The following is a 72089-nucleotide window of genomic DNA, read 5'->3' as shown; positions in this document are numbered from 1 at the left end:
ATGGAAGTCCACTTTGCCAACCAGGAGCACATTGGAGTTGATAATGCTGTTATCTATCTGCTGAACAGAGCCTACACCCACTTGCATAAGAAGGGCAGCACCGTGAGGATCATGTTCTTTAATTTCTCGATTGCCTTTAACCATACATCACTCATTGCTGGGGGAAAAGCTCTTTTCAATGCAGATTGGCACTTCCATTGTATCCCGGTTAATGGACTATCTGACTGGCAGACTATTGTTCATGTGGCTTCAGATCTGCGTGTCAGACATGGCTATAAGCAGCTCTGGGGCCCCACAGGGGACTGTACTGGTTCCTTTCTTGTTTATCCTGTGAACTTTGGACTTCAGATAAAACACTGTCATGTCACCTGCGGGAATTCTCTGATGACTCATCAATAGTTGGGTGTATAAAGGGAGGATGGGAGGATAAATACAGGGCCCTAATGGAGGACTTTGTCAAATAGTTGGCCCTCCTGCAACCAAGTCTCATTAATGGTTGCAATGCCATAATTACACATGCTGTTCCATGACCTAATGGTCATCCAGCGTTCCTACAGTACTTGCACTGAAATATACACAGCTCATAACATACATAACCTTTTTATTCCTGACTTTGTGTGTCAGCTTACCAACATTTTTCTCCACATCCACTCAACTACCTGTTCTGGCACTCTGCTACATCCCCCTATAACTCTAGTTTAAACCCCCACCTCAACGTGCAGCACTAGCAAATCTTCCCACTAGGATATTAGACTCCTTCCAGTTTAGGTGCAAACCATCCTTTCTTTACAGGTTCCAACTTCCCTGGTAGAAAGCCCAGTGATCCAGAAATTTGAAGCCCTCCCTCCTGTGTCATCTCCCTAGCCACGTGTTAAACTATATGATCTTCCTATTTCTGGCCTCACTAACACATTGCAGGAGCAACAATCATGAGATCACGACCATGAATGTCCTGTCCCTTAATTTAGCACCTAACTCTCTGAACTCACTTTGCAAGACCTCGTCACCCCTCCTATCCAAGTCTTGGTACCACTGTGGATCACAGCCTCTGGCTGTTCACTTAAGAGTGCAATGGACTTGATCTGAGATATTCTTGATCCTGGCAGCATAGAGGCAACATATCATCTGGGAATCTCGTTCTCGTCCATAGAACTTCCTTTCCGTTCCCCTAACCAATGAATCCCCTATCACTACAACTCACAGCTTCTCCCCTCGTTCTCTTCTGAGCCACAGAGTCAGACTCTGTGCTGTGGCTTTCCTCTGCAGTATATCTGTCGTTGAGAGGAACAAACGCAGGGGTACTCTGGACTAGATGCCTGTTTCCTTTCTCCTTCCTGACCTGCGTCCATCTATGGAAGCTTATCAAATTCTTCTATGACATGCTGAATTTTTGCAATCTTTTAAGAAAATGGAAGTGCTGCCATGATTTCTTTGTAATGGGTTTTTGTAATGGCACTAGACCCAGAACAGATCTTCAGAACAGACAATGCCATGGAGTTTAGAGTTGCTGATCCACTCCACCTCTAATCGCCCAGTGAGGACCGGCTCAAGGACTTCTGATCTCCTCCTGTAGTCTAATAATCAGTGAGGTGCTGCACTTTGGAAGATCAAATGGAAGGTTAATGGCAGGACCTTTAGCAGCTTTGGTGTATGGAGAGATCTTGGGACCCAAGTCTATACCTCCCTGAATGTGGCAATTCAAGTAGGTAAGAGTATTAAAGGAGGCATACAGTAGGCTTGCTAATTGCTGGAGGCTGTGAATGTAGTATTTGTAAGCATCAGAAAGTTATGCTGCAGTTGGAGAGAGATGGATTATTTACAGACAGGAGGGATTAGTTTACTTTTGCATCACTGATTTTGTGGGCCAAAGGGCCTGTGTTTGTGCCGGTGCTCTTCCATGTTCTACATGTCAGCAGCCTGGCTGTAACATCAGTCATGTTACAGCCTATGAAGTTGAAGGCCACAGATGAATCAATGGCCAGTAGTACATGGAATACAGATACTAGGAGTGATTTGTTGAAGTGTTTTATTTAAGTTGATTAATATTAATTATTATACATTTGGAGAGAGATGTTTATTTTGAATAGGTCTTTATTTTGATAATGATGATTAATTGATTGCTTCCTTGTCTGTTTTATCAGACAACGACAGTTTTAGAACCTGTGCAGGAGAGTTTATAAAGTGGAAAAGCTGTTGCACAGGGGAAGTTCCATTCCCTCAACCTCAGGAGTCCGAGCCCAGGGGAACAGATAGTCATCAAAGTTGGGGTTTTCTTTGATTGCAGTGGATGAACATGATTTCTTCTGTGCCTTGCCATGTGCCCTTGTTCCCCATGAAGCATTGCAGAACTGCCTATTAATCTTGTGCACCCAATCCACCGGAACTAGCTTTGTATGCTACATCAGGCATCTCTCTATTTCACCCACTGGCTACCCTCACCTAGTTCAGGCCCACCCCCCCACCCCGTCAAGGCAATGTACTGGGGAGTGGCCACTGTCACATGCTAACAGCTACTTGGAGTCACAGGTGAAAGATGAGAGTCTGGTTGGGATCAAAGTTGAGTAAACTGCCCCAGAATGGACACAATAAACAGGCCCCTTCAAAAGTGATGCTACCCTTCCCTGGACACCCTATGTTTGATAACGTAGCTAAGCAAAAGTTGTGACATCAGCAATTTCACTATCTCCATATTCATTTCCTTTTTTCCTGCTTATTGTTCTCTTGTCCCTCCTCTTTCTGTGCCATAGCTTTTATTTATATAGCTGGACAAAGGATTGTGGTTAGACTTTTGCAAAATTATGCAGAGGCAAAAACACACCACAAATTTTGAGGCCCTTCCCTCTTTTGCCATGTGTTCAGTACCGTCTCCAGAGCTTCCCATGCTGCAGGGTCATGGGATTTGACAATCCTCTCTCTACACTTCAAAATTTGCACAAAGGCTTGTCTTTTCATTCACACCCATGCATTCATAGTCAAGAGACCAGTCATCATGAAAATGTCCTTACCAGCTAGTATCCAGTAACTTCTCCAATCTATCCATGTAATTTCACTCCCTCATGCCTAGAATCCTTTTAGTAAATCACTATTTTAGCTCTCTTTTTAAGTCTTTATGTCATTGCTGGTGACTGAAAAAATAATAGAGCTGCGGCTGAACAAGAGCTATATTTAAGTTCAATGTAACTTCATGGTTTTTCTTCTCTGTGCTTCTATATATGACAGTGAGGATCACAAATGTTTTACTGATCCGTATACGTATTTTCAAATATTTGATCACTACCCTCATGTTCCATTATTCTTGTTTTCTCTGTAAAATTGTGGCATTCTACAACTGTTACTTGGATTTTTTTTCTTCAGACTGAATTATATTATTTGCAACATTTTTTGTATTGAGATTGATCTGCATATTGACACTTACCCACCAACCACTGAACACTAAATACAGCAATTAGGCAGTACTGTACTGTAAACCCAGAACCCAGGCAGCTGTTATTTAACTGGACTTTATTACTGTTGGTAAAAAAAATCAAATTTACAGTGACCCTCAAGATGAGTTTCTGTGGAGACTTTGTGTCAGGTATATATGACAGTGCGGTTTATTAGCAAAGAACAAGACATAGGACTGGGTTAATAGCCCAGAGAAGAGTGATCGCTGCAGGAAGTTATTAATCTGGAATATAACTTTTATAAAGATGGTTGTTAATAATGTTGACAGAAAACTAAAACACATCTGCTTCACTAATGTCCTTTAAGGAACCAAAGCTGCAGGTGTGTCCACCCTTAACTGATTCTGGTCTCTTGATCCAAGATAGCTCAGCAAGGAAATTATAATTGGACTATAAGTAGATAGCAATCACTTTTGCTTTACACCTTTACCAGGAATAGCCTTATTCCAATGAATAAATTCAAGTAGCAATAGTGGAAAATTCTGATCACTCTGGCCACTAGCAGAGGCCATCAAGGTCTGTGATATCGGTAGTTTATTATGAACGGAAGGCAACAATCTCAAGGCAGATCTTATAGTAAGGAGCAAAGTTAATAATTCGTGAACTAATCACAATCTATTTTCAAAATATTCCTACTGTGGAGTGTAATTTCTCTGTCAAAATACCTTTTTGTCAGAAAACCAGACTTAAATTTTAAGAGTTTATTGTGTTACCTTCCACAAAGGATGTGGGGAGATGGTAGGAGATTGGGGCTGAAAGGAAAATGGATCAGCAATGATGAAATAGTAGAAAGACTTGATGGGCCAAGTGGCCTAATTCTGCTCCTATATCTTATGGTCTTACGGTCTAAAATTACAGAGCATGATGCTAAATTAGTGTTCCACTGAGAGTGCACTGCAGGAATATATATTCGGTTGCTAGTACGAGTTTAATTCACAAATAGACATGTCAGCACTGCTCTGAAAGGTGGTGGAAGAAGCTTCAGGTATTACTCACAATAGGAAACTCCAGTAATTGTGTAGCTGGTTGGGTAGAGTTGGTCATCAATGGATATTACATGCTTAATGAGAACATTGCTGCTTTGAACTTAAAGATGGTAATTAAATATTAAGAGAATAATTAGATTCTCTCTTGGTTGCATTTATCATTATCCACCACTTGAGTGATATACATGGTGTTTTCCACATATCAACCCATAACAGTATGCCAGTAAGATCTTGCTGTATGCTGAGGTGGAATGAATAATTTTCCAAGGAGTTGCAAGTAGAAACCAACATTGTGTAATCATGTAAATACTATCGCAAACATTCGCTGCTCCTTCAGTATGATGGAAGGAATGTTGCTGATGGAGCCATTGAAGTCAGTTACGCCAAGGAGAATACCCTAAGAATTTCTACAGTGATGTGTTTGCATTGTCAGTCATTGTCACTCTCAGTCTTTCATGCTATATACAATTCCAACTACTGATTTTTTTTCCCCTTGATGTCCATTGACATTAGTTTTACCAGGGCTCTGTGATACCACTCTTGGTCAAAAGCTACCTTTACAGTATGTCAAGAGCAGATTGTGTCATGTCATCACTAGAAAGCAAATTCTGGGACCACATTTGAATTTTGTAATATGGTTGGAAGCTATATTTTCTTGATGTCTGAGTCTTATGGTGTAGCTGGCTAGAAAATGGCGTTTAATGATCCACTCACTGACCTTGACCACATTCGTGAGGCCATCAATCTTCTAATGCCAATGCATCAAGTTTCTCAGTGCTTAACAATTGTATCTCTTTATGGTAATTTTATATTGTATTGTGCATGTTTGAGGATGTTTTGTCTTATCCAGGATGAAGATTTTGACTAGCAGCATTAGGATGCACAGAAGTCGGGAGATCCAGACAGGTGAGAAAGTTGTAGAGATGAGTACTGCTGTACTATGTGTAGAATCTTTTGCTAAGCCTTCGGATAATATTACTCAGATGACAAAACTGATAGCTCCAAGGATAATTCTTAGCAAACTCCAGAGCCAAAAATATGGGATGACAAATGATGTAGACGCCCCTGGACTAATTGAATAGGTAAGTGTGGAAGCAAATGTGACAGTGAAGCAGAGGCATTTGGGATACGATGGCATGGTTGATCATGTCCGATGGACTAATGATCATGACAATAGCAATTCTGAAAGGGCAGTTACATCAGAAAACAGGAGAAAATGCCATCAGAAGCCTAAAGGCAATGTTTTTAAAATTTTAAGTATCTGAAACACTTCAATGAAGATAGTGGGTGAGTGCATCCGTGTTGAATTAGTACTACCTACACCTTGTGAGGAGTACACCATTGTTCTGATACAAGCTTCATGAGTCAAATTCAACCTGAATTTGACTCATCATCAAACAAAAACCTTCAGCCATATTTGTCCAATATTGTCACATCATTTTCTAGACCAACCTGATGTCACTCATTTTTTAAAACTTCCTCAAAATTCCAAATGTTTTGCAAATATTGTAATTTCCCGTTTCCTAATGTTTTCCTCCTTATAAAAGGGACCATATATACATCAGATCTGGCTTTATTATAATACTACTGAATTGTAATTTTAAAAGGAACAATGCTGGCACTCACTATTCCAACATTTAACCTGTTTTTTACCCCGTCAGATACATTTCAGGCAGTGCCTTGGGCCTCTGCCTCAGGGAATCGGAGACCTCAATGGAATTCAAAGGTCAAGGTCTGGTGATTTAACATAGATCCCAAGATGACTTTAAAACCATGTTTTCTGTCTGCCACCTGGTGATAGCTCTGCAGGGAATACTGAGTGTTAGAGAAGTGTGAAGTCCAAAAACAATTGAGAAACTAGATTTCCTGGCAGTAGCAGGAACAAGTAATAAGCAGTTGTCTTGACTAGAATTTCCCTCCATCATGATCACATGTGGCATACCATCACTAACCCACTCATAGGGACCAATTCTGCGTGCACTTGGCTATAGACCACTGCATGACCAGTAGCCTTTCCACATTTCCTTTGATCTTGAAGCCTATGAGGTAAAATTACATGCCGATCAGCTTCAGGCTCATTTTTCAATAGTTTGTTCTATATATTTGTAATTTTTATTGCAATTCTGAAGCAATTGCTACCTCAGAGTTTTTACCAGATGTGAGAATATTCCTGCGCTGCACAAATTTTTTACTTCTATCCCTCTTTGTGATCCCTCTCCCTTAGTTCAGTTATATTCAGCATTTAAAACTGTTTAATCAATATACAATAATACTAACTTTGAGAATCAGTTTTTTTTAATATTGCAATTGCACATATTATATAAATTAAATACTAAAACATTAATACTCACTTTTATCTCTTGGTAACATAAAGTAGTTTTTGTTCACTGCTCGTAATTGACAACTGGCAGCCATGCAGAGCACATAATTTATTAACATCTTAGAATATTAATCATATTAATTCATTAACCTGAGAGATAAGGATAATAGCAGTTTCGATATAAAATGTTTGCAATTATTTCAGAAGAGTATCAATTCAAACCTTGCTGTAAATCTATACTTAGTATTATGACTTTTTAAAATTAATACTAATTACACCAAATAATTAATTGTGAATTATGCACACATATTCCATGTTCAGTTACCTCATACTTTAGACACTTGAGCTTAAAATTATATTTATAGTAGCTTTTGGCATAAACTCAAATTTACCTCACACCCTATAGTTTCTTAACTAAATACAGACCTAGCTTTACTATACATTTTCTGTAATACAAGGCAGAGTTTGGAACATATGTAATCTCTATAACTTCACAAACGTTAAATTACATGTATCTTGGTTTTAACTGAAATTAATATAAACATTCTTTTTCCACATCTGTCCTCACTTCCTATGCAAGTTAGTTTGACCTTTTGATTGCACATTTGAAAAATAGAACAAAGATAAAAGCACAATAATTATAATAACATTATTTATAGAGCACTTTTCATACTGATGATGTCGTTCAAAGTGTTTTACGCTGGGGTGAAGTGCAAACTTGAAAATGAAATTAAAAATAAAAATAAAAATAAATGAGAAAATAAAAGACAAAAGGATGTTAGTTAAAGATAAGATTAAATAAATATGTTTTGAACTGGCATTTAAAAGTTTCACTGATTCTGCATTCCTTTGGTTTTAGGTATTGAGTTCCATAGTTTAGGGACAATAGTTCATAAAAGTTGACTTGCCAATTATTTTTTGAAGGAGATTTTTGAAATTTAAGAGACTAGCGGAAGAAGAACTGAGAGCTCGAGTAATATAAAACAAAAACAATTCTGTGATTTACTCTGGTCCCAGACAATAAAAAGCTTTAAAAACAAGTAAGAGAACTTTAAAATAAATTCTATAAGTTACAGTAAGCCAATGCAGAACAGCTTGTATGGGAGCGATATGTTAGTTCATTCTTTTTTAGTCAAAAGTCTAGCAGCAGCTTTTTTATAGAGTTGAAGTTTGTCTTTAGATTGCTTTGGAAGGCCAGTAAAATTGCACTGAAGTAATCTAGTCTGTTCGATATAAAGGCGTGAATTAGTTTTTCAGCATCATTATGTGACAGAAAAGGATGTACCTTTGCAATATTTCTGAAGAGCAGAAATGCTACTCTGGTTGCTTTCTTTATGTGGGATATAAGATTCAAATCTGAATCAAGGATAACACCAAGGCTAGTTATTCCAAAGGTCGAAGAAGATAGTGTTATCATTATCATGCTCAAATGAGATATGCAATTGAGTGTTATCTGCATGACCCTGGAATTCAAGTTGATGCTTTCAAATGATGTTTCCTAACGAGAGCATGTATAAGGAGAAGAGATTGGGACCAAGATAGCTTCCCTGAGCATCACCAAAATGTAAATTGTGCCTCCTCGAAAACTTGTCTCCAATACATCAAAAACATTTCTTTCTAAGATATATAATCAAAACCAATCAAGGACACTACCAGGGAGGCCAACCCAGTTCTCAAGAAAAGCTAAGAGAATGTTGTGGTCAAATTGTGTCAAAGACAACACTTAGATCTAGAAAAATTTGAACTGAGACTCTGTTGACATTAGTACAGAGCCTAAGCTTACTGGTGATTTTGGTAATGATCACCTCTGTGCTGTGGTTTGCTCTAAAACCTAACTGAATCTCTTTTAGAATATGGTTCTCATTCAGAAAGTTGTTGAGTTGATTGAAAATTACTTTCTCAAGAATCTTGCCTTGTAGTCAGCTAGTACCTCACTATCAGGGTTTGGCTTTTTAAGTAGGGGTTTATCAGCTGCAGTTCTGAAGGCATCTGGAGAAACTCCACTTTCAAGGAATGTGTTAATCATTTTCCTAACAGAATTGAAAACACTATCAAAAACCCTTAAAAAGTGTGGTAGGGACAGGGTCAAGGCAGCAAGTAAATGGTAGATTCTCTGTTACAATCTTATAGAATTCTAAATCAGAAATACTTGCGATTTTGACATGAAGAGGTTGGCTGTAGAGTATCTGCAGCTATATCTTCCCTAATGGAAATCATTTTATTGATAAAAAATTATTGCAAATTCCTCACATTTTGTGCCACATGCTTGACTGAGGACACGACAGGTTGTGGCAGGGTTCAACAATCAGTTTATATTGAGAACAATATTCTGGAATAGCCGATATTCTCTGTAATAATCTTAAAAAATGGGCTCATCTTGCAGCGTATTGCATTTTATTCATTTTGAAATAAAGAAAGCACTGGCATGCTCAGAGATTGTACAACTTTGTTAAAAACTGACCATTATTTTTTTTGCTGAAAATATTTATAAAATCCCATTCTTAATGAAAGGTGTATCCCAGAATATTTTGTCAGAATTTTCTGGGATTCTGCTGAACTGCTACCACGGGAGGAAAAATGTATATGATAAATTGTGGAATGTCAAAAATCCCAGTCATAGTTCCCTATTTCCTAACGTATGCTGGCCTTTATAGCGAGACCAAAGAATAAAGTGGAGAGCTAGAACTATCATTGCTGTGACAGTTCTTCGCTTTAGGAAGTGCATGGAAGGAATATAATACAGATTTACTGGAATGGTACCTACTTTCCAGGAGTTACATAAGTTAACCACTACAAGAAATTGATACAGATTTGAAAGGCTGAAAGGACTCCTGAATGACAATAATTCTGTAATTCAATGGTTTTACACATTGTGTCTGGGTTTGTTTTGTAACGATTCATTTATGAGATACGGACATCACTAGCCGAGCTAACATTTATTTGTTCATGCTTATTTTGTAATTTTATCTGTATATTTTGTGGAATCTGGTGGCTTGAAAGAGATTTGATCAATGTTTTCATGATATTAAGTGGAATTAAAAGCATTAAGTGTTAATTATTTTCAATCACAGGGGTTTATTTATCTACAGGCATTTATTAAAATTAAGAATCATGCATGCCAATGTACAATTTACATTTTTCTGGCACTCATGAACATGAGCTCATTACCATCTTTTGCATTATATTTTTATGGTATTAAATTCTATGTCATGCACTGTACTGCTGCCATAAAATAGCAATTTCCACATCATAATAAACCTGATTCTGATTCTCATTTTATACTGCAAACAGTGTCAGAATTTACTTGAAAATGGTTTTTCCTTGCAATGCAAGTGAGGTAGACAGAATGACACTTAAGAGATAGCATAGAATAGAGCTGAGTGTTATCAGAAATACATGTTACTATTGCTGAGGGGAAATATGGAGGGCAAGAAGTATATGGTGGAGGGTCAAAAATGGATTCTTAGAAGGCCAGAGTTAATGGCCTGGACTGCAGCAAAGCAAGCCCCACTGATTTACTAGTTAATTATAAAAAAAAAACAAATTAGCATGTTCCCACCTACCTAGTAGGTACTTGGGAAGCTTTGGCAGAGTCCATGAGTCACCTGCCCCAATTTTGACTCTGGTTTTTGATTCCTTTGGATCAATACTATAGTTACTAAGTGAAACATATTTAAAAATACCTAACATTGCATAAGTAGTCATCATAAATTCAATTTCTCAATCAAGACAACAACCACTAAATGACCAGAGATGCCATCACAGAAATATAACTAATACACTTGCTCTAACTTAAAAGATCTGTATTGTCTTGTCCAATATCTTTTTTGATAGAAACTGACAGCTATTGGCTCTGAAGAATTCAGGCACTATCCAATTTCTTTGTGATCATTACAAAAGCAGATTTAAACAACATGCTCTTTCCAGTGGTTCAGAGAGAGATTTGAAAAGTGCATCCGCAGAACTATCATTATTGTTCCTGTATCAGCCACTTATAGCTGTCATTTTCTGTTTTAACTTTGCATTTCTCTTCACAAGATAAGGAAGGCCACTTAAATATCAATTTGGAACAAAACCAACTTAAAAGAGCATAAATGCCAAATTTTCAAGGTGTCTGGACATACATTTTATCTTTAGTTCAGGTTTGTTATTGTTGTACAAAGACTATAGTGAAAAGCTTGTCTTGCATACTTCATACAGATCAAATTATTACATAGTGCATTGAGCTAGAATAGGTAAAACAACGACAATGTGGAAGAAAATGTAAAAGCTACTGAAAAAGTGCAGTGGAAGAAAATGTTCATTTTGAAGTAGATTATGAGGCCAAGATTCCATCTTATCATACAAATGGTCCATTCAAGAATTTAACAGTGCGCCTGGTGAAATATACGATAGCAATTTCTGAAGCAGGTGAATTCTATCCAAGCTACAAGCCAACTAATACAAACAAAATAGATAATCTATGGCATTGGACAATGTGGTTGCTGTGACACGTTTTGTGTTTTAATATCAACTACTTGTGTTTGTGTAGCATCCTTATCAATACAAAACATCCAAGAAAGTTCAAGAAGAACAATGAAATTTCAAAGCAAGTGACCAAAACTGTAGTCAATGATAGTTGCAAGGTAATCTTAAAGTGGGAGAGAAAGGTAGAAGGACACAGTATAATGCTAAGAGAGTAAATTCTGGAAAATAGGGCCTTGGTAGATGAAAGCATGGTCATCAATGGTGAAACAACTGATTTCAGGGATGTTAGACAGAACTGGAAAATGTGGATGCAGAGCTTTGAGGATATTACATTTGAAGAAAATTAGAAATATAGGGAATGATATAGGCTTAGATGTGGTTAAAATCTCAAATTTAAAATAGAGGTGTAACATAACTAGACTTAAAGGTAGAACAAGAAGCTCAGAAGGACAGGATGTGATTTTGAGTGAGTTGGGGCATAAGAGTTAAGTTTTAAAATTAAAGAAGAGTGGAATGCAGAAGGATGGGTAGAGTATGTTTGAAAGAACAAGCTTGGTAAAAAAGACAAGTATATATATTTTGGTCACAGGTGAAATAAGTGCGGTTAGCTTTTACAGACATAAAAGTAAATAGCTTTAAGACTTGCACAAATATATAGTGTACAGCTCATCTCACAGTCAAACACCAAAGCTGTGTCAAGAAGGTTAGAGCTTAAAGGATTCAAGGTGTTTTGGTAGAATCTGCCTAAAATTTGTTTAGTGATAGGAAGCAGACAGTAGTGGTTGAGGGGTGTTTTTTGGACTGGAAGTCTGCATGACGGGGATCAGTGTTGACACCATTAATGTTTGTCACATCTTTTAGGCCAGTTAGAAGAGTGGGCTGAACGATGGCAGATGGAGTTTAATGCTGATAAGTGTGAGGTGCTACATTTTGGTCAGAATAATCCAAATAGGACATACATGGTAAATGGTAGGGCATTGAAGAATGCAGTAGAACAGAGTGATCTAGGAATAATGGTGCATAGTTCGCTGAAGGTAGAATCTCATGTGGATAGGGTGGTGAAGAAAGCTTTTGGTGTGCTGGCCTTTATAAATCAAAGCATTGAGTATAGGAGTTGGGATGTAATGTTAAAATTGTACAAGGCATTGGTAAGGCCGAATTTGGAGCATTGTGTACAGTTCTGGTCACTGAATTATAGGAAAGTTAGGAATTATAGGAATTATAACAAAATAGAGAGTACAGAGAAGATTTACTAGAATGTGAACTGTGTTTCAACTAAGTTACAGGGAAAGGTTGAACAAGTTAGTATTTTATTCTTTGGAGCGTAGAAGGTTGAGGGGGGACTTGATAGAGGTATTTAAAATTATGAGGGGGATAGATAGAGTTGATGTGGATAGGCTTTTTCCATTGAGAGTAGGGGAGATTCAAACAAGAGGACATAAGTTGAGAGTTAGGGGGCAGAAGTTTAAGGGTAACACGAGGGGGAATTTCCTTACTCAGAGAGTGGTAGCTGTGTGGAACGAGCTTCCAGTAGAAGTGGTAGAGGCAGGTTCGGTATTGTCATTTAAAGTAAAATGGGATAGGTATATGGACAGGAAAGGAATGGAGGGTTATGGGCAGAGTGCAGGTCGGTGGGACTAGGTGAGAGTAAGCATTTGACGCGGACTAGAAGGGCCGAGATGGCCTGTTTCCGTGCTGTAATTGTTAAATGGTTATATGGTCTTGCTTTGAAATGAAGGTGGACTGATTAGGAAGCGACTAATTACTCAAACATTGACGGATTAGTAGATAGAAAAGTTGCTTATGAAAATCTACAGGGGGCAGAGATCTGTTGGAAAGTTGGGCAGAACAGTGGTAGATGGAATTTAATCCAGAGAAGTGTGAGTTAATGCATTTTAAGATGTCAAATACTAATAAGGTGTATACAGTAAATGATAGAGTCCTCAAGAGTGCTGATGCATTGGGGGACATTGTGGTGTAAATTCCTTGCTCACTGAACATAGTGACGCATGTGGATAGGGTAATGAAGGTATTCAGCATGTGTACCCTCATTGGCTGAGGTCACGTTATACTTGCAGAAAACATTAGATTATTGTGTACATCTCTGGTTATCACTCTACAGAAAGGAGATGGTAGATTCAGAAAGATTGCAGAAGAACTTCACCAGGATGTTGCTTTGAATGGAAGGTTTTAATAAATGGAGAAATCAGATTGGCTGGGTTTATTCTCGATTGGCAAGAGACAGTGGCCTTATAAATGTTTATAAGATTATTAGGAACACATTGAGGGATGAACATAGGTTTTTTTCCTGAGGGCAGGAGAGTCTAAAGCTAGAAGCCATAAGTTTCAGGTGAGGAGGAGAAATTTAAAGGAGATCTGAGGGCATGTTTTTCATCACAGCATGTGAAGGTTTTGGACAAACTGCCAGAAGATGTAATAGAGGCAGATACAATTACAATGTTTAAAACATTGGACAGGTATTTGGGTAGTAAAGGATATGGACCTAATTCAGTCAAACAGAATTAGTGTAGATAGGCATATCATTTTGAATAGACTCATCTGTGTATACAACTCTTTCATTCAATATAGAATAGTATTGGTTACTATGTTGAATACACTTCCAAACTACTCAGTTGGCTGCTAAATGCTTCAGGAAATGTTGAGATGATGAAAAGTCTTGTCCACTTGTTTTTCCTGTCTTCTTAGATCCTTTTCAATTGGCTCAGATTGATGAGTGGAAAAACACTTAATGGCTAAAATACAAGTGGAACCTTAAGACTGAATATAATTTTAAAAAACAAATAGAATACCTTGAGAAGTATACCTGCAATCCTTAAAAGCTGCAAAATTGTTTTAGCTTTCCACATAAACACATTGAAACTCCAGTTACATCCAACCTTTCTGTTTCTCATTATTAGAATTTTATTTAAAATTAATCAGTTATTTCATTTTCCTTCTTTTTCTGGGATTAAAGTGATAGATATACAATTCAAAACGCAACAGCTGAGACCTGAGCTCTGCAAATTGTTACATAAACAGATATGTACTGAAAACTGTAAATTTGTCGACAGAAGTTTTGTCACGTTGTGGTGAACTGCATATACCTGCATGCCCCCCCCCTGCTGACTGCTCCTGTGGCTCCTCCCACAGACCCCGGTATAAAGGCAATTGAGGCCTAAGCCGGCCCTCAGTCTCCAGGATGTAGTATGGTGGTCAACTGCTGCTTGTTCTTTCTTCCAGTCAATAAAAGCCAATATCTCGACTTCACGTCTCAGAGAGAGTTATTGATGGTGCATCACATGTACAAAGATATTTTGCAGAAAAAAATGCTATAGAAAGATCAGGAAGCATAGGGAAGCACAGCTGATTAGCATATACAATACCTAGAGTATACACTAATCCATAAATAAAGAAGCCTTAATAATTTAGCACCAAGAGTTGAAGCCTGGAGAAATCTTTTAAACTACATGTTAAAAGTTTCAGTTGTTAAACAAAACATTTGCTACATCCAGACAGTTTGCTTTTGCTCTTACCTGGTTAATTCAAACATTGCAGCGGAAAAGTGCTTGCTCAAATAAATGTCTTTTATTTCAATAGAAGATAAGATTTTAGCTGGAAAAGCTGATTGTCACAATATCATTCTGAGTCTTCCCCAACCAGAAACCCCAGTTGAACCATAAGAGCCACACTCTGATAAGGGCCAGATCAGTGGCACTCAGGGCTGGTGACCAAGTAAAATACTAGAGGTCTAATTACAATCTCCAAAAAACCATCTCATGTTTGCAGTGGCGCTTCCAGACCAACCATGAATCAATGAAGGATTTTTGACAGCAGTCAAGGAAGAAAGAGTTTGAATGCTAACACCTCCTAGAAGGAGAAACCAAATGACATAGTTGACAACAAAGCTTCACTCCCAGAAGAGCCATTTATGCTCTCCTAGACCATGAAAACACGGAGGCATCTTACGAATTCCCACAGCCCCCAATGATCCAGTGTGATGCACTACCAATAACTCCAAAAAACTGGAATTAGAGTAAATACTGAAAGGCTTTAATTAGCACTAAAATGGAGCACATCCATGCTGGATGACTGTGGGAGGAGCAGAGACACAATCACCTTTATCCAGGGGTCTGTGGGAGGAACCAGAGGAGCAGTCAGCAGAGGGGCGTGTCCAGACAGATATACATAGTTTATCATTTCACCCCTCCATTTTAAAAAGAGAGTCCCACGGGGTGAAGTGACTGACAATATTTAAGACAAGTATATTTACTGGTTAAGTCTATCAGGCGGTCAAGTCCCTCGCTGCGATCTATGTAGCACCGGCTGTGATTGCACCGGTGACGGTGGTTGTGCTGGCACCGGCCTGACTTGAGGTGCCAGCCCGTTAGGTGTCAGTAATCCCTCGTGCATGTGCATCGAGCCCGGTATGGGAGTGTCGTGAGGTGTCTGTGTAGGGCTTGGCATGCGTGGTGTCTTGTGGGTAGATATATCGGTGGGTATGGGGTTCATCGTCACAATGGAGTGTTTGGGGTAGGGGTCTTGTGCTCCTGCAAGTGTCAGGTCGCGGACGGAGATCGTGTCCTCCCGCCCATCGGGTAAGACCACGTAGGTATACTGGGGGTTCACATGAAGTAGGTGAACCCTCTCGACCTTCGGGGAGTATTTATTGCTCCTCGCTTGTTTCCGGAGCAGCACTGGCCCCAGGGATGTCAGCCAAGCCGGTAGGGTGGTCCCAGTGGCAGACTTCCTGGGAAAAGAAAAGAGTTGCTCATGAGGGGTGGCATTGGTGGACGTGCATAACAGGGAGTGAATGGAGTGGAGTGCCTCGGGGAGGACCTCCTGCCAGCGAGAGACCAGCAATCCCTTTGACCTAAGGGCTAAGAGTGTGGCCTTCCACACCATGGCATTCTTCCTCTCCACCTGTCCATTCCCCCAGGAATTACACCTCGTGGTCCTACTAGTTGCAATACCCCTAGCCAGCAGGTATTGGTGCAGCTCATCACTTATAAATGAGGATCCTCTGTCACTGTGGATATAGCATGGGTATCTGAACAGAGTGAAGAGCTTGCGCAGGGCCTTTATGACTGACAAGGCAGGGGATGGCAAAGGGGAACCGTGAGTACTCATCGATTACGTTAAGGAAGTACACACTGCGGTCGGTGGAGGGAAGGGGGCCCTTAAAGTCAACACTCAGTCGCTCAAAGGGGCGGGTGGCCTTGATAAATTGTGCCTTTTCAGGATGGTAGAAGTGCGGTTTGCACTCTGCGCAGTCTTGACAGTCCCTGGTCATCGTCCTGATCTCCTCATGGGAGTAAGGCAGGTTCCAGACTTTCACGAAATGGAAAAGCTAGGTGACCCTGGGTGGCAAAGATCTGCATGGAGGGCGTATAGCCGGTCGAGCGGTGCGCTGGCACACGTTCCCCGGGATAGGGCATCGGAGGGCTCATTGAGCTTTCCAGACTGGTACAGGATGTCATAGTTGTAGGTGGAGAGTTTGATTTTCCACCGCAAAATTTTATCATTTTTGATTTTGCCACACTGTTGGTTGCTGAACATGAACGCAACTGAGCGCTGGTCGGTCAGCAAGGTGAACCTTCTGCCGGCGAGATAGTGCCTCCAGTGCCTAATAGCTTCCACTATGGCCTGGGCTTCTTTCTCCACCGCGGAGTGCTGAATTTCAGGGCCTTGAAGGGTACGAGAGAAGAATGCTACTGGCCTGCCTTCCTGATTGAGGGTAGCAGCCAGCACGAAGTCGGAGGCATCACTCTCTACTTGGAAGGGAATGGTCTCGTCCACCGCATGCATCGTTGCTTTGACAATGTCCCCTTTAATGTGGCTGAAGGCCTCACGAGTCTCGGCTGAGAGGGGAAATGTGGTGGACTTGACCAGGGGGTGGGGCTTGTCTGCGTAGTGAGGGACCCATTGGGAGTAATAGGAAAAGAAGCCCAGGCACCGTTTGAGGGCTCTGAGAGTGGTGGGAAGAGGGAGTTCCAACAGGGGGAGCATACGGTCGGAGTCAGGGCCAATGACTCCGTTCTCCACGACATACCCAAGGATAGCAAGTCGGGTGGTTCCGAACACACACTAGTCCCTGCTATAGGTAAGGTTAAGAGCTTTGGCCGCTTGGAAAAATTTTTGCAGGTTGTTGTCGTGATCCTGCCGGTTTGTGACCGCAGATGGTGATGTTATCCAGATAAGGGAACGTGGCCTTCAGTTGGCACTGGTCCACCATCTAGTCCATTTCCCTCTGGAAGACAGAGACACCATTCGTGACACGGAAGGGGACGCGCAGGAAGTGATAGAGCCTGCCGTCTCCCTCGAAGGTAGTGTAGGGGCAGTCCTCTGTGCAGATGGGGAGCTGATGGTAAGCGGATTTTAGGTCTATTGTCAAGTACACCTTGTACTGAGCTATCTGATTGACCATATCCGCGATGCGGGGTAGGGGGTACGCGTCAAGCTGCGTAAACCTATTGATGGTCTGGCTATAGTCCATGACCATCCTATTTTTCTCCCCATTCCGAACAATGACCACCCGGGCCCTCCAAGGACTTGTGCTTGGCTCAATGATCCCCTCCCTGAGCAGCCGCTGCACCTCCGACTGAATGAAGGCCCTGCCCCCCACGCTATACCTCCTGCTTTTAGTTGCCACAGGCTTACAGTCAGGGGTCAGGTTGGCGAACAGCGGTGGGGGAGGGATCTTGAGGGTGGAGAGGCCACAAATGGTGTCCGTAGTGCAGCTGTTGGCATGGTGCTGGGTGGGATGTGCGGATCGGTGTGTGTGTGTGGTCAGTAGCGGGGTATATGACGAAGTCCCACAGAACTGGGGATTTCTGACAGTGATTGGTAGGAGGGGCCCATCATACTCCATTGTCACACTTTTCAGGTGGCTCTGGAAGTCAAGCCCCAATAGCACAGGGGCACACAGTTGAGGCATGACCAGTAGCGCAAAGACCCGATATTCTGTGCCCTGCACCACTAGTGTCACTACACAACCCCCCCCAGATGTCTATTATATGTAACCCAGAAGCCATGGTGAACCTCTGGCTTACCAGCTGTGTCACAAGACTGCAGCGTTGCACCACGTCCGGGTGGATAAAGCTCTCCGTGCTGCTCGTGTCAAACAGGCAGCTTGTCCTGCGCTCCTCCACCAGGATGTCCATCTTTGTCCTTGTGAGCTGGTGGGGAGGTCTTTGGTCAAGGGTCACGGAGGCCAGAGTTGAATCGCAGTTTTGGTCCAGCGCAGTGGGGTGCCCGTTAACACCCGTGGGTCGTAGGCAGTGCGAGGAGGCACCGACCAAGATGGCTGCCCCCATGCCTCGCACGCGGTGGCGGGCAGCCAAGATGGCGACGGCCAAGGTGGCGTACATCCATGCCTCACACGCGGCACTGCTTGATCCCACTCGCGGTTTGGACTTACAGGCCTTGGCAAAGTGGCCCTTCTTTCTGCAACTGGAGCAGGTAGCTTCTCGGGCCAGACAGCGTTTTCGGGAGAGCTTCTCGAGTCCGCAGAAGTAATTCTTCGCAGACTTGCGACTGGCAGCAGCCGTGGTCGATACACTGGCGGGTTGCGGGGTCTGCGGTGTCCATGAGGCCGTCGGGAGATTGCGTGCCTGGAGAGCGTCAGAGTTGTGCAGAGCGGCCTCCAGCGTGTTGGCCAACTCAATCGCCGAATGTAAGGTAAAATCGACATGTTCCAGCAGCCGCTGGCGTACACGAGACAAAGTCATCTCTTACTAGGATCTCCGCATGCTGTCCGGCCATCAGCTTCTGGCAGTCGTAGGCCCGCACGAGTGTTTGTAGGGCCTGGACAAACTCAGCGCTCGACTCTCCTGCCCACTGCTGCCGCGTCACTAACTGATGTCTTGCATAGACGGTGTTTACTGGCTGCAGGTATTGTCTTCTGAGGGCACTCATCGCGCCATCGTAATTCGGCAGGTCTCTAATCATCGAGTAGACCTGTGGACTGACACTGGAGAGGAGAACTCAGTGCTTCAGGGCGGACAAGGTCACTTCAATCTCCTCCAGGTCTGATTCGAACCAGGCTAGCCAGAGTTCGAAAGCATTGCTGGCCTCAGGTGTTTGCGGGTCGATGTCGGGTCTCAAAATGCGCTCCATGCTTTAAAATTACTGCTAATAAAATTGATGTACTATCAATAACTCCAAAAGTCTGGAAGTAGAGTAAATACTGAAAGGCTTTAATTAGCAGTAAAATGGATCTACGTCCATGCTGGATTACTGTGGGGGGAGCAGAGGCACAATCGCCTTTATCCAGGGGTCTGTGGGAGGAGCCACAGGAGCAGTCAGTGATTTCAGTCTCTGAGGCTGACCTGAGAGCATCCTCCATGAAGCTGAACAGACAGAAAGGATCTGGCCCAGGCGGGGTACCTGACTGAGTACTGAAGACCTGTGTTGATCAACTGGCTAAGTGTTCACTGAGATCTTTAACTGCTCGCTTTGGCAGTCAAATGCTTCAAGCAGGCTTCAATTATAACGGTGCCTAAGAAGAACGGGGTAACCTGCCTCAATGACTTTCATCCAGTAGCACTTACATCCATAGTGATGAAGTACTTTGAGAGGATGGTGATTAAGCATATTAATTCCTGCCTGAGAATTAACTTGGACCTGCTCCAATTGCTTACTGTCACAGAAGGTTAACAATAGATGCCATGTCATTGAGCCTGGAACACTTGGACAGTGACAATGTATACATCAGGATGATCTTCATTGACTACAGTTTGGCATTCAATACTATCAATCTCTCAAAACTGATCAATAGGCTTACAGACATTGGCCTCAATATCACCTTGTGCGACAAGATCCTCAATTTCTTACCAGCAGACTGCAGTTGGTTCAGGTTGACAACAATATCTCCTCCATAATCTCCATCAGCACAATTGCACTACACGGGTATGAGAGTCCCCTGCTCAACTCACTTTATACTTATGACCGTGAAGCTAAGCACAGCCCCAATGCCAAATTCAAGTAATTGACACTACCACTGCCTTTGGTTGAATCTAGGGTGGTGACAGATCAGCATATTGGGAGATTGAATATCTGGCTGAGTGGTACCACAACAACCTCTCACTCAATGTCAGCAAGACAAAGGAATTGGTGATAGTCTTCAGGAGGAGGAAACAGGAGATCCATGACCCAGAGCTTATTGGGGGAATCAGGTGAAGAGGGTCAGCAACTTTAAATTCATCAGCGTTATCATTTCAGAGGATGTGGACTATGAGTACCCAGCATATGAGCACAATAATGAAGACAGCATGGCAGTGTGTCTACTTCCTTAGGAGTTTGCAAAGCTTTGACATGACATCCAAAACTTTGACAAACTTTTGTAGATGTGTAGTGGAGAATATATTGACTGGTTGAATAATGGTCTGGTATGGAAACACCAAAACCCCTGAATGAAAAAGCCTACAGAAAGTGCTGGATATGGCCCAGTTCATCACAGGTGAAGTCCTCCTCACCACTGGACACATCTACACAGAACACTGCCACAGTATCCATAATCAAGGCCCCACCATCCAGGCCATGTTGTCTTCTTGCTGCTGCCATCAGGAAGAAAGTCCAGGAGCCTCAGGATGCACATCACATTCAGGCTCTTAAATCAGAGGAGATAACTTTATTCAACTTCACTCGCCTCATCTCTGAACTGTTCCCACAACCAATGGACTCACTTTCAAGGACTCTTCATGTCATGTGCTTGATATTTATTGCTTATTTATTATTATTATTATTTCTTTTGTATTTGTACAGTCTTGTCTGTCCTGTTGGAGTTGTCTTTCATTGATTCTATTCCGGTTTTTGTATTTACTGCAAATGCCCACAGGAAAGTGAATCTGAGGTTTGTATTTGGTGACATATATGTACGTTGATAGTAAATTAACTTTGAATTTTGAACTTTAATAATTAGATATTGGTGAAGCTAAAAGTAAACAAAGTTTTCTTAATAATTCTCCAAGATTTACAAAGTGCTGGTCACTACAAAAGGGAAAGAAATAAGTCCCAGGAAGTGGAAAATTTCAGTGGTAGGCTCCTCTTTGATTAGTTTCATGGTAATTTAATGAGAACTTGTTAAAAGTACTAACAAATTTTTTTTTGAATTTTAATGAACTCAAACTTGGAAGTACAACAGAAACCCTTGCCTGAAGAATGAGTTGATTCAGTCACTTCTCTAGTACTCAGCAGCTCTTGAAGTGGAAATATATCAACAACTAATACTTCTTTTTGTGTCATGAACATTTGTGCTGGGAAGAGTCCCAACAAGACAAAGTTCTTTCACATCTTGTTTCTTTACCAAGATCTGGAAAGAGTTAAATAACATTACAAGAATTTGCAAGAACTTACAGTATACCACAAATGAACAACCATAATCAGAAGACTAATTGATTAATTTCTGAAAATACTTTTTGTTATGAAATAGATTAATATCAGCTGATTATTGAAGAGTTTCCAACCAAAATTAATTACCAACTAATTCTATCTGGGATAGAAATGCGCCACATGGTGAGGGTCAATGAATACCGATAGTTCATGTCCTGAAATTGTACTGCACAGACGAGAAACAGAAATGGTGATTGAAGGGACTTCTTAGAAAATCTGTACTTGGTGTTTTAGACCTCTCCTAACCTTTTCCATACTGATTGCCTCTTTAATGTTATCTCTCTCTAACCCCTCTCATGGTTGTCACTAGTAAGTAAAATGATTTTAAGCAAAGGAATTGTTCTCAATAGTCTGCAGAGTGAAGGGTATTTGAATCTTGATAGCTTCTTGATTCTGTAGGTAATGTGATTTCAAAAACACAATGCAAGTTAGCCAGATTCATGGAAGATACTTGTCAAAACACAAATTAAATGAAATACCCTAAAACAACAGTGAATCAGAGATCAGGAGGGAGAGAAAGAGTGATTCATTTAGGTCAGCAGTGTGCATTATAAAGCAGTAGTTCATGGGAATTTTGGTGTTTGAGCAACAGCCAATCAAAGATCAGGAATCATTAGCAAATACAAATTTAAATTATACAGAGGCAATACAGTGGCTATTGTTGGAACAGACAGTATTAGAGTGGAAAATTTGAGTCTTTAGTTCTTTGAGGCTTCAGCGAGGAGAAGCTTAAGTGGGAGAATGTGAAAAGCTGTAGGTGGCTTCTTTTCAGTTTATTTATTGTTTCCTCAAGGTTGTTATAGCTGGGTGTGGCAATGGGGACAAGCTCACACTACCTACTAAATGCTCCCAATGTCGTGCACCTGAAATAGCCTTTGACAATCAAGTCCAGCTCTGGGTCTTCATGTGTGGCTTAGCTACTAAGCCCAGTGGAAATGTTTCTACGAACAGGAGAAGGGGCAAAGGTAGGTTACTGGTGCCTTAAAACCAGATGGGGCTCATCAGCCATGGTTGGCAGCTCACTGAGGAAAAGGAAAATTCTGATCTCAAGCTTCTGTAGCCTTGCAGCTATGTACACTCATGGGGAAGCCTTCAGGAGTCAATCCTGAGAGAAAATTCCAGAACTGGAATCCCAAAGGCAGTCCTCTGTTCAATCCTGTGAATCCTACCAAACTGGTTCAATCTCTGCCGTCCCTTTGGGTTCAACAGATGCTTGGAGAGGGGAAGCTTGCTATATGGGCAACAGCTTGCTCTCCATATTGTGTATCTAGACGGCTAGGACACAATATCCATGTTTAACCTCCACCGACGGAGTCCTCACTCATGAACTATTGTTCCCTTCTTTATAATTGCACAGTTGGAGCAGTAGGGACGCCAGGCAGCATAGTGGAATGCTCCAGTGTTTCTGGTGACTTCACCTGCATCCAGCTGTAGCTTCTAACACTCTGCATTGAGGAGCTGGATTGAGGAATGGATGATCATTCCGGAGGCTGAGGGGGGTATGACTGGACATACAGACAAGTAGCTACACCCAAGGTGCAGGTCACAGGAAACTGTGTGACAGTCAGAAGAGAGAAAGGAGTTAAACAGCCAGTGAAAAGTACCCCGGTGGCCATCCTCCTCAACAACAGGTGTATCACTTTGGCTACTGTTGGGAGGGTTGAAGAAGCAGAGGAAAGGTGCAGCAGTCAGGTTGCTGGCACTTAGACAGGCTCTGTGGCTCAGAAAGGAGGAGGCATGTTGTGATGATAGAGGATTTGTTACTTAAGGGACCGGACAAGAGTTTCTGTGGATAGGAACAAGATTCCAGGATGGTACGTTGCCTCCTGGCTGTCAGCATCTGGGACATCTTGGATTGGGTCCTCAGCATTCTTCAGGGGGAGGGTGAACAGCCACATTGGTATCAATGACATAGTTAGAAAGAGGGACAAGGTTCTGGAGTTCAGGAAGTTAGGTGCTAAGTTAAAGGATAGGACCTTCAGGGTTGTGATCACAGGATTGCTACCCCTGCCACATGCTAAAGAGGCCAGAAATGGGAAGTTCATACAGCTTAAATCGTGGCTAAGGATTTGGTGGTTGTTGGAGGGAGGGCTTCAGATTTTTGGATCATTGGGCTCTCTTGCAGGGAAGGTGGAACCTGTACAGAAGAGACAGTTTACAGCTACATTGGAGGTGGATTTATATCCCAATGGGAAGGTCTGCTAATATTGCATAGGGTGGGGGTTGGTTTAAACAAGTATTGCAGGGATTTGGGAACCAGACAACTAGAACAGGTAACAGAGTGATTCTGGAGACGGATGTTATTAAGACCTCAGGCCAAGTCAGGAAATAAAAGGTTGATCATGGTTGGATTAATGTTCTGAGTTGCGTATACTTCAATGCAGGAAGTGTTGTAGGAAAGGCAGATGAGCTGAGGAATATGATTTTGTAGCCCTTAGTGACACTTGGTTGCAGGAGGGGCAGCACTGACAGCTCAATATTCCTGAATTCCTTTGTTTTAGACGTGACAGAGCGGGAGGGATTAAATGGCTAGGGTTAGTATTATAAGTCGGGGAAAATGTCATGGCAGTGCTCTGTAGGACAGACTGGAGAGCTCATCTATGAGTGGAACTGAGGAATCAGGAAGGTATGACTATGTTAATGAGGTTATATTATAGACCTCATAACAGTCTGTGGGATTTAAAGGAACAAAATTGTAGAAAGGTCTCAGACTGTTGCTAGAAACATGTTGTGATAGTAGGTGACTTTTAACTCTCCACATAATGACTAGGATTCCCATATTGTAAAAGGATTAGATAGGATAGAGTTTGTCAAATGTGTTCAGGAAGGTTTCCTTAATCAGTACATAAAATCCCAATGAGAGAGTGCGCTGTACCTGATCTCATTTTAGGGAATGAGACAGGGCAGTTGACAGGAGTTTCTTTTGGAAAACACTTTGCATCATTATACATTAATTTCAAATTGAAAAGGATAGGTCATTTCCTTGGGATGAGATTATAAATTGGAGAGTTATTTAAATCATCTTTAGCGACAAGTGAGGTATTGGAGGACTGGAGAAAAGCTAATGTTATTCTGCTGTTAAAGAAAGGTTCCAAAAATAAACCTGGAGATTATAGATCTGTAAGTAGTGGGAAAGTTACTGGAAGGTAGTCTAAGAGACCAGATATATATTTTGATAGACAGGGACTGATTAAGGATAATTAGCATGGCCTTGTGCATGGTAAATCATGTCTAACCAACTTCATAGAGTATTTTGAGGATGTTACCAGAAAGTTGATGAAGGCAAGGCAGTGAATATTGTCCACATGGACTATGGAAAGGCATTTGACAAGGTCCCGCAGGGGAGGCTGATCATCAAGATTCAGTCGCATGACATTCAAGAATGTAAGACCATAAAATGTAGGAGCAGAATTAGGCCATTCAGCTCATCGAGTCTGCTCCGCCATTCCATGATGGCTGATCCAAGATCCCATTTAAACCTATACACCTGCCCCATCACCATATCCCTTGATGCCCCAACCAATCAGGAATCTATCAACCTCTGCTTTAAATATACCCAAGGACTTGGCCACCATGACAGTCTGTGGCACTACATTCCACTCTTTGGCTAAAAAAGTTCCTCCTTACTTCTGTTCTAAAAGGTCGCCCCTCATTCCTGAGGCTGTGCTCTCTAGTTCAAGATGAGGTAGTAAATTGGATTAGAGAAGCCAGAGTGTGGTGGTAGATGATTGCCCCTCTGACTGGAAGCCTGTAGCGAGTGGAGTGGAATAAGGATCTGCTGCTTGTCATCTATATTTAGATCTGGATGATAATGGGGTTAACTGGACCAGCATGTTTGCAAGTGACACCAAGATTGGTGGTAGAGTACAGCAAGGAAGACTACCAAAGTTTGCATCAGGACCTGGATCAGCTGGAAAAATGGGCTGAAAAATAGTAGATGGAATTTAAATGCATACAAGTGTGAGGGCTTGCACTTTGGGAGGACCAGCCATGGTAGAACTTACACATGAACACTAGGGCATTGATGAGTTTGGTCGAACAAAGGGATGTGGGTATACAGGTCCATAATTCAGTATATAGGGTTCCAAGTATATAGGGTTATAAAGAAAGCTTGTGGCACAATGGCCTTCATAAATTAATGCACTGAGGCCAGGAGCTGGGATGTTATGTGGAAATTGCATATGATTTTGGTGAGGCCTAATATGGATATTGTATGCAGTTTTTGGTCACCTACTTACAAGAAAGATGTAAATAAGATTGAAAGGGTGCAGAGAAAGTTTACAAGGATATTGCCAGTACTTGAAGATCAGAGCTATAGGAGAACATTGAACAGGCTTGGGCTTTATTCCCTAGAATGTACAATACTGAGGGGAGATTTGATAGAGGTATACAAGATTATGAGGGGTACAAATAGGGTAAATGCAAGCAGGTATTTCTACTGAGGTTGGCTGAGACTACAACTGGAGGGTGAAAGGTGAAACGTCCATGAGGAGAAACTTCTTCAATCAGAGGGTGGTGAGAGTGTGGACTAAGCTGCCTGTGCAAGTGGTGGATGCAATATAGGCTTCAACGTTTAAGAGAAGTTGGATAGATATATGGATTGGAGTGGTATGGAGGGCTATTATTTGGATGTAGGCTGATGGAATCTGGCAGTTTAAATGGTTCAGCATGGATGGGCTGAATGGCCTGTGTCTGTGCTGTACTTTATCTATGACTCTAGAACAATGGATAATTTTTGAAAGTGTAAATTGTCACCATAAACTAAACAAAGAAGGAACAGCACGAAACATCGAGAAAGATAAAATTATGTTTATTCTTCCTCAGTGAAATGGATCAAATTGATCTGGAAGAGAGTTGAATAAGTTTTTGAAATCTAGTAGGCTCACTTGCCTTCTCCCAATCATTTTAATCAGGGAAGTAAACAATGCGCAGCACTGTATTGCCTTGTGTGTCACAGATAACACCTTCATGTTCTTGATCCATAATGCTGTGCGTCAAATTAGGAGATTTGTACATTTTATCTCATGCAGCTCTGACATAGCGGATTAAACTGGAAGGTTTCTTTTTAATTAAAATGCAAGATAAAGGTCATAAATTAATTGCCTATAGTATAAGGCCAAATTCATTAATTTTGAAATTAATTCAGATATGGGTGCTTTATTGCGGGTGCTAATTAAATTGTACACGGCAAAGCATTAGCAGACCCTGGAAACTAGATGATGTATGATCATCTGTTCATCACAGTTCCTTACAACAATCCACACCAGGGTGTCCTTTATCATAGATGATTTGCAGGTCTGCTTAGAAAATTTGGGTTGATTAAATGTGGAGGAAATATACAAGAGAAGACTGAAAAAACTGATTTGTAGGTGGGAACATTTTATTTTATATTAATAGTGCTCCAGAGTAACCTTTGCTACATAAGTACCAATAAGAACCATGACTTTAACCTGAAGGGCAAGTGTGAGTTATAGAGGTAGAGACAACTATGCCCCTGATGAAATAGTTTTACTTTGGACCTCATATAGATTTCACAATGTTGATCCTTTCCTGAAGTCAGCAGGAACGTTTTGGAGTTCAACAGGAAGGAGTGGGGAAGAGCGCAGTGATCAACAAAAACATTTCCTGACTTATAGGGGAGCAAGAAGAGGGTTTACAAGAGGGTATTCTGAAGGATGGAGTAATTCGCAGGTAGAAGTATCCTTGTTAAGCTAGAAACTTATCAGGTTCTCATGACCCAAAACAATCCTAAAATTTGAAGAAATCATGTGCACTCCTTTCTTGAAATTTTGCAGTGGAGTGAATGTACTCCTGGACTTGTTTTTCATGAGGTCCCAATGGAGATAAAGGAAAACATATCAAAGTAGAAACCTTCTTCTGCCTTGTCCCTCTAGGAAATCAAAGATTTGAGATGCTATTGTTAGTTCCATTCTTTCCTGCTGGTAACTCTGCTACTGTACTTCATTTGTTTCCAGGTTAAATTAATAATAGCATTCAAATTATGCTATCCATTGGGAAAGAGTACAGTTATTAATAAGAACTGAAAGAAACACTTTCTGACCTGTCAAAGAGCAATGAAAGGGTTTGCAAGGAGTGTATACTGAATGCTAGAGAAATTCTGTGGTAGAATATCCTTGTTAATTCTGGTGGAGCAGACTCAATGGGCTAAATGGGTTAGTTCTGCGCCTATATCTTATGGTCTTATTGCACATACTTAAGGATGTATGAAGGTTCGAATATCCATAGTATATTTGGAAATGTGGGAGCCAAATTGATGAGGTTGAGAGATTATGTTCTGAGTGCACAACTTGTTGAGGAACCAGAGTGAGGTAACCTTTTCCTGTCATTGAGAACTCCTTTGTAATCTGTTATGCTGTGTAAATAGAATTAATATAGATGCCAAAATGATTCAATAAATTTAGAATAAAACTATACACTGACGTAAAGATTTGCTGAGGATTCTGCAGAAGTCATTAAACACATATCTATGTGCTGTAATGCAAGGACAGAAGCAAAGATTTTTAAGAGGAAATGAATTGGATGGATGAAAGAGAAGGATCCCTCTCATATGTATTTATGTCCAAAATCTTTGAGAGTACCAGAAACTTGATCCTAATCTAATTTGTCTGAATGATAATGGAAGCAAACCAGAGAGCCTGAAGTGTGCATTAACGCATCTATCAGTTGAAAATATTATATCTGTCAGGAATAAAGAAGACCACGTTCATCATCTGACAAGCATTGTTCCTCAGCGTACAACAGCCTAAAGTGGGGTGGAAGTGCCGACACCTACAACATTTACCGAAGGGGATCAGGAAATTACTTCTGACGCATGAACTCTGAAGGGTGCTATAAGCCGCTTCTAACTACGGATATACAGTTTGGTTGAAATTTTAATAATATTAAAAATATCACATATGGAGAAATAATTATTGATTTCCATCTATACACTTGGAAGTTATGACCCAACCAGCTAACTAATCACGAGGAAATCTGCAGATGCTGGAAATTCAAACAACACACACAAAATGCTGGTGGAACACAGCAGGCCAGGCAGCATCTATAGGGAGAAGTACAGTCGGCAATTAGCAATAAAAAGATCCAGAGCAGGCAGAAGACCAAAGCGGGGGTGTCCATGAAGAGGAGGGGGATTGAAGACAGAAGAAGGGGTCATCAGTGGGGGTAGGATAGTCCTTGCCGAAGAAGTAAGCTTGGAGACAGAGCCGGCGGAAGAAGAGTTCAGTGTCATGGCGTACGCGGAACTCACTGAGGTGTGGGCGCAGGGGGACAAAGGTGAGACCCTTACTGATGACAGAGCGCACTGCCTCAGAGGGTGAAATGTTGGAGGGGATGGAGAAGACCCGGCTCGGATGAGAGATGGGATCAGAGCGGGGAGGCAGGTTGGTAGTGTCAATGGAGGGAGGAGGGTTGGGGTGAGAGGAAGATGGAGTCTCTGAGGGCCCAGGAGCTGACAGTGGGATCTGAGGGAGATGGGATTGCAGAGTGGTGCTGGGGGAAGAGACGGGAGTTCTAATAGCAGCGTGAGAAGACCCGGCATGGAGTTCAAGGCTGGAGTTCCAGGACGAAGGAAATGTCTTCCTGGTTTAAAGAAAGGGGCTTTCCCTTCCTCCACCGTCAATTCTGCTCTCAAATGCATCTCTCCCATTTTGCACACATCTGCTCTCACCCCATCCTCCTGCCACCCCACTAGGGATAGGGTTCCTCTTGTCCTCACCTACCACCACCACCCTCCGTGTCCAACATATAATTCTTCGTAACTTCCGCCATCTCCAACGAGATCCCACCACCAAGTACATCTTTCCCTCCCCCCTTCTTTCTGCTTTCCGTAGGGATCGCTCCCTACATGACTCCCTTGTCCATTCGTCTCCCCCATCCCTTCCCACCGATCTCCCTCCTGGTACTTATCTTTGCAAGCAGAACAAGTGCTACACCTGCCCTTAAACTTAACTCCCTCACCACCATTCAGAGCCCCAGACTGTCCTTCCAGGTGAGGCGACATTTCACCTGTGAGTCGGCTGGTGTGGTATACTGCGTCCGGTGCTCCCGGTGTGGCCTTTTAAATATTGGTGAGACCTGACACAGACTGGGAGACCGTTTCGCTGACCACCTACACTCTGTTCGCCAGAGGAAGCAGGATCTCCCAGTGGCCACACATTTTAATTCCACGTCCCATTCCCATTCCGATATGTCTGTCCATGTCCTGCTCTACTGTTGAGATGAAGCCACACTCAAGCTAGAGGAACAACACCTCATATCCTGTCTGGATAGCCTCCAACCTGATGGCATGAACATTGATTTCTCTAACTTCAGTTAATGCCCCTCCTCCCCTTCTTAACCCAATCCCTATTTATTTGTTTGTTTGTTTATTTATTTATTTACTTTCTCTTTCCCTCTCTCAATACCTCCTTGCCTGTTCTCCACCTTCCTCTGGAGCTCCCCTCCCCCTTTCTTTCTTCCAAGGCCTATGATAGTAATCTGCCTTCTCCAGCCTTCTGGCCCTTTTGCCAATCAACTTCCCAGCTCTTAGCTTCACCCCTTCCCCTACTATCTTCTCCTATCACTTCAGGTCTCTCCCTCCGCCTCCCACTTTCAAATCTCTTACTATCTCTTTTTTCCATTAGTCCTGACGAAGGGTCTCGTCCCAAAACGTCGACTGTTATTCTCCCAGGTCAGGGTCAGCTGTCAGGGTTACCATCACCCCCAAATACGATACACAACCTTCTTCTCAGGAAGGCACTGAGTTGACCAGTGAAATTAATGAATGCACCTCAGATTTACGATCTTATAGCAGAACTAGAAAAAATTGGAAAGCAAACAATGCAGAGAAGGTGAATGGGTGGAGAGTCAAAGAAAATACTAATGACAGGCTTGAGCGACTGAATGACACAAGTAACCTTGATACCAACAGGGAGAGTGAAGGCATTTTTACCTTAGCTGATCTTTCTGGAATAAGTATAAATAGAGGGAGAATAGAGAGAGAAAATACTGGAACCATGAAATACGGATCACAGGATGGGAGGGAGGAAAGAGATTTCTTTTGCTGTTGTTGTTTTGTTGCTTGCTGTGTTCTGTATTATTCCTCTGGGCTATGTTGGCACTGGAATCTATGGAAACACCTGTAGACTGGTCCAGTACATCCTTAAGTTGAAATGGCTGTCAAAACACATTTCACTGCATAGTTCGATGTACAAGCGACAAATAAATGAACTTGAATCTAAGGAGATCTGAAGTAAAGAAGAAAGCTGGAAATTTTCCAACAACTCAAATCACATTTTTTTAGAAAGAATAATGTTTAACTCTTCTTATCTCTTTACAGGTGCTGTCTTACATGTTGAGCATTTCCTATATTTTCCCATTTTGCAGATTTCCAGCATCTGACGCATTTTGCATTTTAATTGCTTCAGCAATTTTAATAACTTTGCTACCTCTGGAGGAGGCTACAAAAGTAAGGAGCATCGAACTAATGGAAGACTTTGCAATCCAAAGAAGAATAATTCCAAACCAGGAATAAATGTAGAGCACAAGTACTGGATAAATGAAGCTCATTCTGATCCTGCTCCTACAGATTTTGTGGTGGGCCCTCACAGGTTCCAAAACTCAGAGACTTCAGACCAACCTCCCTCCACCTCTGCTCATATCAGAGGATATTGCACTACATAGACCAGCTAAGAAGGAAATGAAGAAGGTTTGCTGCTTCACTTGAATTTGACATAATGAATTTTAGCATTTTACATAATGTTGGATTTGTAGGTTTTAGTTCTTTGGATTCACACAATAAGAAGAAATAAAATGTTGATGCCGCGTTTTGCTCTGTGAGCTTGTTGAATAGCAAGTGGGCTTTTAGTAGTAACAGTTTGCAGGATGTGCTTTGTTGGTAGAAGCAAAGGGAAAAGGTTTGCAATCTTATCAAATGGGTTAATTCCCAGAAACAGACGAAGAAATGACTGCCCTTGCCAGAAATAAGCTCTGCTTCTCTAATGTTATGGCTGAGGTCTCATTACTTCTATATTCCAACCCCTTTGAAGTGATTAGTCAGCTTCCCATTTGCCTTCCCAATTACTTGCTGCACCTCTCTGCTACATTTCAGATTTCCATATGCTACAATTTTGACAATTTTTCTCTATTTAGATAATAATCTCCTTTATCAAATTTCCTTTTAAACTCTCCTTCACATTTTCAGATGTTATACTCAATTTGCCAGGTTTTGCACTCTTATTTAATCTATCACTGTCTGTGAACTGCAGCAACAAGCAACCTGCTGTAGGAACTCAGTGGTTCAAGCAGCATACATGTCAGGGTGGGGATGAATCTATGAGACAGTGGTGAGGAGGTGATGGGTCGTCCAAGGAGGAAGGAAGTATGATAGGCAAATCAAGCCAGGAAGAGATGGGGACGGGGTCGAGGTGGAGCTGAGAGACGGAAATGAACACAGGCGGATGACAGGTGAAGGTAGACAAAAACAGACAGATAGAATAAGGAAGGGGACGGGAAGGTACATCGAAACATAGAAAACCTACAGCACAATACAGGCCCTTTGGCCCACAAAGCTGTGCCGAACATGTCCCTACCTTAGAAATTACTAGGCTTACCTATAGCACTCTATTTTACTAAGTTCCATGTACCTATCAAAAAGCCTCTTAAAAGACCCTATCGTATCTGCCTCCACCACTGTTGCTGGCAGCCCATTCCACACACTCACCACTCTCTGAGTAAAAAACTTACCCCGACATCTCCTCTGTACGTACTCCCCAGCACCTTAAACCTGTGTCCTCTCGTGGCAACCATTTCAGCCCTGGGAAAAAGCCTCTGACTGTCCACACAATCAATGCCTTTCATCATCTTATACACCTCAATAAGATAAATTTACATATAATTTTGTTTCCTGGTCATTAACTTAAGTCCCTGAATGCCTTTATTCACTTTGTACTAATACTCATTAAGACCACCATTCCAATTTATAGCATTGAAATAGGGGATTTCACACCACCCAAATAATTGGTCCCCAAAACTGGGATCATACTTGTGATAATTAGTCTCTGAAATTGTCACTACTTTTGGATCTAAAGCTCCTCATTCTTATTCTCTTTCCTTATAAGGTTAAACTATTGTGTCTCGATTTTGTTGGTTCTGGCCTATATAGTTGACATATGTCAGCTTTTCATTGCTCTGCTCTGGCTGAAGACGTGAAGCATTTTTACTTTATTTCTCTTCCACCAACTTGTGCTTCATGTCGCTTTCTTTGTTCTACCTGAGGCAGATCAGTTCAAACCAGTTTAGCTAGGTCTACCAGTTGCTAGGCTCAGGTTACTTCAAGTCACAGATGCAAGCTGTCCTTCTCAAAAGCCTGAACCCAGACAAAGGGTCTTGGTTTGAAACATCAACTGTTTATTCCTTTCCTAAGATGCTGCTTGACCTGCTGAGTTGCTCCAGCATTTTGTATACGTTGCTGTATTCAAAAGCCCGTATCTTCTATCTTACCAAAGGATATTGTCGTGGTTTCTCGTGCTCCACAAATGACCAGGAGACGCAAAAGATTCTTCAAGAAGGGTTAAACTTTAATTTGCAAATCAAAGCTGAGACAGTCATTGAGCTAGTCGCTGATTGCCCACCGATCCTTTGACATAGCATTTTTTATAGCAATCTCCTTGTTTAGTTGCATTAGCATATCCAATCGGTCTATAGTTGCGTGTCACTAGTACATCAGCCACTATTGTTTCTACCCATTGACTTAATCATGTTCTAATCTACATCTCTTAGCTACCTCTCATTAACCCACCATTGTCTTCTGCATTCTTAATATTTCATTCTCCTGTGGCGACCCATTTCCTGGCGTATCCGAACCGACTCACAATTAGATAGCCTACGGAGGTTTGCGAGCACAGAGCTTTGGAGCCTCTGCGCCATGGGGGGCCGGTTGACAGAGGCTTAAAAGTGAGGCTGAAGTTTTCGAATAAAGTTTTTTCCTTTTACTGCAGTTACCGACTCCGTGTCGTAATTTTAGCACTGCGTGTAGCACACCGCTACACTCCTACTAAATTGGGTACATGCATAGCAAATAGCAAGTTTCAAAGCTGACTACATAGTTTTGGTTACACAGCAAACAATTTGGTCTCACACAGAGAAAAGACTAAGAGTCTGCGCACCAAAGCCCCAATAAACTCAAGCACTTATTCCCAAATCTCGGGTTAAACTATAATTTTCTGCGCCAAGACCTCAAAGTATACTCTCTCTGTTACCCTGGGCCGCTGAGCCAAAAACCTGTCCCTCAGTACCTGAGACAGGGAAAAAGACTCAGAAGCCCTTACAATCTACTCCCACACTGTCGTTTTGCTCTTGTTCATCCTGCAGGTGTTGTAGGCTGTAACAATACATTTTCGGTGTTTCTTTCTCCACTAAGCTTGCTTCAGTAATAGCCACGAGCATTGGAAATTGTTTGGTTGCAGCACGCACTGCAAGAGATTTGAGACAAGGAAGAAAACAGCACAGCACAAGCGCACAGCTCAACAACATAATACTGACAGTTATTGCTATTTTAGTCAGTCATGTTCCCCATCCTCTGAGTCTACTTTCCAACCAATCAAAGAACTGATGTTCAAATCCTGCATTCTGTTTGACCTCCGTCCGCAGATTCTTTAATTTATTCATTGCTCTGGTGAAAGACCCTTCTGGGCTAGTATTGTTTGGTATGAAAGTGCAGCATTGTTCTCCAAACATTTGGTTTTTTCTGCCAAAAGCCAATCCAGTACCTGTCTGTTTTGCCACGCCATGCTGCTAGCTGCATCCAGCTGTTGCCCTAAGATCTCCAGTGCATCTTTGGTGTAGTTGATGAATCTCTGTTGATTGTAGTATATATAGTTTATCCATTCAACATTTTTGCTTACCCCTATCACAGGTATGATAGCTTCCCAGTGAGCATCTCATGCGGTGTCAGGCATGTCATTCAATTAGTTTGCATGCGGTAACTCATCAATGCTAACAGTAAAGCATCAACCCAATTAAGTTTAGTGACTGCACAAATTTTGTTTAGTTTGGCTTTCAGGGTTCCATTAATTCTCTCTACCATGCCCTGCGACTGAGGGTGGTATACACATCCAAATCTTTGCTTTATCCTCAGCGCCTGTAGTACCAGTTTGATCACTTTCTGGATAAAAGCTGAACCATTGTCTGAGCTAACTTCTGTAGGTATTCCAAACTTTGGGATCACTTCATTTGTCAGAAATTTTACCACTGTCTTTGCCCCTTGATCTCTTGAAGGTACCGCCTCCCCCCATCTGCTAAATCGATCAATTACTACCAGCATGTATCTTTTCCCTCTCACTGTCTTTATCATGTCTATGTAATCGATCACTAGATGTTTAAATGGTCCTTCAGGTACAGGAGTGTGACCTATTGGGGTTGTAATTCCCTTCCGAACATTATTCTGTGCGCATACCTCGCACTGTGACAAGACAAAGTCCACTGAAGCCTGTAAATAAGGTGACCAAAAACCATCCTTCTTTATTTTATTTATCACTTCCCCCCTTGCACAATGGTCCATCCCATGCGCTTCTGAAATCAGAAACGTCAGTTGAGGGGTGGGCGCTACCAACAAACCGTCTTCCGTGCTCCACAAGCCTTCCGGGTTCTGCTTGGCCCCCCTTTTTCTCCACATTGTCTGTTCTGCCAAAGTTGCCTTACCTTGTATTTCAATTAGGTCCTCGACCTCAGGTACTGGAGTTAGGCTTACCTGGCGGGCAATGACTGCTGATGTACACCCAGAAGCTTTTCTGGCTGCCTCGTCTGCAGCTTGATTTCCCTTTGTTATTACATCATTTCCCTTTTTATGTGTCTGGCATTTTACTATAGCCAATGCTTTAGGTTTCATTATGGCTTTTATTAAGTCTAGAATTTGCTGACAATGTTGTATGGGATCTCCATTACTTTTTTTTAAAACCTCTCTGCTTCCACACTGCCCCGAACAAATGGCATACTCCATGACCATATGCCGAATCAGTATAGATGTCTACTTTCTCACCTTCCATCATTTCACACGCAGCTGTCAGGGCTTTGATTTCCACTAGTTGGGTGGAACACGATTGGGGAGAGGACTCCATCCTAATAATCTTATAGCTTGACTGATCCTGCTGCACTACTGAGAACCCTGTATGATTTCCATCATAGTCCCTATAACAAGAGCCATCTACCAAATGAACCTTTTTATCTGCATCCTCTAGTGGTTCTGACCGTAAATCTGCTCTCAATTTGGTAAATGTCATCGTCTTCCCTACACAATCATGGGGTTCTCCTTCATAGCCCAAAGGGACAAAATCGGCTATATTACTGGTAGTGCATCTCTGTATAGTTATGTCTGGAAATGTCAATAGCATCTGATACGCTGCTATCCTGGCGGGTGTCAGCACAAATTTCCCTCTTTCCAGCAATTCTGCTACTTTGTGGTGTGTGTACAGAGTCACAGGATAGCCCAGGGTTACAGATGATGCCTTTTCATATGCATAGTACAGCGCCGCTAATCCCTGATAACAGGGTGGATACCCCTGAGCCACCTCATCTAGTCTCGTACTGTAGTATGCTATCGGCTGCTTTGCTTTTCCTGTGCCTGTCTCTTGTGTTAGAACCGCTGTGACATAACCCTCCTGTTGGTTGGATACATACAAATGAAAAACCTTCTCGTAGTCAGGCAAAGCTAATGCTGGTGCTGACTGCAATTCCTGTTTAATAGTATTGAAAGCTATCTCCGCCTCTCCATTCCACTGTAAGCCGTTCTTCAAATTTGTATGTCCTGCTTCTTTCACTATCTTTCTCAAAGGTGCCACAATCTCAGCATATTCTTCTATCCAATCTGAGCTGTACCCTGCCATTCCCAAAAACGTCATCATCTGCCCTACAGTCTGGCGTTTTGGGGCCTTAGTTATTGCCTCAATCTGATCTGGTGCTATCGCCTTCACTCCCTTGGATATTACCCTGCCTAAGTATTCCACTTGCTGCGTGCAAAATTGCAGTTTCTTTTTGGATACTTTATGTCCTCCGTGCGCCAGCTTCTCTAACAGAGTTAGTTATAGTGTCCTGCTCACACTGTTCCTTACTGTGGGAGCAAATCAACAGGTCATCCACATACTGTAACAATGTACTTTCCAATGGTATGCCCTCTAGGTCTGCCTTCAACACCTGATTAAAAACGTGTGGTGAATGTTTAAATCCTTGCGGCATTCTGGTATAGGTATACTGAGCACCTCTGTAAGTAAATGCAAACAGATACTGACACTGGTCGGCCAGAGGAATGCTGAAGAAAGCCGAACACAAATCAATCACTGAAAAGTAACTTGCTTCAGGTGGAACATTAGTCAAAAGCGTGTCTGGTTTGGGGACTACCGCTGGCCAGTCCTCTACCACATCATTTACCGCTCGCAAATCATGCACAATCTCCACTTAGATTTATCTGCTTTTAAGACCGGCAGCAACGGGGTATTGCATGGACTGTTCGTTCTTTTAAGCACCCCTATTTCAAGCAACCCCTGCACTGTCGATGCTATTCCCTCTTCTGCTTCTGGTCTTAGAGGGTATTGTGGTCTCCTGGGTGGAATTGCTCCCCTTTTCAGCCTTATTTCCACCGGACTAGCTGTTTTTATTTTCCCTACATCCGTGTCATGCTGTGACCACAGAATAGATGGCAACTCATCTAACCTTCTATCTTTCTGCTTGCCTCTTTCCTTTCCCAGCAAGGGCAGGTGTGGTTGGGGAGTTATTTCGACCTCTCTCACTGTCCCTACCATATCTACACTTACCATTATTTTAATGCAATTGTTGTCTTCTGATATCCACACCTCTGGCGTGATTTTCCTCCACACTGTCACGGTTTCAGCACTCTTAAATAAGGGTCCTAAGTCTTTAGACTGATATCCCTTGCTTACCAACAACGTTACGTGGGGTGCAGCTTCCGGTATCCTGTACCATTTTTCTAAAAAGGTGTTTCACTTAACTTGTAAAGCTGCCCCTTGCTTTCCAATTATCACAGCCTCCCCTTCCAGGTGCTGTTGGGTACATGCCTCCAGGTGCCATCTCTCCTCTAACTCCCTGTTCTGAGTCTCGTCAAAAATCACTGTACAATGTAGCTCAGATTTGGGCATTACAGCCCTGGGTAATATAGCCTGCACGCCCTTTTTCCATTTTTCCCAGGTTTCCTGAATCTGATCTGCAATGTCTGCTATCCAAAAGACATTAGCTTTCTTGTCTTCTCGCACTATCAATTGAGCCCCTGCTCTTTCCACACTCAGCCCATTTCTGGTGCATTCTAATTTTAATTCCAGTTTCAATAAAGCATCTCTGCCTAACAAATTAATCGGAGTTCCTTTAAATACTAGCACCGGCAAAACAATTCCTTTATTTCCCACTCTCAACCGCACTGGAGCCAACTGTGTCAACTGTGTTTTCCCTGAGAACCCTACCGTCTTAATAAACTTTCCTGACATGGGAAGGTGAAGGGCATACTGTGGCTGCACACAAGTGTACGTGGCTCCAGTATCTATCATCATTGGTGTCAGTTGCCCTTGTAACATAACCTGAACAATGGGTTCCTCGTCTGCCTCCCTTGTTATCATTGGGTAATGTCCCTTCCCACTCGAGTTCTCGGGGCACCCCTAATACCTCGCATAGGGGTTCACAGGTCCGCTTGGGCCTGTGGGGGCTGGTCCTTGGCTAAACTTTAGTTCCCTTCTTATCAGTTGCTGCTGGTGTGTGACAGGCCAAGGTGTAAACAGACAATCTCTTCTCATGTGACCTGGCTGATTACATCCCCAGCACAATCTCTCTACCTCTCTTTCCCCCTGTTTCCTCACTGGTCCCCTCTGCCCATAGCTCCTCTGTCCCCTCCTTGAGACTTCCAGTCCTGTCTGGGCTGTTTGAATTTAGTCTGTTCCTGATAAGGCACTTGTGGGAATGCTCCTCCAAAGACGATTATTGACATGGGGTTTTCCAGCCCTCGTCTTACAGTATGATCGGTTCCTCCATATAGCAGTGCTTTGTCCAGTTCGATGGCTGTACTCGGACCGGTGGTTGCTGGCAGCATCTTTTTGTTTTTCTCTTTTTCCTTCTTTTTGAGTTCTTCGAGCTGTATTTGTATTAACTTTCTTTGCACCTCTTCCTGCTGCTCAGCCAACCTTCGTTTGTCTTTCCGGTATTTCTCAACCGCATGGACTACGTGGTCTCTAAATTCTTGTGAGGTCATTGACGTCAGCCCAACCACTTCCTCCAGTTTGGATTTTACTTGTGGAGGCATTTAATCCAAAATGCCATGTCGGAACAGTGAGGTCATAAATAAGCTATTCTCCACCTCTTGCTCAGTATCCAGTCTCCACCTTTTCAACTGGTTTTCTACGTAGGCTGCTGGATTTTCAGTGTCTCCAGTGGATCCCCCTTTAAGGCTTTGGGGTCCACTTTGGGTGGATAAAGCTTCCTGAGGGCCTGCCATAACCTCTGCCTCACTCTGTCAAACCCGTCTCCATCAGTTCTCGGGTCGTTCGAGTTTACTATGCCAGCCATTTCCATTAGTTCGTTAAATTTGGAGGTTCCCATCAACCTTATCAATAGTGCCTTCAAATCTCCCATAGCCAATAATCGTCCTGCCGTTTCTTCTTCAAAGGCTCTAATCCATTTCCCTGCTCCTTCATGTAGATTGAGCAGAGTTTTTTTCAGCCGTTCTAGGTCCTGGGATCCCCACTTGTCCCAGTCCTTTTACTAACAACGGCATCATTCTTCCTCCTTCTTCCCACCTGCCCTGGCTCTCCTCCTCGCCTGACTCCCCATCTGTCTCAGGGTATGTCTTTACTGCCTCCCACACAGATGTCTCCGGGGTCCTCTTCTTCCCTCGGTCTCCTTGTGGAGTCCTTCCTTTCTGTCTTGATTCAATACTTGGTTGGCCCCTGGAGTATTTTTCGCATCTCCTCTGGCAATCCCCTCTCAGTAACTTATCTGGCTCTCTTTCTACTTCTGCAAGTCGCTCCCCTACTGCCTCCTCCTGCTCTTCTAGGCTTCCGCCTCCTACCCCTTCCCCACAAATTCTCACATCCTCTCTCTCTCTCCACTTAACTCTTGCTCCTCCAATGAGTCACCTTCTCTTTCTTCCTGTCCGTGTCTGTACACCTGTGGCAGGGACTCCTCATGATCCTTACTCGTGCTTGATTCCCTTCTCTCTTGTGTTTCTCTAAGATCCTCATCTCCTATCTTTTTTCCACTTCCTCTTGAATGCCTCATCTCTTCCTGCCCTGATGAGCCTCTTTCTTTTCTAGTCTGTTCATTTCTATGGTATAACCGATACTCCTCATACTCCTTTTCCTCTCTCAAGTATTTCATCCTTTCAATCTCTTCTTTCATTTCTCTCTTTGCCTGTTCCACCTTTATCCTTTCTGCCTCTATCTCCTTCCATAACGCCCCATATTGCCGCTTTTTCCTTCTGGTATTGTTTTATTTTCCTCCTCATTATCCCAAACTTGTACTTCTCCCTGCATGTTTACTGTTCCCGTCAGCAGGGGGCACTGCTTAGGGGTTCCTTCCTCATTATAGGGAGGGGGCCTTTCTGTTTCTTTCGCATCTGGGTACGGAGCTGAAGCCAACTTCTCACTGTACCTTCCTCTCTCTCTAACAGGCTGTTTCTGCAGCACCTTAGTGTCTTCCTCGCTTGTAATCAATATTCTACCTGTCCTCCTCAGCCTTTCTCCCTCCATTCTGAAGAGTTTTAGCACTTCCATTTCTCGTTCTCTTTTTAGCCCTCTTTTCTTAGATTTATCTTTTGGTTTGTAATTTTTAATTAGTGCCTCCATTTCTTCGCACAAGCTTACATCAAACGTTCCTTCTCTTGGCCACTTTGTGAGCAGGTTTTTGGTTCTCTTTTCCCATTTTTCTGAAGTTTTTGTGATCTCATATTTATTTACTGGGATTTTTTTTTTGCTCAGAATCTCTACTGCCGTTCCTTTACCTGTCATGTTGTTCTCTCTTTTTAAGGTATTTCAGAGATTCACAGTTCGTTTACTGGATAATATTATTTACTCTAATTCTATGCCTCGTCTATCTACCAGCGCTTTAAACTATATATTGGACTGTCCTTGTTTCCTATTCTGTTCTGCCCATACAGACCTCTATTCAGAGCGGTACCCACAGAACTTGCTCTTTGCACCTCGTCTATTCAGACCCTTATCTCTTAAGGCGGTATCCACGAGGATTTTCTCTATTTTCCTTTCCCTGCCCGTTCAGACCTTCATTTCATACGGAGCAGTATCTACAGGGATTTTCTTTATTTTCCCTTTCCCTGCCCGTTCAGACCTTTGTTTCATACGAAGCGGTATCCACAGGGATTTACCAACACCACGTGGAACTTCACTTAACTTCTTATTAACTTATTTGTACTTACCCTCACTGCAGTGTTCTTGATCAATCCTCTGAGCCTCCTGTTAACCCCCAGTTCTGCCAGTTTCTTTGGACCGGCGAGACCCTTCGGCAGTGGTTCCACACTTCTGAGACTCTAAGACCTCCCCAAAACCAACAGAATTCTTAGTCCAAATTGTCGCAAAAAGTGCTTACCTTTTGTTTGGGTGCACCCTTAATTCTGTTAGCCTTGTGGGGGTCCCTAGAGGACTGGGAAGCATCCCCAATCTGCCGCTTCCTTTCCGCGGGTCTCTTTCCGGTCCTGCCGCGGTCGCCAATTTTGTCGTGGTTTCTCGTGCTCCACAAATGACCAGGAGACGCAGATGATTCTTCAAGAAGGGTTAAACTTTAATTTGCAAATCAAAGCTGAGACAGTCATTGAGCTAGTCGCTGATTGCCCACCGATCCTTGGACATAGCATTTTTTATAGCAATCTCCTGGTTTAGTTGCATTAGCATATCCAATCGGTCTATAGTTGCGTGTCACTAGTACATCAGCCACTATTGTTTCTACCCATTGACTTAATCATGTTCTAATCTACATCTCTTAGCTTCCTCTCATTAACACACCATTGTCTTCTACATTCTTAATATTTCATTCTCCTACTAAATTGGGTACATGTATAGCAAATAGCAAGTTTCAAAGCTGACTACATAGTTTTGGTTACACAGCAAACTATTTCAACTTTTATACTCCAATAATATCTCACAAACAACTTATCTGGAATTGTTCTCTAGTTTGTCACATCATTAGCAAGGGTCCCCCGTGTCCATTTTTAATTGCTTTGAAGCCAGCTATCCCTGATTTCACAAAATTGAGGTTGCAGAACAGTCTTGCAAAATAGGAGCCTCCATTCTTTCCACCTCATGGCAAGAACAAAAGCATTTTGTTTGTCTGCTTCCACAGCTGTTGACCTGTTTCAGACAGACATGTTTTCCATATTCCAAGTTTTTCATGGGCTACAACGTGAACCATTAGGGGAGAGGAGGGAGGCAGATGGAAACAGAACCAGAGGCAGGCCAGGTTTGGGAAAGCTCCAGGTTGAAACCTGTGGGTAGTACGTAGGTGGAGCCAGGAGGGGGAGGAGGACAAAAATGGATAATGGAGTAGGTCTAGGAAAGAGGAAATGTTCCTTCCATCCACAGATGTTTCCAGACCCATTGATTTAATCCAGCACATTGTTGCTCCATATTTCAGCAACCGCAGTATCTTGTACCTTCACTGTCAATGAGCTGCTTATTTCTTCTCTCAGTTTGTGTTTAAACCCAATCTTAGTATCAACCTCAAATGTTCATGCAGCTGCTTTGTTGAAACACTTATATTGTAGTCAACTGCAGTAATGACATTAAGATATGTCATAAGTCTACAGGATAGTGAACTATCTGTACTTCTGTTGTGTGTACATTTAAAATGAGTTTGGAAGAGAGCCAAGACCCCAATAGGATGCAGAGTGGGAAAAGACTAAACTACATGCTGAATACCAGTGCCCCCAGTTGTGAACAGTGACTTAGTAAATGACCTTAAATAAGCTCCCTTTAATCCAGTCTTTTGGTGCACAAATACAGGAAGTGCTCAAAATAAAGTGCACAACATCTGGTCAGGCTTTGCCGAGTGGACCTTGCATTGCTTATTCACCATCAGAGTCCACGTAGCCAATCCTGTGCATCAAGAACCAATTAGGCGCTGTACAATGTGAGTGTGGGCGGAGCCAGAATAAGCCCCGCCCACAAACACTAGGCTTGGCTGCTAATTGAAGCCAACAGTATTTTGCTTTAATGCTTCTGACTGCACTGACATCAAGAAGTACTTCAGAAGTTTTAAAATAAAATCAACAATGAAAACAATTTTAGGAATAAAAAGCAAATATAAAAAATAAATACAAACATTAATTAATACACAAATAATTACAAAAAAGTTAACTTCACTCTGTCTTTCATTCAGTAAGTTGATTCCAGTTCTGATCAGCAAGATTGGGTCTTCAGCAGTTCTCAAGTTCAGCGGTAAACCTGGGCCATGAGCTTCTGTATCATTCTAACTCTAACTCTTTTAACCTGTATTAACACAGAAACAAGGAACTCATTTGGTGACATGAAAACATTATTTACGTGCCGTGTTACTGACGCTGATTCTAACTGAAAGCACAGTCAGTCTGTGGCACTTGATAACCTCTGTCCTGGTCAATGGCCATGGTCACCTCCAGGGTCAGAAAAAATGTTGATGACACAGTAAATTACTGCAAAGTGCCTTCAGCTAGGAGTTTTGACTTGGATCAAATGGGAAGGTGCCTCGGGAAAGTTAAGCCCAGAAGTACACAATGAACTTAGAATAAAGTTTTCTTTTATGTGCTCAGTTTGTTGTCCTTCTTGACACAGTTCTAAATCTCACTCGGTAAATTGGAAGGGAAAATATAACTGCACGACTTCACAGTTAAAATTTAGTCAGATCTGGAATGGATGTGAGCTCAGAATGCACGTGTAAAAAAGGGCTTTGCTGTCATCTGTCAGATAACCCTTTTGCCTACTCTAAAGAACAGCTTAAAGGGCAAACTATGTGATACACAATGTTCTAGTACTGACAAGGTGGCTATGAAGGTACCTTCAACAGCTCATCCCACTGCATCCTTAAATATATCCTACAGGTAAGATTTCTGAGTATTTAATATGCTTTGTGAACTAAACTCAAATCAGAATGATTGCTGTGTGAAGGGCATTTAATGGATATACATGGCAAAGCTGCAAGTACAATAGCTGGTTTGTTGGAATTGCAGTGAAAGTCAATGCAAAGTTAGCAGCAGAGGAACTGCAAGATAGTCAAGGCAGCAGCACCACGATTTGTTAAACCTCCAATGTTCTCTCCACCTCTGCTTTGCTTTGTTGTCACTGAAATATTTAGAAACAAACGTTTTGTAGAATATATCTGTTGTGCCCTTTGGAGAGAGCTATCGAAATAAATGTTGACCTTTATTTTTGGATGAAAAATCTGAACGATTTAAGTGGGATGGTAAAATGTGATCGGTCATGAAATTCTTCATTCCCACAAAATCAAATAAAAGGCATACTGGAAGTAGCTGCGAATTAGAATGTAAGTTATTGTATTTGCAGATCAGATAATGAAATAAAAATGTGAAGTCATAGTGTTATGTCCACAGCCCCCTCCTTTGTGAGAATCGCAAGAGCACTAGTTGAGGGGTCAGTAGACCCAGGAAATGGGAAAGAGACGTGTCAGATGCCTTGTTCCCCGGTGATGCAAAATAACGCGACATTAACCATTGTCTCCTGGAGACCACGTTTGTGGATTGGGGACTATGCTACGTGCAAGCCCTCGGGAAAAGCGGGCTGGTTGAGAGAGAGATTGCATCATCCCAACCTGATTGACATCTGAGATCCCATGAGGAAGTATAAAAGAGGGTCTGGGGGAACAACCCCTTCAGACGCACCAGAAGAAACGCTAACGATCCCGTAGTAATGGGAAGCCATTTGAAGGCAGCCACGTGCGTTCAGTTCCCAGGCCTGGGATCCGGTGGCGGGTACCACAGAAACAATTTTCTTGAACTAACAACGGGGAACTAACTTCCCCGATTCAACGGATTTGCTTCATAAAAGACCAGGGCAAGTTTCTTTTCTCACAAATCTCTCTCTCTCCAACAAGTGAAAACCCAGCGGTCCCCAAAGGCTGAAGCCTGCAGGAACTGAGTGACTTTTATATTTCCATCGGACAATATATTATCCCCTAGACAAACGATCGAGCTGATTCTTATTGATGGTTATTATTATACCCGCGCTTTGAGATTGAGTAGTGATGACGTATATTATCTGAATGTTTGTGTTAATCTTATTTTTGTGCCCCTTTATAAATAAAGACATTTAAAAATAGTACCATCAAACTTCAACGGACCTCTCTATCTTTGCTGGTAAGTGACCTAGTTACGGGGTACCTAACAATAGTTATAGGTCAATATAGCACCAGTATAAGCCCTTTGGCCAAATCTGTCCATGCTGGCCGCACTGCCCACTCAGCTAGTCCCAATTTCTAGCACTTGGCCCAAACCTTCTAAACTCCACCCCTCCAGGTGCCTATTCAAGTGCTTATCAAATGATACTATTGTAGCTTCCTCAACCAATTCCTCTGGCAGCTTATTCCATACACTTGTCATACTCTGCATTAAAAAGTTGCCCCTCAGGTCACCTCTAAATCTTCTCCCTCTCTCCCTAAAGCTATGTCCCTATTTTTGTTGTTCCCTACCTGGGGAAAAGACTGCTACCATCCACCTTATTTATTCCTGTCATAATTTTAAACAGCTCATGCCTCATTCTGCTGCATTCCAAGTAATAAAGACCTGGTCTGGCCAACCTCTCCCTATAACTCAGGCACTCCAGTCTTGGCAACTTTCTTAGAAACCCTTTATGCATTTTTAAAAAATTTAGCCGCAACTTTCCTCTCAGAGGATGACATAAACAGCACACAATTACTTGTGGTCTCACAAGTAATTATACAACTGCAACATAATGTTCCAACTCCTTAACCTAATGCCCCATCTGCTGAAGGTCATCATAATAAACACTTCCACCACCCCTGTCTACTTGTACCGCGGCTTGCAACAAACAATGCACTTGTACTTTCAAGTCCCACTGTTACATTACACTCCCATTCATAGCTCAAGTCCAACTACAAAGTACATAGGTTTGACTTTGCAAATTGTATCACCCCACACTTATTTGCACTGAAATCCATTTGCCACTCCTTGGCCCAGGTTCCTAAATGATTAAGGTCCCCTTGTTAACTACAACTGAAAGATAACATTCCTCTTTATCAACACCTCCTATAAGACCATAAGATATAGGAGCAGGAGTATGCCATTTGATCCATCAAGTCTACTCCATCATTCATTCATGGGCTGATCCTATTTCTCCAGTCATCCCCACTCCCTTGCCTTCTCCCCATACCCTTTGATGCCCTGGCTAATCAAGAACCTATCTATCTCCGCCTTAAATGCATGCAAAGACTAGGCCTCCACAGCCGCTCGTAGCAATAAATTCCAGATTTACCAACCTTTGATTAAAGTCCCAATTTTGTATGTCCAAATGTACTTATCAATGAAGCCTTGTGCTTTCACATCCAAATTATTTGTGTAAATAATGAATAACAAAGGTCCCTACATTGATCCCTGTGTCACACCACTATTCACCAAACTCCATTCTGAAAACAACCTTCAACCATCACCCTCTGCTATCTATCTCCAAGAAGATTTGAATGCACCTAAATAGCTTTCCATGGATTTCATGGGACCTAACCTTCCAGACCAGCTGACAATGCAGGACCTTGTTGAAGACCTCACTAAAGTTCAAATAGACACCATCCATAGCCTTTTTTGGTTCCTTGTGGTGGCCAAGGATTTTTTTTTTGTGTTGTTGTACATTATCATGGCTAACTTTTAGAGAATGCTAGTCTCTACATTCCCACAGTACATATTTGTCATTTAACTCTTTCAAGTGCTCACATCCGAAGTTTATTTACGATGTAGTATCCATGAATTCTTTTTGTGTTGTTGCTCACAGAAGTAAGTCAACAAAGGGTTAACTTATTAAAAGACACCCTCTCAAGCAAAAACAAATTTTATTGAAGTTAGCAATTCTCAAACAGTAGTGTTTGGCACAATATATCAAGGTTATAACATATATTCAGTTTTTAAATATATCCTTTCATGTGCAACACTAAAATGCAAAGTATTTTTAAAAATAATAAAATTAAGTGTTACTAGTGAATTTATCTGACTCTTCTCTTGAAAATAAAGAACATAAGACGATAAGACGTAGGAGCAGAATCAGGCCATCTGACCCATTGAGTCTGCTCCGCCATTCAATCATGTCTGATCCTTTATTTTTCTCCTCCTCAATCCCAGTTCGAAGCCTTTTCCCCGTAAGGTTTGATGCCATGTCCAATCAAGACCTATCAATCTCTGCCTTAAATATACCCAATGACCTGGCCTCCACAGCTGCATGTGGCAACAAATTCCATTAATTCACTACTCTTTGGCTTAACGCCTCTCTATCTTGAAGCTGTTATCCTAGACTCTCCCACCATGGGAAACATCCTTACTCTATCTAGGCCTTTCCACATTCAAAAGGTTTCAATGAGATCTCCCCTCAACCTTTTGAATTTCAGTGAGTACAGACCCAGAGCCATCAAATGTTCCTTGTATGATAACTCTGGAATCATCCTTGTGAATCTCGTCTGGACACTCTCCAAAGCCAGCACATCCTTTCTAAGATGAGGGACTGAAAACAGATCACAATACTCAAGGTGAGGCCTCACCAGTGCCTTATAAAACCTCAGCATCACCTCCTTGTTCTTGTATTCTAGACCTCTTGAGATGAATGCTGACATAGCATTTTCCTTCCTCACCTCTGACTCTACCTGCAAGTTAACCTTCAGGGTGTTCTGCACAAAGACTCCCAAGTCCCTCTGCATCTCAGATTTCAGACTTTCTCCCTGATTAGTTAATAGTCGACATATTTATTTCTATTATGAAAGTGCATGACCATGCATTTTCAACATTGTATTTCATTTGCCACTTTCTTGCCGATTCCCTAATCTGTCTAAACCCTTCTGCATCCAACCTGTTTCCTCATCACTACCTGTAAATTTGGCAACAAAGCCATCTATTCCATCATCTAAGGCATTTATATTCAGTATAAAAAGAAGTGGTCCCAACACTGACCCCTGTGGAACTCCACTAGTCACTGGCAGCCAACAAGAAAAGGATCCTTTTATTCCCATACTGCCTCCTACCAATCAGCCAATGCTCTAACCATGTTAATAACTTTCTTGTAATACCAGGGCTCTTAACTTGGTAAGCAGCCTCATGTGTGGAACCTTGTCAAAGGCCTTCTGAAAGTCCAAATATACAACATCCACTGCATCCCCTTTATCTATCCTACTTGTAATACCCTCAAAAAATTCCAACAGGTTCGTCAGGCAGGACTTTCCCTAAAGAATATGTTGCCCATCTGCTACAGCCGCAGTCACAGGCAAATTGGCGAGGAGGCCTCATGCATCAGGAAAGGCAGATAAAAATAAGGGAGGGACAAGAGGAACAGCCATTGTTGTGAGCGGGCCAGTGTGAGTGTGGGGAGGCTTTTGCTCATTAGGCTTAGGTGACAACAGACTTGGGACAAAGTAAGAAGTTCTTTTCTTCATTTTTTGTCTGTTAATTCATAGAGCAGTTAGAATGACTTGTGTGTTGTGTTCTTTGTGTGAAATCTGGGGAAGGTATGACCCCTATAATTCTCTATAACTTCCACCTTCTCCAATGGGAGCCCACAGCCAAGCACATCATTCTCTCCTCCCCACTTCCTGCTTTCCAAATGGATTGGTCCCTATGTGACTCCCGTGTCTATTCATTACTCCCCACTGATCATTTTCCTTGCACTTATCCTTGCAAGCGAAACAAGTGCTACACCTGCCTTTATGTCTCCACTCTCACTACCATTCAGGGCCCCAAACAGTCCTTCCAATTGAGGTGTCACTTCACCTGTGAGTCTGTTGGGATCATCTACTGTATCCAGGATTCCAGTATGGCCTCCTGTATATCGGTGACATCCAACCTAGATTGGGAGACAACTTCACTGAGCAGCTACACTCTGTCCACCAGAAAAAGTGGAATTTCCTAGTGGCAACACATTTTAATTCCACATCCCATTCCCATTCTGACATGTTAGTCTATGGCCTCCTCTACTGTCGCATTGAGGTCACACCCAGGTTGGAGGAGCAACCTTCACCATTCTCCATTCCCATTTCCCTCTTTCACCTTATTGACTCACCTACCCATCTCCTCACTCTGGTGCTCCTCCCCTTTTTCTTTCATCCGCAGCCCTCCGTCATCCATCCCTATCAGATTCCCCCTTCTCTAGCTGTGCATCGCTTTCACAAATCAACTTCCCAGCTCTTTACTTCACCTCTCCCCAACTCCTGCTTTCACTTATCACCTTGTGTTTATTCCTCCTCCTCCTGTTTTCTAACTCTGACTCCTCATCTTTCTCTGGTCCTGATGAAGGCCCAAAACATCGACTATACTCTTTGTCATAGACGCTGCCTGGCCTGCAGTGTTCCTCCTGCATTTTGTTTGTGTTACGTAGGTTAGACCTGAACCTGAAGTGGACCAATGTCCTTGCAGGGAAGTTTGCTAGAAACGTTGGGCAATTTTAAATTAATTTACGCAATGCACACAAAATGCTGGTGGAACGCAGCAGGCCAGGTATCTGCAGATTTCCTCGTGTTTGCGTTGTTAAATTAATTTGGCAGGGGAGAATGCAAACCAGAGTGACAGGGCTGAGGATAAGGCTGTTGGTTTACAAACAGAGGCAGTGTATAATGAAACTGTTAGCAAAGACAGGCAGTTGTCAGGGCAAAATTGCAGTCAGTGGGGCGAATTGCAGTTTGGGGATAAAATTGAAAAGGTATGGGATACAGGATTGAAGGTTTTATATTTGAGTGCACTAAGTATATGGAATAAAATAAACGATCTTTTAGTGTAGCTAGAAATTGGCAGATATGACATCGTGGGCAACACTGATTCATGGCTGAAAGAAGATTACATTTGGGAACTCACCATTCTAGGATACATATTGTTACATATTGTTATAGGATACATAAGGACAGGTAGGTAGTCAGGATATTGGTGTGGCTCTATTGGTAAAAAAAAATAAAATCAGATCCTTAGAAAGTGTTAATATAGGATCAAAAAATATAGAATCCTTGTGGGTAGAGTTAACCCAGGCAACCTGTTCATATTTTATACCTTCACAGTATGGTCCGGGTTAATTTTGACCTGGCCCAAGAATCCCCTCATAAACAAATCTAACCAAATTTTGAACCACAGATCTATTTAGAATGTGTAAACAGCCTATCTGACATTAATAAATGGGTGATAAATCTTTAATTAATGTATCCGAGATCTAAAATCCATTTCAATAGATATGGGTCAAATTTGACCCAGAACAGCCGCAATGTACAAAAATTTGTAGCACCTGTACAAAGGTATATAATTGTAAAATATTTTTATTTTTGCGTATTTTGGGTCACTTTAGGAAAAGTCATCAAATTTCAGCTAAAAAAATGGCATTTAGTGTGTTTTTACTACTGTTAAATGTCAAAACAGGTCAAACTTGACCTGAAACTGCAAGGGTAAAAAGACTCTGAAGGGAATTATATACAGGCCTCCAAACCATAGCCCGATATGAGCTACAGATTACAATGGGAGCAAGAAAGTGCAATGTTATGGTATTCAAAAGTGCAATGTTATGGTATTCGCTGGGATTTCAATACTGGGGAAATTGAGATTGATGCTGGCCAAAGTTGATTGGAAGGAGACACTAGCAATGTTTTGAAGAGCAACAATGTCTGGAGTTTCTGGGAGCAATTTCGAAGGCATAGATAGATACACACCAAAGAAACAGAAGTATTCTAAAGCAAGGATGATGCAACTGTGGCTGAGAAGGGAAGTGAAAACCAACTTAAAAGAAAAAGAGACGGTATATCATAGAACAAAAATTAGTGGGGTGTGAGAGGATTGGGCAACTTTTAAAAAATAACAGAAGGCAACTAAAATAAGTCATGGGGTGGTAGATGAAATATTAAGGCAAACTAGCCAGCAACATCAAAGAGGATATCAAAAGTTTTCTCAGATATATAAAGATTAGAAGAGAGGCGAGAGTAGGTGGACTGCTGGGAAAAAAAGCTGGAAAAGTAGTTCTGGAGGGGGTCAAGGAAATTTTGGACAAACTGAATAATTATCTTGCAGCAACCTTCACTATGGGAGACAGGACAAGATGAACTACACCCCAGCATTCTGAAAGAGGTAGCTGAAGAGATTGTGCAGACATGAGTAATGATCTTTCAAGATTCACTGTATTCTGGAATGGTTGCTGAGGACTGGAAAATTGCAAACTTTACTCCACTCTTTAAGATGTGAGGAAGGCAGAGGAAAGGAAATTATTGGTCAGTTAGTCTGACCGCAGTGGTTGGGAAGGTCTTGGAGACAATTGTTAAGTATATGGTTTTAGGGAGATTGGAGGCACATGGTAAAATAGTCCAAAGTCAGCATAGTACCCTTCAGGGAAAGTCTTGCCTGACAAATTTGTTAGAATCCTATGACAAAATAACAAGCAGGATAAACAAAGGAGATTCAGTTGATTTTGTGCATTTGGATTTTACAAAGGCCTTTGACTAAGTACCGCACATGAGGCTGCCTTAAAGATATGAACCCATGGTATTACAGGAAAGATACTGTCATGGATATTCATTGGGTAATTTGTAGTAGGCAAAGAGTGCGAACAACGGGAGCTTTTTCTGATTGGCAGCTAGTGATTAGTGGTGTCTGCAGGGGTCAGTGTTGGGACCATTTCTTTTTTTGTTGTACGTCAATGATCTGGATGATGGAATTGACAGAATTGTAGCCAAGTTTGTGGATGATACAGGGATAGGTATATGCACAGGTAGCACTGAGGAAGCAGGAAGGCTTCAGGAGTTGTACAGATTAGGAGAATGGGCAAAGAAATGGCAAATGGAATATAGTGTAGAGCAATGTATGGTTATGCATCCAAGTAGAAGGAATAAAAGCAGAAACTATTTTCTAACTGGGCAGAAATTTCAAGTTCTGAGGTGCAAAGGGTTATGGGAATCCTGGTGAAAGATTCCCTAAAGGTTCGTTTGCAGGTTGAGTCAGAGGTGAGGAAGGCAATGTTAGCATTAATTTCGAGAGAACTAGAATATAAGTGAGGATGTAATACAAAGACTTTTTAAAGCACTGGTATGACCTCAAATAGAGTATTCTTAGCAGTTTCGGGCCCCTTATTTAAGAAAGGAACTGCTGATATTGGAGAGGGTTCAGAGGAGGTCCACGAGAATGACTCTGTGAATGAAGCATTTATTGTAAAAGGGACATTTTATGCCTCTGGGGCTGTACACACTGGAGTTTAGAAATCATTGAAATATTTCAAATATTGAAAGGCCTAAATAGTGAATGTGGAGAGGATGCTTCCTATAATGGGGAAGTAGTGGACCAGAGGTTACAGTTTGAGAATAGAGAGATGTTCATTTGGAATGGAGATGAGGAATTTCTTTAGCCAGAGGGTGGGGGCTCTGTGGAATTTGTTGCCGCAGGCAGCTGTGGAGGTCAGGTCTTGTTGTACTTAAGGCGGAGATTAATGGTTCCTTGATTAGTCAGGGCAGGAAAGGTTATGGGGGAAGGCTGGAGAATGGGGTTGAGAGGGAAATGGAACAGTCATGATAAAATGGAGGAACTGACTCGATGGGCCCAATGGCCTAATTCTGCTCCTATATTTTACACTGATGGACTTATGAACAATTTTGATATTTTTACAGAGTAATAAATAGTACTTATCCTTAATTAGACAGTTAATTCTGCATTTTTTGGCATTTAATCAGCTTAAGGGATGCTTATTGTCTTAAATAGTCATGACAAGTTAAATTATGACCCTTGTCGATGGCTGTTTTAGATTGAAGACAGCTACACTTTGAATTTTAAACGGGTATTTTGGAATGCACGATTATAAGTCATGGAGGACTACTGACAATTAGTGGCCACTGGCCAATCAGTTAGATCAGAGTATTGTAGTAATCTATACAAACAGGCATTAATGAGTTTCAGAATTTATGGGTGAGCTCTGTGAAGTCCTAATGGACGTTTTATTGTAGTCATTGTTCCACGATTGATTGATCAAAGCTCACAAGAGTTCCTTATCCAATACTGATTAGTAAATGATGATACTTTATAACATCATTTTAAAAATTCATTACACCAAAAGCAGATTTTACAAACAGAGTTCAACATACATATGTTTTATATCTTGCTTAGTTGTGTTTGTTGTAGGTGGTCTCTTGGTTATCAATCTAATAGACATGTTGGGTTCAAAGTAACAACAGTTGGAATGTGAATGCTAATGAATTTATGGTGAAAATGCACTGTAAATACTAGTGATTATAAATCAAGATGAGTATTTCTTATCATAAAATATGAATGAAACTTGATCAATGCTGCACATGACAGCAATATGAAAGTCATATTTAAATATTATTATTTTTATTGAAAATCACATCGCATGACAGAATTTTATCTGAATATCTGTAGTAAAGTACTTTTTGCACATTCTGATCTCATTGCTGATTTTCATTTCCACTAATTGACTAGATTTTTTGATCCATCACATCTGGTTTCTTCCTAATGCAAATGAATTATCATTCTAATTAGGGGATGAAAAAGTTGATGAATTACAATTGGCACCCATAGATGGGTTAGAAGTGTTGGTGTCAAGAGGTGGTACAGAATAAGATAATGCTCAACAAACTGCTCATCGAGAGATTGATATGGCTATTACAAAGGTCATTTATAATAATGAGATCACTGACAGATGACGGAGTTGTCAAATAACATTTACATTATAGCTATAATGTAAAATGATTTATACAGGATTTTATTCAATCATAATTCCTCATTTAAATGATGTTTTGAAGTAAAACAACTAACCTGCTAATATTTCTTTAATATTACTGGCTGTAAATCTAATTGATTACAATTAAATTTGGATGAAAGGGAACTTTCTAATTCTCATTGATTTTCTGAGCTGATTGTATAAGAATGGAACTTGGGTGAGTACCTGCCAGAGCATTTGGGGACTGAACTAATAGTGGATCAGCAGGCTAAATTGATCACTTTCCCCTGCTTATATTGGTTTACAGGGTAATGCTGAAAATATTATTTGATGATTTGTAAAGTGACAGAGTAGAACATAATTCTGTTGCAAAAACTTGTTAAACTTTTTTTTAGCATTGAAGAGATGTTTGAGAAATATTGTATTTCAGTAATCTCGAAATGCAGCTTGCAATGACTAATTTAATCTTGGTAATATCTCATTTCAAATTCCAGTTGCTCCAAAGAAATTGTCATGCAGAAGTAACTACTCCTTCCTTGACATTTATTTTCAAAGACATTTAATCAAGCCCATAGTGTACCACATGTAATTACAGAGTAATTCGTACAGAGCTGTTAGCATAATCCCTCATCAATATTTAATCTTTTGTTTGAAAGTCTAATGCTTGTCATTGGAGATACCTTATATTGTATTTGGAATAAAATAACATTGTTTTCAAGCTTATAATTATATTTGATTTCATTTTGCAATGTTATAAGTTTATTTAGAATAATACTTACTGCTGCCAAAGGAAATAGTTAAATTTTAAATTTCCATGAAAAGATTAAAATAACACTTTACCAGATCAGGAAGATACTTTTACGTAGAGCATCAAATTGTTTCAAACTTAATGTGGAGTTCATGAAAACAAAAAAAAAAAATTGGTTTACAATTTGGGTTTTATCAAAATGACATCTCAATAGCTTTTTTACATTTCTTGACATTTAAAAGTTCATAGAATATAAAAAAAAATCAAGATGTGTGGTTAGTCTAGGAAGTTAACATTGTGACAACAGATCAACACAATCTCATTTGATGGCAGCGCAGGCTCAAGTAGTCAAGCAGCTTCCTTCTTCCTCAATTTCTTACATTCATATATATATTGTACAAAATCTATTATCCTCCCACCACACCTTTCTTAAACAAGACAAAGCTGGAATATTCTGGAAAAGCACAAAGCAATCTTTGCCAAAGCGGTCACTACAAATAATATATATGAGAATGTAATGATATTATGGAAAAGTTGACCGATTTGGTTGAGATGGTTGAGGTAAGGAGTCATAGAGTCATAGAGAAGTCCAGCATAGAAACAGGCCTTTTGGCCAACCTAGTCCATGCTGGAAGCATTTAAACTGCCTCCTCCCATTAATCTCCATACCCCTACCATCCATGTAGCTTGGTCATTTAACTATTGAGTCAGAAGTATTAGAAATATTTAGTCAGCCTTGACTTGCCAACAATTACTGTGATTTTGCAAGAGTTATCAAAGAAAGGTTAGACAGGAAATATCTAAAGTACATTATTAATCAGTAGCTTAAACAAGCTTCAAAGAAAGGTTTATTTCCCGTAACTTGTTTAGATTAGGAAGGAAGAGCATAATACTTCAAAACAACTAACTAATTCAGAAAATAGGGCATATTGGAACTTACTTGCAGAAAAGTGATCTATTTTGTGTAAAAGAAAATAAGATAGATTTTTCAAAAAACAATTTTGAATTATTTGTAGTATTATAATTATTTTATTTAGAAAATGGAAATAATCTGACTGAAATTGGTTAACATACTTCCAACATTCTACCATGTCTTTCTACCTTTCATGGGAATCGATCATCTGTTACAATGAGCAAGTTCATTCCATTAGTTTTCAAATACTGCTGTGTGATAAATCAACTACCAATATTGCCCCACACCTATAGGAGTAATACCCAAAGAGTTATACAGAATCTGTGGAGTAGTAACAGGACATTTGGTCCAACTAGCCAATGCCACTTGAACCTCCTGTTTTGTTTCTTCATCTAAGTCCGTCAGAGTAACCCAATTAGTTATTGGTAAAGAGGAGTGAGAAAGGAGGCCAGGGAAATAAATAGATTGGATGAAAAGGCAAGGACATGGTAGGTAGGATATGATGTCAAGAAATAAGAGGTTTTTCATTTTGGAAGATGTGATAAAAGAGGTGGAGTGGTTTTTAACTGTAACATGAGTCACTAAAATCTAGCATATAGAAGCTGAATGCAGCAGAGAGGTAAATGGTAATTTGGCCTTTCTTGCAATGGAATTTGAGCACTAAAGTAGGGGCACCTTGCTCCAATTATATAGTTGCACTGGTGGTGTTTTACTTGGAAAATTCTGTACAAGTCTTATCTCCATATCTGTATGAATGATTGCATGATGCTGACAGAAGAAGTAGAAAAGTTGATTGGTTTCTAGGACTGGAATTGGAATTGGTTTATTATTATCACATACATTGAGTTATAGTGAAAAGCTTGACTTGCATGCTGTTTATACAAATAAGTTCATCACACAGCGCATTGGGGTAGTACAAGGTAAAACCATAATAAAATGCAGAATAAAGTGCAAAGCTATGGAGTAAGTGTAGTACAGATAGAAAATACAATGCAAGTTCATAATGGGGTAGATTGTGAGGTTGGGACCATCTTATTTTAATAATCATAACAGCAGGGTAGAATCTACCCTTGAGCCTGGTGGTATGTGCTTTCAGGCTTTTCTATCTTCTGTCCAAAGGGAAGGGAAGGGTAAGCAGGGTCTTGGATTGTGTTGGCTGCTCTGCTGAGCTAGTGAGAAATGTTGACAAAGAGTTTTCTCAGCCATAATAGATTTCTCATTTGTAAAGCAGACTGTGCCTATACTTAATTGAGTTAAGAGAATTGGAAGTAACCTCATTAAACTATATTAAAAAAAGATATTCTTCACTGGCTTAAACAGTAGAGATGATACTTATGGTTGTAGGAGGGGAGAGATGTTAAGGAATCTAGAACAAGAAATCAACCATGATTTTATTGCATAGCAAAGCAAATGATCTATTCTTGCTTCTACTTCTATTGTACTTATGTTTCCTTCCTTCTTAATATATGATACCAGACTGCCCATAAATGATGGAGAGAGTTTCACATTCTCACCATTCTTCACATAAATACATTTCCTCGGAATAACTTTTGAATTTCTTATCTTATTTGTTAGTCATCAGTTATATTTTCCCTACATCTGGAAGTATTCTGAATCCACTCCTACAGAATTCCTCAGATCTTGACCAGATTACCTTCCCTGCTCACTTTTGCAAGAGAGAGAAAACCCTGATCTGTACATTCCCAGACTTTTAGTGCCATGCCTGTAAATCTTGGCATCCTCTCCAATTCTCATCGGCCCTGCACATGCAGGTTCTCCTGTCTCCATCCAGACAGGGAGTTACCTGACCATCACTTCTAACTCATCACCTGCAGCCTATCTAAAGCCAGCTCTCATCCACAGCCTTGTTCACCCATTGAACCAGCCTGCCTTGACCAGTATTTGTTAGCTTTACTGTGATTAGTACCTGTTCTCTCCCCTGTGGCTTGTTATTTTGCAGGTTACTATTTAACACATTGGTCACCGCTAAATTATCTCCACAACTCTGTATTTGGGTCAGATTCCCTGACATTTCCTGACATTTCCCTGATACCCTTAATACAAGGGGTGATTGTTAAGTCTGTGGTCTAAGGTAGAAGGAGTCAATTTTAGAAAACCTAGCACATTTATTTTTCAACGTGGTCCTCTTCTACATTTACACACTTAGTCCAGCAGTCGTGGAGCATACGGATCCCTTCTTTGTAGAAGTGGTCCACAGCAGGGGTGATTGATAAGTTCATGGCCTAAGGTAGAAGGAGAGTTATTAACTTCAAACTTTCTGCATAATCACTCAGAGTTGAACTGCATGTGCATGTAATGAGAGCATCTTGAACCTCCAGGTGGTCCACAGCGGGGTGATTAATAAGTTTGTGGCATAAGATGGAAGGAGATGAGTTATACTGCTGTCATTACATGCACATGCAGTGCAACTCTGAGTGAAAATGCAGTAAGTTGGAAGTTAATAACTCATCTTCTACCTTAGGACACAAACTTATCAATCACTCCTGCTGTGGACCACTTCTGGTGGTCCAAGAAGGGATCCGTATGCTCCATGACTGCTGGACTAAGTGCGTAAATGTAGGAAAAATAAATGTGCTAGGTTTTCTAAAATTGACTCCTTCTACCTTAGGCCACTAACTTATCAATCACCCCTTGTATAAATGGAAGATCAGAACTATGTGCAATATTCTGAGCAAGGTGTGATACGCATTCAGTATAATGTATCTACATTCCAAATCTGTTCTTTTATAAATAAGCTTTAACCTGAACGTGAACTCGAGGGAGACCAATATCCTGGTGGACTGGTTTTCTAGAGCTGTTGAAGAGGGTTTCAACTAGTTGGGGAGCCAGTTGCTAGGCTACAGTATGGAGCAGTGGATGTAAAGGTAAATGCAGTGTGCAGAGACAGTGAGGAAGGATAGGCAATGAATAAGATGGGTTGAAATGTCGACTTTAATGCAAGAAGTATTAGGAACAAGGGTGATTAAATTAGAGCATGGGTCAGTACATGGAAATATGACATTATGTTCATTACAAAAACTTGGTTGCCACAAGAGCAGGAATGGCTGCTGGATGTTCCAAGTTTTAGATGTTTCAAAATGGAGAAGGAGGGAGGTAAGAGGGGTGGAGGAATGACATTGCTAATTGGGGACAATATCACATTTGCAGAAAAGGGGGATGTAATGTCAGGATTGCCTACTGAGCCAGTGTAGGTGGAAGTCAGAAAAAGGAAGGGAGCAATAAGTCTATTGTGAGTATTATATAGAACCCCCACAACTCCAAGAGACATCGAGGAGAAGATTGGGAGACATATTTTGCAAAAACGCAAAAATAACGGGGACTTCAACTTCCCTAATATAGATATGGGTGGTGGGGTGGAGATACATCTCTACTAAAAGAGGTGCAAGGTACTCTTTCCCTCTGCTGGCCTGCAAGTCCCCCTAGGGCAAGATGCACCATCTAATTAACCCACTGATCAGGGTCAAGTGGTAGATGATCATGTGAGCAGCTGGTGCATACCACAAATCCTAGTTATGAGACCACTAAAGCCAGGCAGACAATTTCTCTGAAGAGCATTGATTTCGGCTGCGGTCACCTGTCTTGTAAAGACACTGTCCAGAAGAAGGCAATGGCAAACCAAGTCTGTAGAAAAATTTGCCGAGAATAATCTTGGTACAGGTGGAAGACCATGATCACTCACATCATATAACGCAGCATATAATGATGATGATGAATCTAGATTGGCATCACCTTAGTACAAATGTGTAAGTGAGGTGAAATATGACAGGTGTATCCAAAGAAGATTCCTGACACAATAGGTAGATAGGTCAGTGAGAGGAGAGTCCATATTGAATGGCACTAAACAACGAACCTAGTCAGATGACAGATCTCTTTGCATGTGAGCATTTCGAGAGTAGATCTTGTGGATGGTGCCAAGGTAGGCATAGGGGTTAGCATGACTCTAATACAGTTGGGGCTGTTGGAATTTGGAGCTCAATCCCAGTGTCCTCTGTAAGGAAATTATAAGACCTTCCCATGGAATGCATGGCTTTCCTCTGGGTGCTCCGGTTTCCTCCCACAGTTCAAAGTAATACCAGCTAGTAGGTTACTTGGTCACCGTAAATTGTTCTCTGATCAGGCTAGGGTTAAATCGGTGGGTAACTGGCAGTGCAAATCAAAGGGCTGAAAGGACTTATTCCATGCTGTGTCGCAAAATAAAAAAAATAAATAATTTCAGAGAGAGTGACTCTTTACCATAGCCCTGGAGAGGGATAGGAGCAGACAGTATGGGCAAATTAATTGTGGGAGGGTAAATTATGATGCTGTTAGGTAGGAACTTGGGAGCATAAATTAGGAACAATTATTCAGGAAATTGCACAATGAGAATCTGGAGTTTATTTTGGAGTAATTGCATGGGTTTCCTGATGGGTTTGAGAAAGGGAGGTAGCGTGATGGAAGCATTGTTGACAAGAGATGTGGAAAATCTATTCAAGAGGAAGAATGAAGGATACTTAAGGTTTGGGAAGAAAGAATCAGACAGGGCTCTAGAGATTCACAAGTAGCCAGGAAGAAGCTTAAGAATGGACCTAAGAGAGCTAGGAGACAATCGGCAGCCATGGCAAGTAGGATTAAGGAAAATTGTAAAGCATTCTGCACACAAATGAAGAACAGAAGGATTGCTAGGACCGATCAGGCATAAAAGATGAAATGTACTTGGAGTTGGAGGAGGTAGGGGGATCTCCTTTATTAATATTTTGTTTAAGCATTGACCAGTAAAATGGACCTTGATGTTCGTGAGGACAGCATAAAGCTGGCTGATATGCTAGAAGATGTCAACGTTAAGAAAGAGGATGTGCTTGAACCTTTGAAAAACATTAGAATACACAAGTCCCAGGATCAGATGGGATATACTATAGGTTACTACTGGAGGCAAGAGAAGAGATTGCTATGCCTTTGGTAATGATTTTTGCTTCTTCACTGGCTACAGGTGTAGTACAAGAAGATTGGAGGCTGGCAGATGTTATTCTTTTGTTTAAGAAATATAATAGCAATAGTCCTGGGAATTATAGTTCAATGAGTCTTACATCAGTCATAGGCAAATTATTGAGGGGAATTCTTCGGGAAAGGAGAAAGGATTAAGGATTAAGGAGCATTTGGAGAGCTATAGTCTGGTTAGGGATTATCATCTTAGCTTCTTGGCAGGGTCTCATGAGCCTGATTGAATTATTTGTGGATGACCATAAGACAGGAGCACAATTAGGCCATTCAACCCTTCAAGCTTGCACCACTATTCCATCATAGCTGATTTATTAGTCCTCTCAACCCCATTCTTTTGCCTTCTCCCCACATCTTTTAACACCCTTACTAATCAACCATTTTAAATATACTCAATGACTTGGCCTCTACAGCTGTCTGTGACAATGAATTCCACAGAGTTACTACCCTCTGGCTAAAGAAATTTCTCCTCATCTGTTCTAAATAGACATCTCTCTATTGAGGCTGTGCCCTCTGATCCTAGACTCACTCACTATAGGAAACATCCTCTCCACATCCATTCTATCTAAGTTTTAATGAGATTTCCCCACCCCCATTCTTCTAAACTCCAGTGTGTGTAGGCCCAAAGATGTCAAATGTTCCTCCTTCATTCAAACTTTCATTCCTGAATCTAGTCTTCTCTAAATAGAAGATAGACAGTAGGTGCAGGAGTAGGCCATTTGGCCCTTCTAGCCAGCACCACCATTCACTGTGATCATGGCTGATCATACACAATCAGTACCCCATTCCTGCCCTCTCCCCATATCCCTCAACACCGCTATCTATAAGAGCTATCTAACTCTCTCTTGAATGCATCCAGAGACTTGGCCTCCACTGCCTTCTGGGGCAGAGCATTCCACATATCCACCACTCTGGGTGAAAAAGTTTTTCCCGCATCTCTGTTCTAAATGGTCTACCCCTTATTCTTAAACTGTGGCCTCCAGTTCTGGACTCACCCATCAGCAGGAACATGCTTCCTGCCTCCAGCGTGTCCAATTCCTTAATAATCTTACATGTTTCAATCAGATCCCCTCTCATCCTTCTAAATTCCAGTGTATACAAGTCTTTCAACATATGACAGTCCTGCCATTCCCAAAATTAACCTTGTGAACCTATGCTGCACTCCCTCAATAGCAAGAATGTCCTTCCTCCAATTTGGAGACCAAAACTGCACAATACTCCAGGTGGGGTCTCACCAGGGCCCTGTACAGCTGCAGAAGGACCTCCTTACTCCTATACTCAATTCCTCGTGTTATAAAGGCCAGCATGCCATTAGCTTTCTTCACTGCCTGCTGTACCTGTGTGCTTGCTTTCATTGACTGATGTCCAAGAACATCTAGATCTCGTTGTACTTCCCCTTTTCCTAACTTGACCCCATTTAGATAGTAATCTGCCTTCCTGTTCTTGCCACTGAAGTGGATAACCTCACATTTATCTACATTAAATTACATCTGCCATACACTTGCTCACTCACCCAACCTGTCCAAGTCAACCTGCATTCTCATAACATCCTCCTGACATTTCACACTGCCACACAGCTTTGTGTCATCAGCAAATTTGCTAATGTTACTTTTAATCCCTTCATCGAAATCATCAATATATATTGTAAACTACTGCGGTCCCAGCACCGAACCTTGTGGTACCCCACTGGTCACAGCCTGCCATTCCGAAAGGGACCCGTTAATCGCTACTCTTTGCTTCCTGTCAGCCAGTCAATTTTCAATCCATGTCAGTACTCTGCCCCCAATACCATGTGCCCTAATTTTGCCCACTAATCTCCTATGTGGGACTTTTATCAAAAGCTTTCTGGAAGTCCAGGTACACTACATTCACTGGCTCTCCCTTGTCCATTTTCATAGTTACATTCTCAATAAACTCCAGAAGATTAGTCAAGCATGATTTTCCCTTCATAAATCCATGCTGACTCAGACTGACCCTTCTACTGCTATCCAAATGTGTCATAATTTCCTCTTTTATAATTGACTCCAGCATCTTTCCCACCACTGACGTCAGGCTAACCGGTCTATAATTCCGTTTTCTCTCTCCCTCCTTTCTTGAAAAGTGGGACACCATTAGCCACCCTCCAATCAGCAATAACTGTTCCTGAATCTATAGAACATTGGAAAATGATTACCAATGCTTCCACAATTTCTAGAGCCACCTCCTTAAGTGGCTCCTCAAGCCACCCTGGCATGCAAACCATCAGGTCCCAGGTCTTATTAGCCTTCAGACTCAACAGTCTATCCAACACCATTTCTTGCCTAATATAAATTTCCTTCAGTTCATCCTTTACCCTAGTTCCTTTGGCCACTATTACATCTGGGAGATTGTTTGTGTCTTCCCTAGTGAAGACAGATCCAAAGTACCTGTTCAACTCATCTGCCATTTCCTTGTTCCCCATAACAAATTCACCCATTTCTGTCTTCAATGGGCCATTTTGGTCTTAACTTTTTTTTGCTATTAACATACCTAAAGAAGCTTTTACTATCCTCCTTTATATTCTTGGCTAGTTTACCTTCGTACCTCATTTTTTCTTGGCGTATTGCCTTTTTTGTTATCTTCTGTCGCTCTTTAAAAGCTTCCCAGTCCAGTTTCCTGCTCATCTTTGCTATGTTATACTTCTTTTATTTTTATACTGCCCTTTACTTCCCTCGTCAGCCACGGCCACCCCTTAGAATCTTTCTTCCTCTTTGGAATGAACCGATCCTGCACCTTCTGCATTATTCCCAGAAATACCTGCCATTTTTGTTCCACTGTCTTCCCTGCTAGGGTATTGTTCCATTGAACTTTGGCCAGCTCCTCCCTCATAGCTCCATAGTTCCCTTTGTTCAACTGTAATACTGACACATCTGATCTTCCCTTCTTCTCAAATTGTAGGTTAAAACATATCATTATGGTCACTCCCTCCTAATGGTTCCTTTACCTCGAGGAACCTGATCAAATCCGGTTCATTGCACAACACTAAATCTAGAATTGCCTTCTCCCTGGTAGGCTCCAGTACAAGCTGCTCTAAGAATCCATCTCAGAGGCACACCACAAACTCCCTTTCTTGGGGTCCAGTACCATTCTGATTCTCCCAGTCTACCTGCATGTTGAAATCCCCCATGACAACTGTATCATTACCTTCGTGACATGCCAATTTTAACTCTTCATTCAACTTACACCCTGCATCCAGACTGCTGTTTGGGGGCCTGTAGATAACTCCCATTAGGGTCTTTCTACCCTTAGAATTTCTCAGTTCTATCCATACTGACTCTACATCCCCTGATTCTATGTCCCCCCCTCACAAGGGACCGAATATCATTCTTCACCAACAGAGCCACCCCACCCCCCTCTGCCAGTCAATAAGATGTATATCCTTGAATATTCATTTCCCAGGCCCTGTCCGCTTGAAGCCATGTCTCTGTTATTCCCACAACATCATACTTGTGGGAATATCAATCAATATCATATCAATTCCTATTTCACTTGGCCATACTGTATGATCTCTTCTTGAGCTTTCTACTCTATTGATTCTGTTGTCCTTTTTAACTTTTCTTATTTTCACTTTCCCATTAACTCCATCCTTATTTACAGTTCATCCCCTCCCCCCACTACTTAGTTTAAACACATCCGTATTGCAGTGGCAAACCTGTCTGCCAGAATGCTGGTCCCTTGCCTATTAAGGTGCAACCCGTCCCTTTTGTACAATTTATCCCCACCCCAAAACAGATCCCAGTGGTCCAAGAATGTAAATCCTTGCTTCCTGCACCAGTTCCTCAGCCACACATTCAGATCCATTATTTCCCTGTTCCTGCCCTCTCCAGCATGAGGAACTGGAAGAAAACCAGAGATAACCACCCTGGAAGTCCTACTTTTCAGCCTTCTTCACTGAAGTCCTGCTGCAGAATGTCCTTCCTCTTCTTCCCAATGTCACTTGTGCCAACATGCACTACCACTTCCAGCTGTTCACCTTCACCCTGGAGGATTTCCTGCAATCAGTCCATAATATCCTGGATCCTAGCACCAGGGAGGCAACACACCATCCTTAAATCTTGCCCATTGCTGCAGAAACCCCTTTCTGTACATCTTACTATGGAGTCCCCTACTACCACAGATCTTCCCGCTGTTTGACTCCTCAGCTCTGCTTCTGCACCAATTTTTGGCTCGCAGACCTATCCACCTCTCAAACTGGCAGTATCTTCTGTCCTGACAGCTTCTAAGAGGGTAAACCTGTTTACAAGAGGTACATCCCCTGGGGTCTCCCATACTTCAAGCATCCTTTCCTTCCTCATCATCACCCCCTTTCTCTTTTCCAGTATCCTCAGTGTAACAACCTCACTGTAGCACCTGTCCAGAAAACTCTCATTTCACAGATAAACCTGAGGTTTATAAACATGCTCCTTCAGAAACTGAATCTGGACACACTTTCCACAGCTGTAGCAGCCGGGGGCACCATCAGTGTCCCTGACCTCCCACATCATGCACGTAGCACACTGAATCAGCTTAGCAGTCATGTCTTCACCAACTACAATTGTGCCTGGCATAGTTTCCTCCCTCAGCCTCCTCACCAAAGACACTCAAGCAAAAGACTAGCCCTTTTCACACCAGGCACTTCCCTCCCAACAGGCTGCTCTGCTAGAGCTCTCCCTCTTTTTACTTGCTTGAGCTTTGCAAGCTGCAAGATCACCTGACCTCAATTGCCCAATCAGCTGTTTTCTGCTGAGTCTGAGCTGTTCAAATCTTGATTGCCAATCAACTGCTAATCAATTCTGGATTGCACTATCCAACTGCCAGAATCTCTCGAGCCAAAGACTAGCACTTTTCACACCAGGCACTTCCCTCGACGAATGTTAACATTGCCTTTGCCTTGGTTACCACCGACTCAACCCATAAGTTCAACTTTATGAAATTCAGAACAAAGATTTCCAAGTCCCCTTGCACCTCTGATTTTTGAATTTACTCCCCATTTAACAATAGTCTACACCTTTATTCCTTTATACCTAAGTACATACTGCCCCACACTATATTCCATCTGCCACTTCTTTGCCTATTTTCCTACTGTGTCTAAGTCCATTTGCAGACTCTCTGCTTACACTACCTGACCCTCCATGTGCCTTCATATCACCTGCAAATTTGGCCACAAAGCCATCAGTTCCATTATCAAAATGAATGACATGTAACATGAAATGAAGTGGCACCAACAACGGCCCCTGCAGCACACTACTACTCACCGGCTGCCAACCAGAAAAGGCCCCCTGCCAGTCAGCCAATCCTCTATATATGCTAGAAACTTTCCTGTAATACCATGGGCTCTTGTGCCTCATAAGCAGCCTCTTGCGTGACATTTGTCAAATGCCTTCTGAGAATCAAAATAAACAACACCCATGGACTCTCTTTTCCCAATCCTGCTTGTTATTTCTCAAAGAATTCTAACAGATTTGTCAGGTAAGATTTTCCCTTAAGCCGACATGGCTTTAAGGTAAGGGGATTAAAGTTCAAGGAAGATATTAGAGGGAGGTTTTTCACTCAGAGAGTGGTTGGTGCGTGGAATGCAATGCCTGAGTCAGTGGTGGAGGCAGATACATTAGTGAAATTTAAGAGACTACTAGACAGGTATACGGAGGAGTTTAAGGTGGAGGGTTATATGGGAGGCAGGGTTTAAGGGTCAGCACAACATTGTGGGCTGAAAGGCTTGTACTGTGCTGTATTTTTCTTTGTTCTTTGAAACCATGCTGATTTTGGGCTATTTTATCAAAAGCCTCCAAGGACCGTGAAGCCTCATCCTTAACAATGGACTCCAATATCTTCCCAACTACTGAAGGCAGGCTAACAGGCCTATAATTTTCTTTCTTCTACCTCCCTCTCTTCTTAAAGAGTGGAGTGACATTTGCTTTCTTGAAGTCAACAAGATATATTTCAGAACTAATGTTTTTAGAATTATTGTTACTAATGCCTCCACAGTCTTCTCCAGCAGTCCAATATTCACTTTTGCCTCTCTTTTACTTATTATATATCTGAAAAATTTTGGAATCTGTTGTTTTATAAAAGCTTCCCAATCCTCCTACTTTCCACTAATTTTAGCTATATTATATGCCCTCTCTATTGCTTTTATGCTGTTTTTAAATTTCCTTGTAGCCATGGTTACATCATCCTCTCTTTAGAATACTTCTTCACCTTCAGGATGTATCTATCCTGCACCTTTCAAATTGCCCCCCAAAACTCCAGCCACATACGTTTGAATAAAAAAATCAGCACAGACACTTCTTGTAGATAATGTATACCTTTCGTACAATTCTACTGACCATTGCACCCTCTAATTCTTCATTTTCATTGTAACATTCAAGATGATTGTCGATACCTTCAGATTCTTTGTAGTTCCTAACTTATTGAAGTACTGAAATCGTTTCATTTTAATTTCTGGCCATTTCTGGCACTTCCAAGTCTGAATGTTTGAAACAAGAGTGAGCAAAACAGTTCCGAACTGTTTTACTGGTTATTTCTTGATAGCTAACAGTCACAAAAATCACTGCCTTTTGAACACAAGCACATGCAACTGTTTGCTCTGAGGATGTGTAGTGTCCAGTGGCCAGACAAGTCTGACGCTATTTAGAAACTGTTTGGTGGCAGTCTCCTACACCAAGTAAGTGACTTAGTGGCCCAAGTAAATGAAGGGAATCCCAGCAATTTTCTAGATTAATTTTTGTTCTTTATGTGTCTGCTCAAATAAGCAGCTGTCCCGATTAACTGATTGACTGGAATTCACTATATTTCTAATCATCCTATTTATGGAAAATAACCAATTTTTCATGAGTATAAAGAATTAAATACCTCCCAACCTGATTAATTCTCACTTGATGATCCTTAAACTTCTCTACATTTCTCAGCTCTGATTTCCTGTCATTGTTATTGTGTTGTAGTTAGTGTACAAGGAACCATAACAAATAGAGGCTAATATGGTGTGATGTCTCTGAACTCACTCTAGTTAATGTCTTTCACACATTCACTTCCAAATGGGTGAATAGCAGCTTTACGACAGATAGATGGAACAGCACAGCACACCCTTTGCCAGGAATCGTGTTCTTTTGAAAGATCACTGTTTCAAACAAGCAAACCATCAACAAGAGGTTTTCCATGAATGATTGTTCTCAGCCTTTGCCTGAGGTGCTCCCTACCAGGCTGAGTAGTCATCAGAAAATCTGAGTAACTCAACATGATATCACAAAATGGCTAAGCCCACTAAATAAAAAAAGGTAAAGTATCCAAGAATATTGTGACTATGGTGCAGAAGACATATTATTGAATAAGCTATCGCTGTTTGTCAAACTGTTCCAATAGAGTTTCAGAACTCATTAAAAACTGGATTCAGGCATGGATAATAGAGGTGGATTCCGGAGATGAAATGAGAATTATATCCCTCACCATGTTACAGAAAAGTTGTATGGATGTTAAAAAAACAGAAAAAGCTAAATATGATAAAATCTTAGGTCCTTTCAACAGAACTATGGAAACACTATTGGCCTGAAATGTTTCTTGCTCTCTCCAGAGCTACTATATGACATGTTGAGTATGTGTCAGTTTTAATTCAGAATTTGACAGAATTTTCCAATATTATGGAAACCAGGGGAAATCTTTAAAGTGACTTGGCTCATAATTAGAATGGAAAAAGTAGATGGCTGTGGTCATTGAAGGGTAATCATCATAAGTCAGAATGTCATTGCAGAAGCTCATCAGAGTCTAACTGTTTTCTGCTTTATCAGTGCACTTACCTCATTATTTGAAACATTTCCACTATCTACTAGGAACAAACAAGGATTATAATAGAATAATCTTTGTAAACCAGGGTAAACTCAGTCGCAAATTTTTAATACCTTCCAGGATAAAGCAGCCTCTACGTTCACATTTGCATCCTCTGCTGTAACCAACATGGCTGCAGTGTGTTCTTATTCTTCTGCAATGCAATTACTCGGAAGAACCTCCCAGTCTTTCAGCCTCTGCCATTAGAAAAGATAAAGGCAGCAGCAACTGGCAACATGCTACTTATGAGTTCCTACTTAAGGCCTACATTGTTACCCTCATTTTTGCCTGGTACTGGAACTAGTGACGGAAATTGCTGGAGCTCCTTAACTAATTGCACAGATGGATTTCAATAGTTAGGGAATGATGCACATCACTACTTTGCCAGTGATGGGCAATAAATGTTGCAAAGTCCAGTTTCTGTGAAGAAATACATTAAACAAAACAGAATTCAAAGAAAATTTGAAAAATGGGAGGGGAGGACACTTTTCCAATCCAGGTGTGTACAAATTTGCCTTCGGCAAGGTTCCAAAAACTCAAACTATGATCTGATGCCAACATAACAAAATATGCAAAATGTTTACTTCTGTACATAATGTACTTGCTGTCTTATGTTAATAGAAAATAATCCACACAGATTATTCCTTGACTATTAACTTATCTTGATCCAATTTTCTTCTGTTCATTGAACAAAGAACATAGAACAGTGTAGCATGGGAGCAGGCCCTTCGGCCCATAATGTTGTGCCTAACCACTTTAATTAGCAATCAAATGGCCAACTAATCTAATCCTTCTGCCTACACAATTCCTCATATCCATGTGCCTATCTGAATGTCTCAAAAACCTCTAATGTATCTGCCTCTAGCACCACTCCCTGCAGCACATTCTGGGTGCCAAGCACTGTCTGTGTAAAAATACAATCCTCTCACATCTCCTTCGAAATTAGTCCCTCTTAGCTTAAATGGATGTGCTCGAGTAGTAGACATTTCAAGTCTGGGAAAAAGATGTTGTCTGTCTATTCTATCCGTGTCTCTGATAATCTTATGAACCTCTACCAGATCTCCCCTCGGCCTCTGTTGCTCCAGAGAAAACAACCAGTTTGCCCAAACCTCTCATTATAGCACATGCCCTCTGATCCAGGCAGCATCCTGGTAAACCTCTTTTGCACCCTCTCCAAAGTTTCGACATTCTTCTCATAATAGAACAATCAAAATTGTACACAATACTCCAGAAGCCTAACTAGAGCTTTATAAAGATGCGGCATAATTTTCTGACTTTTGAACTCAATAGCTCAATTTCAAGTTAAACTCCATCCGCCATTTCTCTGATCATATCTGCAACTAATCAACATTCCACTGTATTCTTTACCAGTCCTGTACGTTACCCACAACACCACCGATCTTCACATCATCTGCAGACTTACTAATCCACCTATCTGCATTTTCATCCAGGGCATTCGTTGTATATATACAATGTATATAATCACAGATCTCCAGCTAGAATCAGGCCCTTCAACCACTACCCTCTGATGTTGATAGGCAAGGCAGTTCTGAATCGAAATAACTAAATTACCATGGATCCCTTGTCTTTTAATCTTCTGGATTAGCTTCCCATGAGGACCTTTGTCAAATGCCTTACTAAAATCCATGAAAACAACATCCATAGCTCCATGCAACACACGCAAAATGCGAGAGGAATTCAGCAGGCCAGGCAGTATCTATGGAAAAGAGTGCAGTCAACGTTTTGGGCCGAGACTCTTCGGCAGGACTGTGCTCTCTACAGCTCTTCCTTCATCAATCACCCTCATCACTGTGGTGAACTACATATACCTGTCTGGACACGCCCCCCCCCCCCCCCCCCCCGCTGACTGCTCCTGTGGCTCCTCCCACAGACCCCAGTATAAAGACGATTGGAGGCACAGGCCCGGTCTCAGTCTCCAGGATGTTGTGTGGTGGTCACTTGCTGCTTGTTCTTTCTTCCAGCCAATAAAAGCCCATATCTCGCCTCACTTCTCCGAGAGTTACTGATGGTGCATCAATCACCTCATCAAAAAACGTGCTGGCTCTCCCTATATAGGCCAATGGTTTTTCAGATGCTCATAAATCGTATCCCTTAGAATTATCTCCTATAACTTCCCTACACTGATATGAGACTCACTGGTCTATAGTTTTCCAGGATTATCCTTGGTTTCCTTCTTGAATGATGTGACAACAGTAACTCTCAACAGATCTCCAGGACTTTACTTGTGAAAAGAGAGGACGCAACATTATTGGTCAAAGCTATAGCAATTTCTTCTCTCACTTCTCTCAATAACCAAGGGTATATCCCATCAGGCCATGGGGTTTACCAATTTCACGACTCTTTAAGAAACTCAGCACTATCCCTTCCTTTGCTTTGAAATGCCTTGGCATATTAAAGTATTCATTGAGAACTTCACCCACATCTTGGCATCCAAGCAAATATTCACACTTTTATCCTTGAGTGGTCCTACCCTCTCCCTAGTTATCCTCTTGCTCTTAATGTATATATAGAATGCCTAAGGAATGATTATTGTGCCAATGAGATTCAACTCATCCTGGTTCAGGAAAATACACAGCAAGCTCAGCATATTTGCACAGTATACATCAAGCCGTTCACATTTTCTCAAAACCCCATTCTGCTTTTCAGAATTGGTAAACTATGCCATACAGTACCAGAATGGCCATACATTTGTTCTTCCCTTTGTAATAAAGATATTTCCATTTTATAACAATTATCCTGAATTTAAGACTTGTAATTGCCTTGACAGTTTAATTTCTCCCTAGATAATGTTTATGGATCTGTAATGTAGATTTTTCCAACACTCATTTATTGGATATGGAATTTTCTGGGAAGGCAGCATTTTTACTCAACTCTAATTATCCTGGGTCAGAGAGTGCTGAGCCATGTTCTTGCAGTGCCACAAATCTGCTGGAAAGTTAAATTTCCGTGACATCACACATAATCTATCCCACATATTTAATAATGGAATCACACTCAATTACACCCAAGTTTTACTTATTCCCAGAGAACATTAATAAATTATTAAATGTCCTCTGGGATGTAATCAGAGGGTAATAAAAGTGGTAGATACTCTGAGAAACCACGTGATGGGTTTGCCCACTTCCAAAGGTGTGATCATACTGTATTATCCGGTTTTACACTGTACTATTAAGGGATGCTCCACTATTCAAAGTGGCGTCTTTTACATGGGAAATGAAACCACAGTCCTTTAATCTTCTTCTATTGTGTGAAAGATCCTTTGTTTCTGTGTCTCCTGTATGATTATAATGAGCACAATTTAATTTAATTTCATTACATGTAGTAGCATCATGACATCCTGAAAAGGTAAAAGGCAATTAAAAAAATGTAAGTCCTGCTGTGTTTGCTTTCTGTATTTGGAATGGGGAAATTGATGGAGATGCAACATGGAAAAAGGGATTAGTGTAGCTCCAGGGTGCCAATGGGCCTATTGCCTTACTGTGCGTTTTTGATCTTATAAACTTTTTACTTTCTTTTAATGATTTAAAAGAAACAAAAACTTCTCAACTCAAATTCTTTGGTACTGGCAATGGACTTCAAGTGAATGGGCAATGAATTTACAACTGAAAAATTCTATTATGCAGCATGCAGCTGAGAACATTGCATGTGACTCCAAATGTCACGCTCTTGTAAGACACAAGGACCAAAGGAAAACACTCATTAAGTCTCCACTGCAGATGGTGAGAGGGAATGACAAAAAAGGGCGAACCGGAAAGAAAGGATTGTGGCATCTGTCGAGTAAGTGAGCTTCAGGACCTCAAGTGTCAGATTGAATCACCTGGAATCAATTGTATTAGGCTACTGGAGAAGGTCAGTGTGAAGATCACCTGTCATTGCTGGGGGTAGGGAATCAGAATTGTCCAGAGGGCTTCAATGTGGAGGTTTCAGGAACACAAGAGAGAACTATCACAAGATGGAGAATTTCACTTAAAAGTCGATCTGCTTGACTAGGTTGCAGCACCTTTAACATCAGCAAAACTGAACTTACATTTCAACAACATCTTAATAGTTATAATGGAATTCTGAAAGCAAAGCAAAATCCTGGCCAGCTTAAGCAACTGAGCTTGCAA

The sequence above is a fragment of the Hypanus sabinus genome, chromosome 14 (genome assembly GCF_030144855.1).
Source record: "Hypanus sabinus isolate sHypSab1 chromosome 14, sHypSab1.hap1, whole genome shotgun sequence".
Lineage (NCBI taxonomy): Eukaryota > Metazoa > Chordata > Chondrichthyes > Myliobatiformes > Dasyatidae > Hypanus > Hypanus sabinus.
This window is presented reverse-complemented; position numbering follows the sequence as displayed.